The 72089-nt window shown below is 35.2% G+C and overlaps 4 protein-coding genes and 2 pseudogenes across 4 annotated transcripts; all 6 read right to left on the minus strand.

Moving 5' to 3' along the window:
* Nucleotides 1–2276: 2276 nt before the first annotated feature.
* On the minus strand, nt 2277–4594 carry LOC132803589 (probable leucine-rich repeat receptor-like protein kinase At1g35710; annotated as a pseudogene).
* Nucleotides 4595–28399: 23805 nt separating this feature from the next.
* Nucleotides 28400–30827, minus strand: LOC132803496 (MDIS1-interacting receptor like kinase 2-like). The gene is made up of 2 exons (XM_060816669.1): nt 29234–30827; nt 28400–28975 (listed from the first exon to the last, which is right to left on the minus strand). The coding sequence occupies exons 1-2, from the start codon at nt 29901–29903 to the stop codon at nt 28578–28580; spliced, it is 1068 nt and encodes a 355-aa protein (XP_060672652.1). The 5' UTR covers nt 29904–30827; the 3' UTR covers nt 28400–28577.
* Nucleotides 30828–31865: 1038 nt separating this feature from the next.
* Nucleotides 31866–32870, minus strand: LOC132803590 (probable leucine-rich repeat receptor-like protein kinase At1g35710). Its single transcript, XM_060816830.1, has one exon. It carries the CDS (start codon nt 32868–32870, stop codon nt 31866–31868), a length of 1005 nt encoding a protein of 334 aa, XP_060672813.1.
* A 5279-nt stretch (nt 32871–38149) lies between these two features.
* LOC132803592 (MDIS1-interacting receptor like kinase 2-like) lies at nt 38150–38917 on the minus strand. Its single transcript, XM_060816832.1, has 2 exons — nt 38635–38917; nt 38150–38532 (listed from the first exon to the last, which is right to left on the minus strand). Exons 1-2 carry the CDS (start codon nt 38915–38917, stop codon nt 38150–38152), a joined length of 666 nt encoding a protein of 221 aa, XP_060672815.1.
* A 23642-nt stretch (nt 38918–62559) lies between these two features.
* LOC112491282 (MDIS1-interacting receptor like kinase 2-like) lies at nt 62560–64542 on the minus strand (annotated as a pseudogene).
* LOC132803593 (probable leucine-rich repeat receptor-like protein kinase At1g35710) lies at nt 64447–65869 on the minus strand. Its single transcript, XM_060816833.1, has one exon. The coding sequence runs from the start codon at nt 65836–65838 to the stop codon at nt 64447–64449; it is 1392 nt and encodes a 463-aa protein (XP_060672816.1). The 5' UTR covers nt 65839–65869.
* Nucleotides 65870–72089: the final 6220 nt, after the last annotated feature.

Consider the following 72089-nt stretch of genomic DNA (forward strand, 5'->3'; position numbering starts at 1 on the left):
TGATTTATTCCAATTATTTAATTATTTCCTGAATTGTCTTAATATGAGTTTCATTGATATTTTTGTATTATTTGTTTATGATATGTTATTAATCTTTTAGTAATTGTTATAAAAGTTTATTTTCATTTCTATTATTATTTCCATTTTAACTTTGGATTCTTAATTTGTTGTGTTTTATTTGTAAATTATTTGACTAATTATTTTCTGAATCTTGGAGCATAAAATATCGGGATTTGTGAAAATGTTTTAAAAAGGGAATATTTCTAACTGAGTGACTGTGAGGGTTTTGAGAGAAAAATTATTTTCAATTATTATTACTAAACCATTTATGTATTTATTTATTTAACTATTATTTGTTTATTTACTTATTACTAAATTACTTAATTATAAGTAGTTAGTAGATTGGGTTGTTCACTGAGATGATTAACATCTCATATTTTTAAATTTCGTTTCCTTAGGGTCAGGTGGTAGACATTGTTCGATCAGGGTGAGCTTGACAGTTTGACCGTTTCTGAAGGACCAAGAAGTCTCCTTTTCTTCATTCCTTATTATGTAATATTTCTTTCTATTCTGTTTGTAATAACTATCACACTTAGAATTTTATTAATGCTCTGTATATTATGTTGGATGTATTATTTAATTAATTATGCACTGATTCATTGTTATTTATTTGGATTCCTGCAAATTTGTGGAAATTAATTGTAGTAAGATGGGGGGAATAAGGTGGTGTATATAGAAGTGTATTTTCAGTGCAAGAAGTCTGTGATAAGTCCAACCCTTAGGGAAGGTTCTGCAGGATTTTCTATTGGAGGGTCTGATAAGGTTTTTCTTGGGATCAAGGTTTGTTTAGGGTTCCGGTGAGGAATTTTGGACGAGTTCTAACATTTTAATAGTTAGTAAAGTTTCAAATATCAATTTTAAAAGAAACAATGGTTACTTTTCATTTTGTTACTTACTTTATTACCTGAACGATTTGTATATTTACAGAAATAGTATAATATGTTTTCTAGGAAGTGTGTAACCTGTTTACCAAAAGAGAATTGAAGTGTGTAACAGGGATCTTATTTGCATTTGGTTATTTCTATTCAAAGTTGTATTGCCTATTATCTGTTAAGCGGTTTTGCAATTTTCATTGTAAAACTTCTCTATTTGTCACCAAAAAAAAGAAAAAAAAAAAAGAAAAGCAAATTGATGGGACATAGGAGGTCTTAATGGCACTCAATGAAAGCCATGCTGAGCTACACATCACACGCCACATATTAGATTATTTTTAACTTTATATTTTAGCTCAAATATGTTCAATTTTTCTCTATTGAGAAAATTTCATTTCTTTACACCATAAAAATAAAGAGAGCGAGAAATTTTCATTTTTTGTTTGGAAATTTTATTTTTCTTTCACAACCATCATTAAAAATTAGATTAGTGTGTTTCTAATACTATACATATAACACACTCATTTGACGTAGGAGGGCAGGTGACTGCTGTAAGCTTTAGTGCTCCATAGTTGAATAGGCGGGAGTGGAAGCCTCTTCTATCTAGGCTGGGTTAGTTGGAAACTTTTTAGGTTGGATCTCTTCGTGCTTGATCAGGAGTAGCAGGTGGAAATTTCCATCAGCCATCAAGAACATCCCTCAAAAGGCTATAAAACAAGAAAATATTTTCCCAAAAAATGGAATCTGCATCTCCACTAAAGTAGCTTGCCTAGAATCTGCCCCAGCCCTGGTTGAGCTAACACACTCATTTTGTGTTAAAGATAATACTCACTTTCTTCCTTATCTCTGCCTGTTAGTCTCAGCCATTTGATCGATCTCTTCCATGTATGACATTTTGTCCCTGAATCTCTTCTCAATTACCATATAACTTCATTTTTATATGTATATATGTATATATACATATAATTATAGCTTCGTGTCTCTTGAATTCCATGCAATCCAACATATTATAAAGAATAAAAATACCAATCTATTTTGTTCTGCTTGATCCTTTAAATACATGAAAATGATTTGACTTAAAGGAGGGCATGGGCTTGACAAAACCAACTGTTCGAACATGAACATAACTAACTTTTCATGATTTTGATATTCATGTGAACATGAAATTTGTGGATTTTGTTATGCCTAAACCCATCCATGTTTAACTTTAGTCAACTTAATTAGTACATTTATAACATCATGCATTATTATTTTTATTTTTGTCTTTTAAATTTCAAATGTAAATGAGAAACTTAACCAAATGAACATCTCATTGGGATGGATCCTAGTCATGAGACAAAATCATCATTCAACTGAATTAATTGTAAACAACCCATTGAGTTGGTCTGGGTTCATGAGCTGCCCAACTGAGATATCATGAAAGCACTTGGCAAATGGTGTCCTGCAAGCAAGAAACTCTTTGGACACACTCTCCATTGTTGTTCGACGCTTTGGGTTAGCCTGTAAACATGCAAATGCAATTGTTGAAGCAAGCACAACACCCTCGATAGCCGACCGACTTCTTGGGGGCGGTAGGCATTGGTCTAGTATTTCAATAAGCAGTAGACTTTGTGTGGAAGATGATGTTAATGATGACAGCAGTTCTTTTGGATGCTTTCCCATTAGCGTTTCAAGTGCCACTACTCCAAAGCTATAAAGATCGCATTTTTCAGTCACAGACATTGTATAGGCAAGCTCTACAATTGAAATAAAAAAAAAAATTATATAAAATTTAAATGATCATATTGCAGCTCTACTCATTTCTTAACAAGATTTTAATATACCAATTAGACTTGACAAATCTAAAATGAAAAGATAATATTTAAAGAATTTGATAAAAAAATTAGACAAAATATAATTGGGTTTACTTCCTTTAAACATGAAAAATAACAAAATATTAAGTACAAGCAAATATAAAAAGAACTACTAATTAGAATCATAAACTTGCCTGGAGCAATATATCCATATGTGCCGGCAATTATGGTTTGATTTGATGAATCCGGATCTAGGAGTTTGGCTGTGCCAAAATCAGAAACGACAGCTTCCAATTCTGAGTTGAGTAAAATGTTGTTGCCGGTTACATCACGATGAATAATTGGTGGAGTGCAATCATGATGCATGTAACACAAGGCATGCACTATGCCTTTTATAATATTCACCCTTTTGCTCCAGTCCAATTCCACAGCCTCTGCATCGTTGTTCAGGACACAAAACAAACTTCCTCTTTCCATGTATTCATAAATCAAAAACATGCATCTTTTGTGCAAACAAAAACCATGGAGTCTCACAATGTTCCGATGGCGTATTTTCGTCAATGTTTTGACCTCGTTCAAAAAACTCTTCCTCAAATTTGGCCGTTCAACCTCTGAACCATGTAGCTTCTTCAAGGCGACTACTTTTCCACCAGATAGTTATGCTCTGTAGACACTTCCATAACCGCCGGTCCCGATGCAATATCTAATGTCAAAGTCCTCCGTTGATTCTATGATGTCATGGTATGCAATTTTTCCATCATAATTCCAAATGAAAAAGATATCTCCATTCTGTACTTTTGACTCATAAACTGGTTGACCTTTATTGTTTTTAGTTCGACGGGCATAGAACACGGCTCCAAGCGTTATGGATAACAAGGCAAGGAAAATCGAGATGGGAATGATGGCTTTGATTATGTAAGAGAATTTTTTGTTTTTGTGGTTTTTTGCTCCAACACCTTGATTAGATGGTGGGCTATATTGAAAGCAAGGACGGATACCCGGGACACTACCGCATAAATCTTGATTGCCAATAAATGCACCCACCGGAAAATGATTGGCTAGATCATCTGGGATTGGACCTTTTAAACTATTGTAAGACAAATCGATTTGATAGAAGGATCGAAAAGACAAGGGAATACTTCCACTGAGATTGTTGTAGGCTAGGCACAAGAAGGTGAAGTTTTTCAAATTTTGGAGGTTAGAAGGTATTTTACCACCAATGGTATTGTAACTAAGGTCCAAAATACTTTCTGCAGAAAGGGTACATATATTGTTTGGAATGGTTCCATTTAACTGGTTATGCGACAAACCAAGATATTTCATGTTCTCTAGACAACCACCAAAAGACGGCGCAATTGGAACGGTGAGGTTGTTGAAACTAAGATCTAGATATGTTAAATTCTTCAAATTCCCTATCTCCATAGGCAAGGAACCACTCAGTTGGTTTCGAGCAACATTTAGGCTTTCCAGTTTGGTTAAATTACAAATAGCCAAAGGAATTGGACCTGTTAAGCTATTATTCCAAAGATGCAAATAGGAAAGATTTTTAAGATTTCCAACTTCTTGGGGGATGGATCCATTAATTTTATTGGAAGAAAGAGATAGAACATTCAAATTGGTTAAATGAAACAATGTTGAAGGTAATGGTCCCGTGAACATATTAGAAGTTAACCTCAGAGTTTGCAAGTTGAATAGCTTTCCTATTTTTGAAGGGATGGGTCCATTAAACAGGTTTGAATCAAGATATAGTGTGGACAAATTAGTTAATTGACCTAGAGTTGGAGGAATAGAACCATTGATAATATTATAAGAAATGTCAAGCCTCAACAACTGGGAGAGGTTTCCAAGTGAAAGAGGTAAATCACCCATAAGATTATTGTTGGAAAGGTTCAGGTGGATGAGCTTTGAAAGCGTACCTATTTCTGGCGGGATGCTTTCAACGAGTCCAGCTTCAGCAAGATCAAGATGGACTAAATTTGGGAACGAAGAGCTGTTAAGAAATCTGCCAAGCTTTTTTTGCACCTTGAAATTGTGAAGTAGAGAAATATGAGTAATGCTTCCAAAGCGATTGCAAGTGATACCAGACAAGTTGCAGGGAGACGGAGTGCTGGTGTTGAGAGAGTCATGAGTCCACCACCCAGCTTGCAGCAGAGCCTTTGCTTCTTGCTCCACAGCTACACTTGACGTGTAACAGCCCAGTCCACGCGCATCAAGATATTGTCCTCTTTGGCCCAGGATTCACTCCCTCTCTCCCCCCTGGCCTCAAGGTTTTTGTCAAAACGCGTCTTGAAGGGAGAGGTATCCACAGCTTTATAAAGACCGTTTCGTGCCCCTCTCCAACCGATGTGGGATGTTACAATCCTCCCCCCTTGGGGCCCAGCATCCTCGTTGGCACACCGGTCCCGGTTTGACTCTGATACCACTGTAACAGCCCAGTCCACCCGCATCAAGATATTGTCCTCTTTGGCCCAGGGTTCACTCCCTCTCTCCCCCCTGGCCTCAAGGTTTTTGTTAAAACGCGTCTTGAAGGGAGAGGTATCCACAGCCTTATAAAGACCGCTTCGTGCCCCTCTCCAATCGATGTGGGATGTTACATGACGCATTGGAGTAAGCCGAATAGCTGCAGAAAAAAGTGTAGCCAACAAGGCTACTACAACATTGAAAATTGAATTGTAGGATGCCATAGTAATGGTAGAGTTTATAACTGATAGAGACAATTCAAAGCAATTACAAAGCCTTTATTATTTGGATGAAAAAATTATTATGGCAATATATGGGAATAGATGACATATATACAAAAAGAAAGACTTTTAATGCGTCATTCTCGTAGTAGAATTGGACTGGACAATCAACGATAATGGTATTTGGTTGGCCCTTTTTATGAAGAATAATGTGTTTTGTCTTTTTTGCGTGGTTATCATTCAATCATGCATTATATGGGGGCCCAATAGCTCTTTCTCCGAAGTTTGCTTCGTGGGCATCTTCTACATTCATGGGGAAAATAAAACGCGGTTTTACAATTTTATTAACCGTGGAAGTCCACCATGCATGCCTTGTACTCCTTGGCCTTCGCTTTCTGTTTCATTTTCCAAACTGGCTTTTCAACCTCCGACCTATGAAGTTTCTTGAATGCAACTAATTCGCCAATACTTCCATATCCACCGTTTTCAATACAATATCTGATTCAAAGTCCTTAATTTGTTGCTCATATAATGTTTTCGTATTCAATTTTATCATTGCAATTACATATGGAAAATATATCTCCATTCTTTATTGATGTCTTATCAGATGTGATGCGTTGCCCACATTATATTTTTAAACCAAAGTCGTCTAAAGAACATTTTTATACGCCGAATTTCATTGAGCATGAATTTCAATAGTGAAGATCCAATTGCTGATGGTAGAGTTTATAAATGATGTAGACAATTCAATGCAGTTACGGAGCCTTTATATTTGGGCTCTTATGCCTTTAGTTTTTTGTCATGAGAATAAATTATTAGGGCAATAGAAATACAAGACATAGAGAAAGACTCTTAATGAGTTCTTCTCGTACATACGTAGACTTGAACAATCAATGGTATTGCACTTTTAAAAAGAAGAATGTGTTTTGCACGGCTGTCAAGTAATTTAGAAATGCATTCTTTGAGCCCAATACCTCCTTCTCTGTAGTCTGCTTCAGTGAGCATCTACCCTTCTAAACCTATTGGTATTTGCATATACATTCATGGAGTATTAAAGCTCTCAACTTCATTTTATTTATTTATTTATTGAGTGGATAAAGCTGTTGCTTTTTATTTTTATTTTTATTTTTTTACGTGGTTTTACAATTTTGTTAACTTTGGAAGTCGATTATTCTTTATACTTCTAAGCCTTCGCTTTCTATTTGATTTCTTTAGTTTTAATTTTAATCACTTTTTCAGACGGTCTTAAAAGTGGTTTCCAACTTTGCCAGAAAGCATTTGTGTTCTATGTGGTGTTTACTTTTTCTCCGTTTTCGTACGCCTGCACACAATTACTCTTTCTCCGGAACTTCTGTTTGCTTCACAGGCTAAAGTGAAACTAAAATAAAATGAGACCATTTGAAATTTTTTAAAATTAAAAAAACATTTGTGGAAAAAAGAAAAATCAAAAGAAAAAGGGCAAAATAAAATTTAGGGAATATTTCATATGAAACTCCTAATGTGTAAGCTAATTACAATTTAATTCTTCAATTTTTTTTTAAATTACAAATGACACTTTTATAGGAGCTAGAATCATATTAATTTAAATTTCTATTGGAATAGCTTTTGTTGGAAGATTAGATATTTATTAATGTTCTAATCCTTGAACTTAGATTAGATATATATCCAATTGAGGGTATGAGGATATTGAATATGAGGGTATGGGAATATTCTATAGTTAAAGACCATAAAAATAATAATAATAAAGAATAATGATGATAGCATAGCTAGTTTTTTAATAAGAGAAAAAATAATGACATTTTGAAATTAAAGAAAATAATAATATTTTTAAATTACTTTTAGACTTCTATTAGGAAGCTTTAAGGGATTTATTTTTAAACTTCTATTAGGAAGCCTTTAAGGGCAAAGCTTTTTTCCTATCTACTACCTTTAGACGGTTTTACAATATTTAATATAGGCAGCAATAAGTTCATATATATATATATATAAAAGATTATTTTATCTGTCACTAGGAACAATACCTCTCCAGTAAAAGAATTTGTATGCAATGAAGCTAAATGATAAATAATACTAATAATAATAATCATAACAATAATAATAAATTGATGATTAATACTCAAAAACACGATACAGTCAGTAATACAAATATAGGAATAATACAAATCAATAACATAATATTATATTGATACACTAAAAGCAAAATGGTCAAAGTCTTTGTGATTGATTTGAATGAGTTGGGTGTGGTGCTTGACTTGTTTGTCTGATCTAAATCTAATTTTCCATGTAGACTTTTCTTTGGCATGTTTTTCCACGCGGATTTGATTCGAGGAAAGGGAAGGAAAGGAGGTTTTAAAATTAATTTTCTTAGAGGGAAAAAAAAAAAAAAGAGGCTGTTATTTTGTCTGATAATCACTATTGGATACATAATAATTATTAATTTTATATTATTTTATATTTTAAAAATTTAAGCAAAAGTAAATTTCTTTTGCATAGTCATTTAACTTGCCAAATGGCGGAAATACCGGTGCAAATAGGGGTGGACTCGGTGCGGATTGGTTCGGTTTTATGGGTTTTTTTAAACCTAACCGATCAATTCGGTTTGGATTGGATACATAATCGAACCGAACCGAATCCCATATGCAACCTGAAAACCGACCGAACCGACCATACTTGATCGGTTTGGGTTGGGTTCGCGGTTTGGGCCGGTTTGGACTTCGTATTGGGTCTCGGCCCAAATTGTATATATATTTCGAATTTGGTATTTTTTGGACCAAAATTGTATAAAATTTTTTTTGAGCCTTTTTAATCATCAATCTATATTTTAAATTAGGTATTCTTTTCAAATTATTCTTTAAATTAAATAATTTTAACATACATCCATCCACCTAAACAAAAATACCAAATAAGTTAATTATTAAGCATCAAACATATTAAATAATACAACACAAAATCATACAACTATAATACAAATCTACAACTACTACCACCTAATTATACACCATACATCAACAAATAAATTATATAACAAGTCTACAACCATTATTAGCTACAAAATAAAATACAACCCATATTTGAAATCTTAAATTTTAAAATGAACTTAAAATTAAATAAACTAATAATCCATAAAAATGAAAATTATTTTAAATATTATTTTCTTCCACATTCTCCATTCCATGAAAAGCCATCAACAGCAACCACAAGCTCAATCTCACAATATGCCATGCAAAGCTCACTACCTCAATAAATCAAATTCCATTCATCCTTCAACAAACATTAAAATTATAAATAAACATTAAACATTAAGCATTAAATGTACAGAATTAGCAATCAATAAACATTAAGTGTATTACTAAAATATTATCTAACTTAAAAGATAATTGATGATTTGGAATTAACAACAAACTTACCAAGTAATCATAGATCAATTAGGTGGAGGTAAACTTTGTTTTGTAACCCAAGATACTCCTAAACAAATTAAAATATGATATTAAATTAATTAGTAAGCTAAAAGAAGTTGTAAATATTACTAAAAAAATTTAAAAGCTCTAAAATAGATAATAAAAATAAAATTACAAATAATAATAATAAAAAAATTCTTACCCTATTCAATAGAATCATAATATGTGACATCTTCCATTGGTACTTCAACTCTATAATCATACGTCATAGGCTTTGATTGCAACCAATTTTCAGAATAAATCAAAGCCTCCACTATTTTTGGACCCAATGAACTTCGGAATGCATCAAGAATACGTCCTCTAGTACTAAAAACAGATTCGGATGCTACTGTAGAAACTGGAATGGCGTATACATCTTTTGCAATTTGAGATAAAATTCGATATTTTGTCCAATTATTTTTCCACCAAGCCAAAATATCAAATTTCTCACTCTCCATATCCTCACATGGATCAAACAAAAATTTATCAACCTCATTCTTTATTTCCAATACATTTTTCTCCATTTTTTTTTTAAAATTGTGATTCTTTCAAACTCCGACGATCATCTATGCTTCCATCATCCAATGAATCCATCATCATCCCACTTTGTTGTGCTTGCATTGATTGACTATCATTTGAATTTGATACTTTAGAACTCTCATTCATAGAATCAATTTACTTATAGAAGTTGTAAAGGTTAACTAAATTATCTTTTACATCCCTAGTCAAAGATTCAACCATACCACTTTCATAAGCATCCTCTAAAAGATATGATACATATTCTAGCTTATATCGTGGATCAAGCACAACGACAATAAGCAACAACTTGTTGACATTTCCAAGTGAACCCCAATATTTGTCAAACTTTATCAACATTTTCTTTGCCATATCGGCCATCAAATGATTTTGACTATTACTCCATTCAACAAGTGCATTATACATCAAACTCAATTCATGAAAACATATATTAGAAGCAATAGTCAAAGAAGCATTAAATTTTAAGGTAACTTCATAAAAAGTAGCAAGAAATTTCACAAAAACCCTTGCACTATCCCAATCTTTAATTAGAGGTGGTCCGGCTCTCTTCCTTCCTAATTCATCCTCCTCAAAATATCCAAGATAATGTCCATCATCATCTATCATCCTATCAAAACCTTTTTGATACTTCAAAGCCGAGTTCAACATCAAATAGGTGGAATTCCACCTAGTAGACACATCCAAAACCACGGTTTTTTTAAATTCAATTTTCTCCTTTTCTACACATTCTTTAAATTTGTTTAACCTTGAAGGAGATGATCGAACATATCTAATAGCATTACGAATTCCAGCAATACTATCATGGATTTCCCTTAATCCAAATGTCACAATTAAATTTACAATATGTGCAGCACAACGAACATGCAAAAACTCACCATCCAAAACATTTCCTTTCCAATAATTTAATTTTCCTTTCAAAAAATTAATAGTCACATCATTTGAAGAAGCATTATCAACCGTTATTGTGAAAACCCTTTCAATACCCCATTCAATCAAACAATTTTCTATAACCTTACCAATTGTCTCACCCTTATGATTTTTTGCACAATACAAAAATTTATAATTCTCTTATGCAACTTCCAATCATCATCAATGAAATGAGCGGTAAGAGTCATGTAATTGTTATTTTGAATGGAAGTCCATGTGTCTGTCGTAAGACAAACCCTTTGCTTCCTCAATGAAAACACACTCTTCAAAATTTTTTTCTCATCTAAGTACAACTGAAACACATCTTTAGAAATTGTTCTACGAGATGGCAGTTCATACTTAGGGCAAAGCATTACAAAACTTTCTAAACCCTTCCGCTTCAACATGACTAAATGGTAACTCATCTATGATGATCATTTTTGTACATGCAAGTCTACATGCCTCTTTACTGAATGTTGTACTCATAGAGACCAAATTGCTACTACCACTTTCAAATGAAAGAACTTGTTGCTTTTTATCCTCCATCCTACTAGGGTATTTTTTTGCATTGGTTCATAAAATGGTTTCGCAATGTACTAGTTCCACACCTCTTGGTATTACATGCATAATCTACCCTACAATGTTTACATTTGCACCTAGGATTATTTGGATCATTATCTGAAATTTTTTCAAAATGTTCCCAAACCCAAGATGGAGCCCTAGAAGGTTTTCTCTTTTGTGTTTTATAAGGTTTATTCAATTGTGAAGGTTGAGATTCAGCTTTATCTGATTCATTTAAATACTCTTCCAATTCATTAATATCATACAAATCATTGTGGCCCTCATCCATCTAGAACCTATTAAAAACAAAATAAACCTACTGAAAAACATATATACAAAAAAAAAAAAACAGCAGCATAATCAAATTTCATGCACAACTCCACATATAAATTATAAAAATGTCACAAATAGATTTTCATGACAACTTCACAGCAATCAAGTCACACATCACTTCACAATCTCCAAACTTCACAGCAAACAATTTCATAGCCTAGGCTTCACTACACTTTCCAAAAGCAATTTTTGACCTTCCCACATGCAAACATAATGAGAAAAAGGCTAAGTAACTTACCTCCAAATAATAGACAATCACACAATTGTTCGTGATTTTGGAATTAAACGAAGAAAAGGAATGCTATTCAATTTATGCAAGTCACGGTAAGCTATTTGATTTTATCTACAAAACAGGGGAAAAAAATATATTAGACCACAAAGCAAAATAAAAAAAAAATAATTGCAATACTAATTAGAAAAAACAGAAAAAAAAGTTTGCTATACACTTCTTCCATCCAAACTCCTGGTGTTAAGACTGATTAGAAAAAACAGAATTCCATAATTTCCATGTATAATATTTTATGTATTTAAAATAGCATAGATTCTTTAATAAATTCAAAATTATAGGAAAAAAATGGCAAGTAAGCATACCCTATGGCAAAGCAAACAGCAAAGTAAACAGATAGGCAACAACAAATTAAGCAATCTCACATGGGGAAACATGAAATTCAGTAAGGGAAAAAAAAAGAAAAAAAACAAAAAAGGAGGTGTAAACCCATCGACCTTGTTATGTAGCAAAGGTGGATAGAAAGTAACAACATTGGCAAAGAACGAAAAAAATTACCACAAAGCAACTTTGCTCATCCACTCTCATCAAGAAGACATATATGGTTAGCTTTCTTTTTTCACAACATAGATATGTAAGTGCTTTGTTCAATAAGTAAATAAATATTAAGCTACATGGGATGGTGGTTTGAACCGAGGTCATGACGAGCTTGGAATCAAGCTAGAAAACATATATCCTTCCAAATAACATACACATATAAAAAATGAAGACTTTTAGTTATTATGTATGTATATACCTATCTAATAATTTGGAATTTTGTACAGAGTTACAAACAAACCGAACTAGGTTTTCCTATTCAAATTCCCAAACTTTACTCTCTCTCTCTCTTGATCTCTCTTTGTGGCTGTACACGGACTTTATTTATTTATTTATTTTTGGAGAACTCTAACCCCCTTTATAACATATATCATCATGAACTGGAAAAAAAAAAAAGAAAAAAGAAAGAAAAAAAAAAAAGCAACATCTAGCTGCAAACGTCTTATATATATGGCCGACTTGTCAACCTTTTCTTATATATAGAAGTTTTATACACCAGACATATTTAATTTAAACATTAATTTTATTTCATTATTATTCAATTAATTTCATGACCATCATATGGAGACTCACTAAAAGTTGGAGGCACCACCATAAAAGAAGACACTTTAAACCTCTTACTCCTTGAACCCATTTCAGAGCTGTTATTACTTATACTACTACTCATCTCCGGGGTATCCATCCACCCCATCATTTGATGATCCACGAAACCTTCACCGATATCCGAACCGTCAGAATCAAACCCCGGTTGTCAGAACCGAAAATGTAAGTATGACAAATGGTTTATGTAATTTTGTCTAGATTGTGATTAACAACACATCAACCATAGAGAAGAAGCTAAAGGAAGAGAATCGACGGGTTACCTACAGGTGGTGGTGATTGGCGAGGGAGTAACGAGTGGACTGGGTGCGAACCGTGCGATGCGGTTGTTCAGGTGGTGGCTTGGCTTGGGAGTTCAACTGTGGAGTGGTGGCTAGATGGTGGGTGCTGCTACATCCAAGGAAAGAACACTCAAATGCATCCAGCGAGAAAAAAAAAATAAAAATCAAGGAGGAAAAAAAATAAAAATCAATTCAAATTGAATAGATGCAGAGCTTGAGTTATCTACAGGTGGTGGCGAATGGCGATCGGTGAGGGAGCGATGAGTGGACTGGGTCCGATGCGGTTGTTCAAGTGGTGGCGTTGCTTGGGAGTTCAATCGTATGGTGGCTGGCGGGTGGCTGCTGCCTGCTAGGGTTTCAATTTTGTTTTATGAGATTGTGTTGTCACTAGTGTGTATTGTGTTTTATGAGATGAGGAATTCAACGGTGGTAATTAGATTGTGGAGATCAAGGGCTTACAAAATTTCATAGAAATAATTTAATAAAAAAAATTTTTGCAAAATGCTTTAATGGGTATGAATCGGTTCGGTTCGGGTTGGATGGGTTAAAATTCCTTCCAACCCTAACCCGAACCGAAAATGTAAAATTTTTTATATGTATAACCCGACCTAAATCAATTAGACAATAAAAACCAACCCAAACCGAACCAAATACTTCAGTTTGGTCGGTTTGGTCGGTTTAGATCGAATTTTGCCCACTCCTAGGTGGAGATATCAATGATGATGGTTAATAATGATAGTAAATATGTTTTTTTTAAATGAAAAGGTAGGAATTTACACATTGCATAAGCATACATGGGATGGTGGTCAGACTAACGCTAAAGTCCAACTCATATTATTTAAAAAACGTTTTTTCTTGCAACTTCAGAAAAACTTTATACAATCCCAGTAGATTTACTAGAAATCAGTTTCAAGAGAGCCATAGCCTACTGAGGCTCTACCATGGGTTCTTACAGTAGTCTATTGGAGGTTTTCTCGCCACTAGTACCTTTAGGTGGATGTAGAGCACAATATATATGTAAAAAAGCGAAAAACACAAATAAAAAAAAAATGCAAAGAATAATCCCAACTGCCACCACAAGGGCGTGGACATCCGATATCTTGCTGGGATCCTGTCAGGACCAGTCCAGAATTCCTCCCCGGAACCCTAGACAAGCCCTGATCCCAGGAAAATACCACCAAACCTTCCAACGGAAAATCCGGCAGCACCTTCCCTAAGGGTAGGACTTACCAAAAATTACCTGCACTGAAAACACACTTCTATATTCATTTCCTTATTCCTTCCACAATACTACAAATTGATTCCACAAATTTACAGCACTTCAAAGAATAACAGCAACTCAGTGCATAAATAATAACTACATGTCCAATACAGTATACAGAGCATTATACAAATAAATATGGAATTAATACAATGACAGATACGGAAACAATACAAGATAAAGAGGAAAAAGGGAAGAAATACTTCTTGGACTTTTGGCAACGAACTGAGACGTCGGGCTCGCCCTGGACGATCAACATCTCCCAACCTAGACCTAGGGGAACGGAATTTAAAAAAGTGAGATGCTAATCATCTCAGTGAGTGACCCTAACTACTGTACACTTTTAATATTAATAATATAACAAACAACAGAATTTAATTAAATACCGACAATTAAATACATAAATAAATAAACATTTGAAGGTAATATTTTCCCTCAAAACCCTCACTATTCACTCCGTTGGAAATGTTCCCCTTTTAAAACATCTTCACAAAACCCGATATTCGTATTTTCCGAAAACCAAGGGATCAATTAATTTAATAAATAATAGATAAATACCCCAAATATAAATAAAATGTAATAAATTATAGTAAATAAATTTTCAATACTTTGGGGTTTGAAATTTCTATCCGAAAAATTTGTACTTGATGCACCACACCATATACCAGTGATGCCCTCTGATACCCAGCATCCCGAGCACCGACTGGCGGGGAGATTAAAGAGAGAAACTTGCAAACGGCACTTCGGGGTCCCGACAGTATCGCTGCTGAAACCGTCATCCCAGCCAAGGAGGGGGGCGGCTATGTGCACTATATCAAACTTGCCTACCCACGGTCCAATGGCAACTCATGAGAGACATAATAACTTGCGCGCTAACCACATATACACTAGAACACCAATACTGTATGAGTGCGTCTAAAATAATTATTAAATTAATTATTACCGTACCAATTTTCCAAAAATTACCTTGGAAAATATACCAGTTTTCAAATTTACCATCCCACATTTTTTCCTTTAACATATCCGGTACGAAACCATCGATAACCATATAAAAATAATTTTTCTCGTAACACGAGGTTCAACAAATAATATACCACGGGCATAATGATAAAATTTAAACCACCAATTAAACAAATAATTTCCTTAAAATATTTAAACCAATTATGCCCAAAAATAATATATTATCCAGACACAATTAATTACTGAAAATACTTGCTCATGTGTAATAAATACAATTAAATCACAATAATAAAAATCAGAGATTTCTTAATAACCCAAAAATTCCATTTAGCACCAATAACATACACGTACGTATAAAATAATATTTTTCCATAATTATAATTAAATTTCACCACATTAGCATAATTGCAGATATCAATTAAACACCAATAAATATAATTAATTACCCCAAAACATTTTTAAAGATGGGTCACTCACCTGGAGCACGCAATTAACCTAAGATCCTCTATGGGATCAATTTCACGACTCACCCGTGCTCCTAGAACACAATTCACACACAGTCAAATAAATTAATATTTTATTTGGGTAAATAATACCCGGTACCCCGGGGGGGGGGGGGGGTCTAACACAAACGTTAAGCAAAATTGACAAATTATATGTCTATGGAAAGCTTGTGAGATGAGGATCACATTATCGACCTCCATTGACCTCAATTCAACCGGCGGTGGCCGGAATTTGGCCAGAAAGATTCGGTGGAGATTCAATTCCTCGTATCTCTCAAATCGCTTCGAATTTTGGAAATTGGAGGCCATATTTGGGATCAGAAGCCAAAATAGGGGGAAATGAGGTTTAATTTGGATTGGGTTGGCCGGAATACGGCGGAATCGCCGGAAAATTTCAAGCGGTCGCCGCCGACTTCACCAGCCCGATCTGGGCGCGTCGCCGACCGGCCGACTGCCAAATTTGGCTGGTGAGCTTGCCGGCGTGTGGTCTTGGACGGTGGCCCGCGCGTGTGGCTTGTGGTGCCCGGAGAAAGATGAACACAGGAGAGAGAGAGAGACGGCCGGTGGGAAAAAAGAAAGAAGGAAAGAAAGAAGAAGAAGAAGAAGAAGAAGAAGAAGAAGAAGAACAGGCCCTGTGGCCTTTTTTCCCACGTGGGGGAAAAGAAGAAAAAGAAAAAGAAAAAGGAAAATAAAATAAAATTAAATAATTAAATAATATTAAAAAATAATATTATTATATAAAATAACAATAATAAAATAATAGGGTATTAAGCACGGTTGACATGTGGCATCTCAACATGGTGACACATGGTCATATTTATTAAGTCACACGTGGCACATCGTTACATGTTTAAAAAAAATAATATTAAAATAATACGGTATTTGAAAAACTCTACAGGTCCATAACTTTCAAACCACATGTCCAAATCGGACGTGCCGCTAGTCTATGGACTCGTATCGACGAACACTTTACAACCATGCATGAGTCAAAGCTCAACTTTGCATGAATAAAAAGTCAACTCCGGCACCCCTTGGACAGTTTGGATCTCAACTTGTTTTGCTCATAACTTTCAAACCGTAGCTCCGTTTTCAATGTACTACTAGTCTACGAACTCGTGCCAATGTGTACTTCGTAATGGTACCTCAGTCAACCTAGAATTCCATCCGAATCAAAAAGTCAACTTTTGACCCCTTCAGTCAATGGTCAAAGTCAAAGTCAACGGTCAACCTCCGTCAAAGTTGGAAAACTTCCGTTGTACTTTGGGACGGGGTGTTACAGATCCTACCATAGAGCCTTGGAGGAGCTGACAGTGTCTCTCCATTAGTGGTGGCTGTTCAATATCGCTGAAAGTAAAAAAACTCTAAGGCCTCGTTTGAAAATTAATTTCTACGATTTATTTTTTAAAATTTAATTTTTTGATAATTAATTTTTCTCTTAATGTATTTGATAAGTAACAAAAAAGTTAAAATTTATAAATAATTAAATTTAATACTGTATAATAAATTAAAGGTAAATATATATTTTTTAAAAAAATTTCAAAACTATATTTTTTTAAAATTTTCAAAATGACACCTATATAGATGAGAATAACATTCCCACATATTTTTCTACGTTAATAGGAATCTAATTTCATATATTCATATTTTTTTACCTTACAATAAATATCCAAACAAAAGAAACTCGTCATTTTTATAAGAGAATTAGATTCTTATTAACTTTACCTTTATCCAGACATATCTAAAAAAATTAGGAAAACTGAAAAATGTTTAAGGATCTTTTAGTAAAATTTTATAAATGAGATTTTTAAAGTTTATTTAGTAGTGGATGTAAAATTTCTCTTTATTTAATATAGGACAGTATTTTAAAATGCATAAGGCGTCATAAGATGGCAAAGTCAAGCCTTAAACATTGGAAGCCTAGGCATGCTGAGGCGAAGCCTAAACGTGAAAAGACGTTTCACAATTATATTATTATTTTAATTATTATAAGACTGCTAAATAAACAAAATAATTCATATTTTAAAGGTCAAAATATAGATAAGTTTATATTACCTTTGTATGTGCAATAAACATAAATTAACATGTAATTGATCATAATAGATTTATGAAAATTCATGTTTTTCAAGTTTCCAACAACAGATTAATTTCAAAACATATATATTACTATAATCTAACTCTTATCTAATTCTTTATCATACTCCAATTCAATATCTACATCTTCATCTAACTCATCTTCTATGCTATCATTTTCCTCAGGCTCCATAATTTCAATTTGAGCATTATTTTATTTTATTTTATTTTATTTTATTTATTTATTTGTTAAATTTTTTCTCTAATTCCTTAATCCTTATACATATGTTTTTATTTTTATTTTGTTTAAGAAAAAAAACTTAATCTTTAAAAAGTTTCAATTTTTTTAATAATATTTTTTTATTTTTTAATTTCTTATGAATTGTTTTTTATCATTTTTTAAAAAATAATCTTAGAGAAAAAAAAAAAAAAACTTGAACAAAAAGGTTTGCCCCTTTTAGCACCTAGGTGTGCATTAGATTATCAATACAGTGTTGACCACTTTTTTATAAATCTTGCTACTATGCGAGACGTTATCTAAAAGTATTACACCTAGACGATATTTTTTCCGCCTTTTAGAACACTGATAAATGGATAAGGAGTTTCAAATAAATAAATAATAAACAAAGGGGTAAGGATAATTGCATTTTATTTTTTTTAATTATCAATTTTAGATGGAAGGGTTATATAAACCGAAACAACTTCATTTGACATTTTTATATTTTTTTAATTGTATTAATTTGGTATGCTTTTATATCAAAACTTATATCATATGAAAAAAAATATTTTAGCATGATAAAATTTGAAAGTTATCATTAAGAGTTATTAGCATTTAAGCTGTTTAAAAGAAACATTGATAATCTCTATTGATTTATGATGATTCTAAAGAAATCATTCAATAAAACACTCCTACAACATCAAGTGCTGCTGTGGTATGCCCATCTATTTATACTACCACATGTGGCGAATTCATGATCTCCCAGCTATCAATCATTCTTAGCCAGTTGACTAACTGCACTGTTAGATAACGGTAACAACAAAAATCATCACTGTAAATCAATAAATCATACAAGGATAATCACTACTTTCCTAACATAGATACAATAAACCGAGTATCTGCAGGATTTTGTTAAATATTATTTGGACTCTTGTGCCTCGTGTGTTTTTTTTTTTTTTTTTCGTAAGAATAAATAAATTATTATGGCAATATATAGGAATAGATGACATACAAAAAGAAAGACTTTTAACGCATCTTTCTCATAGTAGACTTGGACTGGACAATCAACGGTACCGGTAGTTGGTAGGCCCATTTTAAGAAGAAGAATGTGTTTTGCCTTTTTTGCGTGGTAGTCATTGAATCATGCATTATATGGGGGCCCAGTAACTCTTTCTCCGAAGTTTGCTTGATGGGCATCTACTACATTCATGGAGGAAAATAAAAACGCGGTTTTACAATTTTATTAACTGTGGAAGTCCACCATGCATGCTTTATATTCCATGGCCTTTGCTTTCTATTTTATTTTCAAAACTGGCTTTTCAACCTTCGAACTGTAACAGCCCAGCCCAGACCATCCGCATGCAGATATTGTCCTCTTTGGACCTGGGGAATCCTCTTACAACCCAGCCCTCAAGGTTTTAAAACACGTCTCAAGGGAAAGGTATCCACACCCTCTTTTAAGGTATGCTTCGTTCCCCTTTCCAACCGATGTGGGATCTCACAATCCTCCTCCCCCTTGGGGCCCAGCGTCCTTGCTGGCACACCGATCCGGGTATTGGTTTTGATCCCATCTATAACATCCCAGACCACCCACATCCGATATTGTCCTCTTTGGGCCTGGGGAATCTTCTTACAACCCAGCCCTCAAGATCTTCTTACAACCCAACCCTCAAGGTTTTTGTCAAAACGCGTCGTACGGGAAAGGTATCCACACCACCTTATAAGGCGTGCTCCATTCCCCTTTCCAACCGATGTGGAATTTCACAATCCTCCCCCCTTAGGGCCCAGCATCCTCGCTGGCACGCCAATCCGGGTACTGTGTAACACCCCGATCCAAACCACATCGGAATTCGTGCACGTTGACCGAGTAGGTCAAAACTTGACTTTTTGTTCAAGTTGAAATTTCTAGTTGACCATGGTACCGTGGTGAATTGCATGATGCCCCGAGTTCGTAGACTAGTAGCACGTTGAAAATGGAGCTACGGTTTGAAAGTTATGGGCAAAACAAATCGAGGTGCAAACTGTCCAAAAGGTGCCGGAAGTTGACTTTTTATTGTTGTATAATTTTGTTTTGACTTTTATATGGTTGTAAAGTACTCGTCGATATGAGTTCATAGATTAGCGGCACGCTTAAATTGGATGTCTGGTTAAAAAGTTATGGATGTGTGAAGTTCGCCGGATAACGTAATATTTTATTATATCTTGCTTAAGTGCACAGTAACGCCACATGTCGTCACCTGATTGGTTCACGTCGGTGAACAGTGTCACCCACGATTGTTTTTATTTGGTAAAAACGTCGGGGAGGAGAGAGAAAGAGAGAGAGGAGAGAGAGAGAGGGAGACAGAGAAACGACCGGCTGCCGGACTCGACAAATTTTCCGACCGATCCTTGCTACACGCACTGGCCAGATGGGAGCGCCTCCCCATTTCAGGGCGAATCCCAAAATTTCACGACCGCCGGTCGCCGGACGCCCCCAGACCGAGTTGGCGAAGCTCGGTGGCAATTTTTTTCCCTCCACCGCCTGCCACCGCCGTTGACCCATTTTCGGCCACTTTCAAGCCACACGCGCCTGACCGGTCTCTCACTCATGGCAATTTCGGCCTACCCACCAAATTTCAGGGCCACCGAACCTCCGATGCCTCGGGATTGGAGCATTTTCCGGCGAGGCACCAAAAACCTTCAAACCCCGATCTCTTCGCCGTCCAGCCTCCGTTTGCCTCACCGCCCATCCTGTTGGAATCCTCTCCCCTCGATCTACAAAACCGCCAAAAATCTCAGCCATCGGCCACCGCACGTGCCGCCGCCGGCGACGGTTGCCGGTGACTGCGGCGGCTCGCCGGAAGCCACTGTTCCGGCGAGTACCCAGTTGCACCGCCGGTCCCTGTCCACTAATTTCGACCTCTTGAATCCAAATCCGGCCTCCTTTTCCTCCAATTCGTGATGGTTTGGGAGAATTGAGGAGTTAAATCCCGAAAGCTTTCCGGCGAGATTCCGGCCACCTCGGGTCCGATCTCCGGGAAGTAAGACCGAATCCGTGATCCTCATCACTCAAGCTTCGATTCTGTATATTACTCGTAATTTTTAGTTATCGTTTGTGTTCGCTCCCCGAGTACCCATTTGGGAGTTACCTGATTAAAATATTAATATATTTGGTTGGTGTACTGTGGATGTTTTAGGTGCGCGTATGAGTAGTGGAGTTGATCCTATGGAGGATCTTAGCTGATATACGCGCTTAAGGTGAGTGACCCACCTTTAAACCTATTTTGGGGTAATTAATTATATTTAATTGGTGTTTAATTGATATTTGAAATTATGCTCATGTAGTGCAATTTAATTATTATTTTATTGTGATTTAATTTTATTTATTATGCATGAGCAAGGTATTTTCAGTAATAAATCGTATGTGGTTTTAATATTATTTTTGGACATAATTGGTTTAAATATTTTGTGAAAATATTTGTTTAAATTGGTGGTTTAATTTTTATAATTATGCGCGTGGTATATTATTTGTTGAACCTTGTGTTATGAGAAAAATTATTGTTTTATTGTTATCGATGTTTTCGTACCGGGTTTGTTAAAGGAAAATATGTGGGATGGTAAATGTGAAAATTGGTATATTTCCCACGGTGATTTTGGAAAAACGGTACGGTTATAATTAATTTAATAATTATTTTAGACGCACTCATACAGTATTGGTGTTCTGGTGTATATGTGGTTAGCGTGCAAGTATTATGTCTCCCGTGAGTTGCCATTGGACCGTGGGCAGGCAAGTTTGATATTGGCCACAGCCGCCCCCCTCCTTGGCAGGGATAACGGTTTTAGCAGCGGCACCGTCGGGACGCCGAAGTGCCGTTTGCAAGTTTCTCACTTTAACCCCCCCGCCAGTCGATGCTCAGGACGCTGGGTATAGGAGGGCATCACTGGTATATGGTGTGGTGCGTCAAGTATAAATTTTCAGATAAAATTTCAAACCCAAAGTGTTCAAAAATTATTTGTTATATTTATTTACATTTTAATTACATTTAGGGTATTTATTTATTTATTGTTTATTAAGTTGTTTGATCCCTTGGTTTTCGTGAAATACGAATATCGGGTTTTGTGAAAATGTTTTAAAAATGGAACATTTCCAACGGAGTGATTAGTGAGAGTTTTGAGAGAAATTATTATTTTCAACTGTTATTATTTATTTACCTATTTAATTGCCGATATTAATTAAATTCCCTTATTCGTTATAGTATTATTATTAAAAGTGTTCAGTAGCTAGGGTCGCTCACTGAGATGATTAGCATCTTACGTTTTTAAATTCCGTTCCCTTAGGTGCAAGGGGTGGTAGGCGTTCTTCCGGAGCGAACCAAATCTCCGCCGCTATCGTAGTTCGAGAAGTACCTTTGTACTCGTTCAATTCAGTTGTAATATTTCTTTCATCTTTGTTGTATTTTCTATTGAATAGCACTTCATGAAGCTCTGTTTTATTTATGCACTGGATTACTGTTATTCCTGTGAAGTACTATAAAATTGTGGAATCAATTTGTTGTATTGTGGGAGGAATAAGGGGATGAATATAGAAATGAGAAATAAGGGGATGAATATAGAAGTGTGTTTTCAGTGCAGGTAATTTGTGGTAAGTCCAACCCTTAGGGGAGGTTCTGCCGGATTTTCCATTGGAGGGTCCGGTAGGGTTTCCCTGGGATCAGGGCTTGTCTAGGATTCCGGTGAGGAATTTTGGATGGGTCCTGACATACTGGCTCTGGTACCATCTGTAACAGCCCAATCCACCCGCATGCGATATTGTTGACTTTGGGTCCAGCCCACACGGTTTTCTCAAAACGCGTCGCAAGGGAAATGTATCCACACTCTCTTTTAAGGCATGCTTCGTTCTCCTTTCCAACCGATGTGTGATCTCACACGAACTATGAAGTTTTTCGAATGCAACTAATTTGCCAATAGGTGGATAAGCTGAATTTGAAAGATTCCCACCAGTAAATAAAAAAAAGAAAAAAAAAAAAAGAAGACTAACAAACTATCTCACTGCCAAAACTATTAATAAATTATAAACCTGGTACGTCAGGTTTGTATGAAAAATAAAAGAGTGAAGAGCTAACTAAAGGGTAATATTTAGTCACACAATTCTCACAAGCGTGTGAAAGAGGAGAATGAGGGGCAGCATACAGTTGGTCAATTGCGTACACTTGGCATGAGCGAACAAAAGGGTGCACACCTTGCTGGCGATGCTGTGGCATATACCATGCGTGAGAAATGAGGAAGAAATGCCATGTAGGGGGACGAATTTTACAGGTTGATATGAACTAAACTTGCATTCGAAAGAGAAGTATAAAATTCATTTTGTTTCCAACAACAGGGAAATATAACAAAACTAATTTGTTCTTATAACAAATCCTTTTATATATAAGAAAAGGATATTTTAGCATGATAAAACTTGAAAGTTATCCGTAAAAGTTATTGGCATTTATTAGGATGTTTAAAAGGGATATAGACATTGTATATATATATATATATAGATTTAGGGTGGTTCTATTAATAATGTTTACTGCTTGAAGGTGTATGGTATGATAATAACCAACCAACTTTGAGGACAGAACTTCATATTGTTCAGTTTCCCCACAAAAAAAAAAAAAAAATAAAAAAATAAAAAAAAATAAAATAAAATAACTTCAAATGTTGGTTCCATTAATGAAATATAAATAAATAAATAAACAGCTAATTTTCCTAATTTTCATGTTATGTATGCATCATTAATTACAAATAAAAACTCATCATTCTTTGTTTTCGTCTAGTTATAAGCAGAAAAAAAATTGTATGCTTGCTGGAGGCTGGAGTCGTGAATTACAGACTTGTCAAATGGGGCAATCACTCTTCCTTTTAAGTTTGTTTCCTAGGATGTGTGTAACCTGGATTTTATTTGCATTTCGCTCTTTCTCCAATTTTATATGTGAAAATTCTCTATCTGACAAAAAAATAAAAAAAATAAAAATAAAGAAGCCCTTCTCTATTTGCATTTAGCACTACTAATCGAAAGAAGAAGAAATTTTAAGAAATAATAAAATTTTATCTCAATTTTCTTTGACTAGATATGAATAGCTAACAAAGGTTAACGACCATGACGATTTCCCATCCGTAAGTAAAATTCCTAATGCGTGTCAACCATATAAATTTCTTGACTCAGTAGCTGCTCTAGTGAAATTGCACTAGCATGTATGTAATGGAGGCCTGGGAACAACAAGCTCGCGAGCTACATGCTTCACAGTCAGACGGGATTGTGGATCAAAACGCAGACATGCCAAGGCTATTGTTGCTACCAAAACCCAGCGACTGGCAGTTGAAGGATCCATTGGATGAGAGAGACGCGAGTCTAATATATCTTTTAACCTGAGCTGTTGTCCAGAAGAGGTTGATGAAGACAAACAAGTTATAAGCTCCCCAGGATGCTTTCCCATAATTGTTTCCAGTACCACCACTCCAAAGCTATAAACATCGCATTTTTCTGTCACAATCATTGTATATAGCAATTCTGGATTTACATATATATCACCAAGAAATGTTAAATTCCTTTCAGAAATTGTTAAAAGGTGTAGCAAAACTTAGGCATCAGCAATCATTTTAAGTATCTCACTTTTACTTTTTTGAATAAAATGTGGAAATTAATCAGATAAGTGGAATTTTTCTAGATGTTATCAGTGAAACTTAAACAGTGAGAGCAAAACAATAATTTACTAAAAGAGCAGAAGAATATATGCTTACCAGGGGCAACATATCCGTAGGTTCGAGCTGGTGTAGTTCGATTAGAGGAATTACAATGTAAGAATCTAGCTATGCCGAAGTCAGATACAGAAGCCTTCATATCAAAGTTCAAGAGAATATTGCTGCTGTTAATATCCCTGTGAACAACTGGTAGACTGCAATCGTAATGCATATAGAACAATGCATGAGCTATGTCTTCAATGATATGTATTCTCTTGGTCCAATCCAACTGTCTAGCTCCATTGTCATTCCTTAGAACACCAACTAAGCTTCGTCTTTCCATGTATTCATAAACCAGAAACAAGCTTTCTAGCCGCAAGCAATATCCATGAAGCTTCACAATGTTTCGATGCTGAATTTTTGATAAAACTCTTATTTCATTCTTGAAACTCTCAAGGAAAGATGGCTCCTCAGCGTAAACCATTGAGTTTCTTAGAAAGCAACCAATCTTCCGCTAGATAGTTGTACTTTGTAGACGCTGCCAAAACAGCCGTTTCCAATACAATATTAGATGTCAAAGTCCTCTGTTGCTTTACCAATATCTTTGTATGCAATTTTTCCATCGTAATTCCATATGGAGAATAAATCACCATTTTTTGTTGAACTTTCTTTATATTGGATATATTGGATTATCTTAGCAGCACATTTAAAAATCAAATATCCGAATGAGAATATCGCAACGAAAATGGTGAGGGGAAGAAAAATCTTCACATGTAGAACAAGCCTCTTATTCCAAACAGAGGTAGAGGGAGATGAATAGCAAGGAGAAAAACCAGCCATGTGATCACATACTTGTTTCCAAAGAATGCTTCAGGTGGAGAGAAGGACTCAAGCTCATCTGGGATTTGACCCTTCAAAGAATTGTATGACTGACTGACTCTAAGCTGATTAAGTAAAGTTATGAATAATTGTATGACTAATTGACTCTAACCGATTTCAATTTCAGACGATACTTCCCCACTGATTAAGTTGTGACGGAGATCAATAAAAGTTAGTGAGAAAAGGTAACCAATCTCAAATGGACTACTCCCACTTAAGAAGTTATGGCTCAATAACAATGCCTGTAACCTAGAAAAACACCTGCAAGCTTGGTTGGGATGGATTCAGCGAAATTGTTTCTGGCGAGGTCAGGACCAAAAGTTGGAAAAGTAATCCGATTTCAGGAGGTAATGGACCAGAAAGTCGATTTGAGGATAGATTAAGATACTCTAGTTGTGTTAGCTGAGTAAATTGAGGAGATAAAATACCAGATATTTTGTTATCAGAGAGGTCTAGTTCAGTCAAATTGGTCAAACGACTAGGAATTCTACCAGTAAGATTGTTGGCTGGAAGATACAAATGATTCAGATTGCTCAAATTCTCTAGTTCAATCCAAGGGAAGAGCTTAAAAGGGCTATAGTGGAAGGAATTGGACGGGTAAGGTTGTTATCACTAAGGTCCAGTTGAATAAGATTCTTGGGGTTTCCTATTTCTACAGGAATGGAACCGTTGATTTGGTTGGAATTAAGGGTCAGAGAGGTCAAGTTGGTTACTAGACCAAGAACCGAAGGAATAGAACCAACAAGATATCTGGTATTTCCCAATGTCATTGTCTCCGAGTTGAAACTCAAGAGGCAGAGAAATACCTACGATGCTGCCAGCTTGGTTGCAACTTATACCAGGCCAATGGTAACGGCTTGGGGTATGGTTCGTGTGGCCATTCCACCAACCGGTTTGGAGCGGAGCCTGAGCTTCTTGTTGAAGTCACAACGATTCAAACCCTGCTGCTAATGCATTTGTAGAAGCAGTGATGGAAAGGTACATGAAAAGCAAAGAAACCAATGCAAAAACAGGGGAGGGACTGAAAACAGAGGAGGCCATGTATCTTCAATGGTGCATTGGAAATGTTAGAGCTTGTGACGCAAATTTTTATTGACCCAATCCGAAAAGCTTACGGTGTGATTTGTTTGGTGAAATTTATTTTGAAGAAAAATTTAGAATTCTATAATGGAAACGGAGGTCGAGGGCCGATAGATTATTCAAAGCTGATCATTATAGTTGACTTTGTCTATCATAAAGATTTTTATCTTATTTATTTATTTCTTTTCTCAATATATATATATATATATATATATATCTGGTCAAAAATGTAATTATCATGTTATTCCTAATCTAAGGTCTTCTTCTTCTTCTTATTATTATTTTTTCTTTTTGGAAAACAATAAGTTTCGTTTTTGTTCTCGGGGGACTAAAATTATAAGTTCTTATTTATTTCATATAAAAGCAATCAAAATGTTAGTATTAAATTTGTCCTCATAATCATTTTCAAAAAAAAAAAAAAGAAAAATGTCCTCATAATTTTCATTTAAAAAAAAAAAATCCTCATAATGTATAAGTTGTTAGTTCTATCATTTCTTATAAAATGAAAAGTAAATTGATGGGATCCAGGAGGTCTTGGTGGCATTTAACAAAGGCCATGCTAGATGACATGGCACACAATAAAATTTTTATTTTTTTTAATGATATAGCAATTAAGGAACCTTATTTGATTTGCACAATGCAAATAAGAACCTTATTTTTGTACCAAAAAAAAAAAAAAAATTTATATTTTAAGATTAGTGAGTTTCTTATATCATTCATGGTGTCAAGGATAATACCCAGTTTCTTCCCTGTCTCAGCCAGTTAAGCTCAGCTATTTGAGCCTTCTCTACCATGGATGACATCAGTCCCTAAATCTCTTCTTAATTATCATATAGCTTCATGTCTTTTGAGTTCCAAATAATCCAACATATATATATATATATATATATATGTAAAGATGAAAAATACCAATCTATTTTGCTCTACTCGATCCTGTAACTACAAGAAAACGATTTGATATGGAGGGAATGGGCTTTACAAAACAACCGCTCCAACATGAACATAACTAACTTTTCATGGTTTTGATGTTCATGTGAACATGAAATCTGTGGATCTTGTTATGCCTGAACCGAACTGTGTTAAACTTTAGCCAACATAGTGTATTTATAGCACCATGCATTATTATTATGAACATCTCATGGAGATAAATTTTAATCACGGGACAAAATCATCATTCATCTAAAATTGTACACAACCCATCAAGTTGGTCATCTAGATAGAACTTGTGGGTTCTTTATCCTTTCTCAGACTGGTATTATTAAATTTTCAGAGGGAAGAAAATCAATAACCTAGCGAGACGTCATCTTTATTTTTGTTTTATTCTATTTTTTAAAATATTGGAAATAAAGAAATTTAAACTCAAAATCTTTGTTTCAAAAAGTATTATTGCCACCAGCCTATTCATAAATGGACAACAAAACTTCACTTTAGCATTCACCTAAGCCCAACTCATTTTGTTTCTCTTTTGTACGACACTTTTATTTGATGGAAAGACTCGAGGTAAATATTTAATTTAAAAGAGATCTTGTAGGGGAGAGATTTGAATAAGTGTTGAACAATAAGTATAGAATTGTATTTATTGAAGTTATAAAGCTGTTATGTGATGTATTCGATACAATTCTATTGAAGTTATAAAGCTTTTATGTGATGTATTCGATTGTTTTGGTAAGGGTTTATTTTTTTCCTTTATCTAATCCTAAATCTTACCTAGAACTGATATTGTGTATAGATTTTAGTAATAATGTTGACTGCTTGAAGGTGTATGGATAAAAACCGGACAATGTACCCCAAAAAAATAAAAAAATAATAACAGGACCAAATTCTAAAACATAACTTGATTGACAGGTTCCATAAAAATATAAAAAAAAAAAGAAAAAGAGATGCCCAATTGTATGTTTCATATGGATATTGGGGCTGTGAGTTACAGGGTCATTAAATGGGCCCAGTTCCTCTTTAAAAAGAAGACCAATTCTGTCTAATGGAGATACATCCTTGTAACGAGAAAAAATCATCATTCAACCGAATTAATTGTAGACAACCCCATTAATTTGGTCATCTAGATAGACTTGTGGGTTCATGAGCTGCTGCCCAACTGAGATATCATGAAAGCACTTGGCAAACGGTGTCCTGCAAGCAAGAAACTCTTTAGACACACTTGGCATTGTTGGTCGACACTTTGGATTAGCCTGTATACATGCAAATGCAACTGTTGAAACAAGCACAACATCTTGAATAATGGACCGACTTCTTGGGGGTGGCAGGCGTTGGTCTAGTATTTCAATAAGCAGTAGACTTTGCGTGGAAGAGGATGCTAATGATGACAACAGTTCTTTTGGATGCTTTCCCATAACCGATTCAAGTGCCACCACTCCAAAACTATAAACATGGCATTTTTCAGTCACAAACAATGTATAGGCAAGCTCTACAATGGAAATCAAAAATAAAAATATGAGATAAAATTTAAATGATCTTGTTGCAGCTCTACTGATTTCTTAACAACATTTTAATATTACAATTAGACTTGACAAATCTAAAATGAAAAGATAATAAAATATTAAAGAATTTGATAAACAAATTAGACAAAATATTATTGGTCTTACTTCCTTTAAACATGAAAAATAACAAAATATTAAGTACCAGCAAATATAAAAAAAACTAGTAATTAGAAGCATAAACTTGCCTGGAGCAATATATCCATATGTGCCGGCAATTGTGGTTTGGTTTGATGAATCTGGATCAAGGAGTTTAGCTGTGCGAAAATCAGAAACGACAGCCTCCAATTCTGAGTTGAGTAAAATGTTGTTGCTGGTTACATCACGATGAACAATTGGTGGAGTGCAATCATGATGCATGTAACATAAGGCATGCACTACGCCTTTTATAATATTCACTCTTTTGCTCCAGTCCAATTCCACAGCCTCTGCATCGTTGTTCAGGACAAAAAACAAGCTTCCTCTTTCCATGCATTCATAAATCAAAAACATGCATCTTTTGTGCAAACAAAAACCATGGAGTCTCACAATATTCCGATGGCGTACTTCCGTCAATGTTTTGACCTTGTTCATGAAACTCTTCCTCAAATTTGGCTGTTCAACTTCTGAACCATGCAACTTCTTCAAGGTAACTACTTTTCCACCACGTAGTTGTGCTCTGTAGACACTTCCATAACCACCCGTCCCAATGCAATATCCAATATCAAAGTCCTCTGTTGCTTCTATGATGTCATGATATGCAATTTTTCCATCATAATTCCAATTGAAAAAGATATCTCCATTCTTTACTCTCGTCTCAGAAACTGGTTGACCTTTATTGTTTTTAATTCGACGGGCATAGAACAGAGCTCCAAGCATTACGAATAACAAGTCAAGGAAAACCGAGATGGGAACGATGGCTCTGTTTATGTAAGAGAATTTTTTGTTTCTGTGGTTTTTCCCAGGTGGGCTATTTTGAAAGCAAGGATGGATACCTGTGACATTACTACATAAATCTTGATTGCCGACAAATGCACCCACTGGACTGGCTAGCTCATCTGGGATTGGACCTTTTAAACGATTGTCAGACAAGTCGATTTGATAGAAAGGTCGAAGGGCAGAGGGAATACTTCCACTGAGATTGATGTAGGCTAGGGATAAGAAGGTGAAGTTCTTCAATTTTTGGAGTTGAGAAGGTATTTCACCACCAACGGAATTGTAACTAAGGTCCAAAGTACTTTCTACAGAGAGGGTACATATCTTATTTGGAATGGTTCCATTTAACTTCTTGTGCGACAAATCAAGATATTTTGTTATGTATTCTAAGAATAAAATCCAAGAATCTAAACTACAAATCAACACAGAAATTTTATTGAGGCTCGGTCGAAATTGACCTACGTCCTCTTGCTCCAGTGTGAAGCTTCTGCACTATAAGAAAATCTGTGTTTACAAGCTCAAAACCAGATCAACAATGGTGATTTCACACAAGAAACCCGAAACCAATCCCAAAGTCCCAATTACACCCTCACTCTTGTGTTTCACAAAGAAACCACTCTCTTTCACATAGAAAAACAAGGTGTAGAAAAACCCATACAAAGAACTTTGGAATTTCTCTCTCTAAAAAACTGATCTGGAACTTTCTCTCTCTAGAACCACGAAGAAGACACACACCAGCTGCTCTCTCTGTTTTTTTTATTTTAAGCTTGAAAAAAGACCACCATATTTCTTTGTGAACTGCCTCTCTTAAAAACACCTCGTTTTGCTGTGATGTGGCATCAAAAACTGATAGAAATGATAAGAAACAAAACGACACAGCATCGTATAAGTGAGCCCAATAACTTTGCTGATGTGGCAATACAACAGATATATTTTCAGCTTTATAAACGATGCCGTTCTATCAAAAAACTAACAACCGAAACTGCAGCTTCTCTCCTCTTCTTTGTTCTGTCACAATATCAAACCAGTAAACACATTTTACAAAAGTTTTGAGGATTAATTCTCACATATTTCATGCTCTCTAGACAACCACCAAAAGGCGGCGCGATTGGACCGATGAGGTTGTTGAAACTAACATCCAAATATCTTAAATTCTTCAAATTCCCTATCTCCTCAGGAAAGGAACCACTCAATTGGTTCCCTCCAAGGAACCACTATAAATTGGACCTGTGAGGTTGCTGAAACTAAGATCCAGATATGTTAAATTCTTCAAATTACCTATCCCCACGGGCAAGGGACCACTTAATTGGTTTTGACCAAGGATCAGGCCTTTCAGTTTGGTTAAATTACAAATAGCTGAAGGAATTGGACCTGTTAAGTTGTTATTCCAAATATACAAATAGGTAAGATTTTTTAGATTTCCAACTTCTTGGGGGATGGATCCATTAATTTTGTTGGAAGAAAGAGATAGACTATTCAAATTGGTTAAATGAAACAATGTTGAAGGCAATGGTCGATTGAACATATTAGAATGTAACGACAGAGTTTGCAGGTTGACTAGCTTTCCTATTTCTGAAGGGATGGACCCGTTCAATTGGTTGGAGTCAAGAAGCAAATGATTCAAATTGGTTAAATCAAACAATGTTGAAGGCAATGGTCCAGTTAACATATTAGAAGTTAATGATAGAGTTTGCAGGTTGATTAGCTTTCCTATTTCTGAAGGGATGGATCCGTTCAATTGGTTGGAGTCAAGAAGCAAATGATTCAAACTGGTTAAATCAAACAATGTTGAAGGAAGCATATTACGACTTAAATACAGTTTTCACAGGTTGACTAGTCTTCCTATTTCTGAAGGGATGGATCCACTAAACTGGTTTGAACCAAGATACAGAGTGGACAAATTAGTTAATTGATCCAGAGCTGGAGGTAGTTGGCCAGGTTATTGCTTAGGTCTAGATAAGTAAGGCTTGTTAGATTCCATATCTGTGAAGGGATTGAACCATTCATTAGGTTGCTATAAAATGACAAGTGAGTTAATTTGTTTAGGTGACCCAAAGTTGAAGGGAGTGGTCCATTAAGCATGTTATCACCAAGGTCTAGACTTTGAACGTTCCTTAGGTTTCCTAATTCGGGAGGAACTTTACCACTTATTTGATTCCAGCTAAGTGACAGAGTAGTTAGTCTGGTTAATTGACCCAAAGTTGATGGGAATGGCCCATTGAGCTTGTTATTGGACAGAGACAAGGAAACTAACTGATCAAGGCATGTCATTGAATTAGGCAACTCACCTTTGATTTGATTGTAAGAAATATCCAGGTGAGTGAGGTTGAACAAAAGACCTAGTGTTGAAGGAATTCGATCATTAATTTGGTTGGAGCTCAAATTTAAGACACCGAGATTGCTCAAGTTTCCTAATTGAGGAGGAATGAAACCATTGATATGATTATAAGAAATGTCAAGCCTCAACAATTGGGAGAGGTTTCCAAGTGAAAGAGGTAAATCACCTATAAGATCATTGTTGGAGAGGTTCGGGTGAGTGAGCTTTGAAAGCATACCTATTTCTGGAGGGATGCTCCCAATGAGTCCAGCTTCAGCAAGATCAAGATGGACTAAATTTGGGAACGAAGAGCTGTTAAGAAATCTGCCAAGCTTTTTTTGCACCTTGGAATTGTGAAGTAGAGAAATATGAGTAATGTTTCCGAAGCGATTGCAACTAATACCAGACAAGTTGCAAGGAGCCGGAGTGCTGGCGTTGAGAGAGTCATGAGTCCACCACCCAGCTTGCAGCAGAGCCTTTGCTTCTTGCTCCACAGCTACACTTGACACATTGGAGTTAGCCGAATAGCTGCAGAAAAAAGTGGTAGCCAACATGGCTACTACAATATTGAAAATGGAATTGTAGTATGCCATGGTAATGGTAGAGTTTACAACTGATGGAGCCAATTCAAAGCAACTGCAAGGCCTTTATAGGTGGTCTCTTATGCCTTTATTTTTTGCCATGAGAATAAACTATTACGGCAATAGAAATACAAGACATAAAAAAAGACTCTTAATGCGTTCTTCTCATACGTACGTAGAATTGGACAATCAATGGTACTGCACTTTCAAAAAGGAGAACGTGTTTTGCAGGGCTGTCAAGTCATTTAGAAATGCATATGTAAGAATGAGTACAAGAATGGTATTTAAATTAAACTTTGTTAAGGCATATATAAGAATGACTACAAGAAAAGAAAAAAATCAATAATAATGATTTAGTTACTAGTAAATTGTTTGCTTTGATGGTGAAATGCTACTTAGTTTAATGATTTCCACATTGCAATTAAAAAAATAAAATAATGATAATTTGATGATGATGTCTATTCTATTTATTTTTTGTTTTTCACTTAGGAAAACATTCCACTTGTCTACGAAATATTAAAAAGGATATTATATAAATATAAATATTGATTGCAGAGCAGGCTCTGGACAGTGGATTAAAGTTGCCAAGCGGTGGCATGGGCGTTGCCAATGGCCAAATTTTTATATACTTTGAGCCGGCTGGCCCTGAATCCTGATTGATTGTTTCCACATGCTGTTTTTTCTCTCTCTCTTGGTACAAAAATATAATTTCTTTGACAAATATATGTTTCCTTATTGTTGGGTATATTAAAAGGAAGGATAGAAACGGTCCACATTAGTAGCAAACAAGTTTATTACTAATGTCATAATTTTTCTGCCATTTGTTGTTTGATTCATTTGCATGAGTGTTGATGCTTGACCCATCCATGTCATCTAATCTTCCATGCAGACTTCTTTTTGGTATGTAGTAACTTTTTCAGAGGGAAGAAAATCAGTAAACTAGCTAGACATCATCTTTATTTTGTTTTATTTTTAAATATTGGAAATAAAGAAATTTAAACTCAAAATCTTTATTTCAAAAAGTATTATTGCCACCAGCTAGCCTGTTCATAAATGGACAACAAAACTTCACTTTAGCATTCGACTAAGACCAACTCATTTTGTTTCTCTTTCGTACATGACGCTTTTATTTGATGGAAAGACCCGAAGCAAGTATTTGATTTAAAAGAAATCATGCAGGGGAGAGATTTGAATAAAGTGTTGAACAATAAGTTTAGATTTGTATTTATTGAAGTTATAAAACTGTTATGTGGTTTATTTGTTTGTTTTGGTAAGGATTTATTTTTTCCTTTGTGAAGACGTAAATCTTACTTAGAACTGATATTGTGTCTAGATTTAGTAATAATGTTAACTGGTTGAATGTGTATGGATAAAAAGGGGACAATTTATCCAAAAAAATGAAAACAGGGTGATTAGTATTATACACTTATTTTGTTGACCCTGGTTACCACATGGTGGGTGGTGGTGGTGGTGGCCGTTGCAGTATAAAAGGAAAGTCCTTCGATTCCGTTAAGCATGAATTTCAATAGAGAAGATCAGGAGTCCAACCAAATAAAAGATGTTAATGAAAGAGCTAACGGACCTGCAAGGTGACGGTTATCAGAATAGACTTTAGGTGGATGAGTTTTGAAAGATTACTACCGATATCTGGTGTGGGACACTTACTATAGAAAATTATCAATTCATAAATTAAAAACCATCTAGACTAAGGGTGTATGTTTTTTTTTTTTTTTTTTTTTTTTTTTTTTTTTTTTTAGTACCAAAAGAAAAGAAAAAGGAAAAGACTAAAAAAAATCTCAGTCACCGCCAGAAATATTAATAAAATATAAACCTGGTAAGGGTAATATTTAGTCATATAACTCTGACAAGCGTAAAAGGGATGTAACAATTCATGTCCCAAGTAGTGCCATTGAAAAGGAGAATAAGGGGCAGCACACAGTCGGTCAATTACGTAAAAGAGGCGTGAGAGACCAAAAGGGTAAAATTTTTGATGGCGATGCTGTGGCGTATACCTTGCATGAGAAATGAGGAAAAAATGCCATGAAGGGGACGATTTTTACATGTTAATATGGACTAAACTTGGATTGGAAAGAGAAGTATAAAATTCATCTTGTGTCCCACAATTGGGCAAAAGTGGAACTAAAATAAAATGAGACAATGGTCAAAGTTTTAAAAATAAAAAAGCATTTGTGCAAAAAAAATTTAAAACAAGAAAAAGGGTAATATGAAATTTAGGGAATATTTCATATGAAACTTCTTATGTTTACCCTAATTACAATTTAACCCTTCAATTTTTTTTTTTCAGCAGAAAAAATTGATAATGACTTTTTAAAATCTTAAAAAAAAAAAAAAAGAGTAATGATATTTTTAAAATAAGAGGAATCAAATTGTATTGAATATAGAAACCAATCTTTTTGGATTGTGATTTTAGACTTCTATTAGGCGGCTTTAAGGGCAAAGCTGTTTTCCTAGCTACTTCCTTTAGATGCGGTTTTACAATGTTTAATATAGAAACCAATAAGTTCATTTAAAACCAAAAAAAATAAAAATAAAATAAAAGGGTCAATCTTATCTGTCTCTGCGGGAACAACTGGAGAATTTAGATTCAGTGAAGCTCAATGATAAATAAATAAGAATAAATGAAAAAATATGATGATTTATTGTTTTTTTTTTTTTTTGCTAAGAAAAAAGATATTTTATAGTAGTATCATAAGTATTAAGCCAAAGCCTCATGCGGATTAACAGCATGAAATCATCGAGGTAATAAAGTGACTTCTCAAGATTAAAATCTCAACACAGCATGAAATTATCGAGGTAATAAAGTGACTTCTCAATATTAAAATCTCAACTTTCAAATTTATAGATATAAAGATGAATCGATTTCCTTCCACTAAGTTATAATTTTTGATAGTTTAATGATTTATAGTCAAAAACACAATTTTGAAATTCTTAATGAGTTTAGGTTTTGAGAATCAATATTGTGAATCTCCTGCCTACCTCTTACATCTTTTTATTTAATATATAAAAAAGTATAAAAATAATACAAATCAATATAATTTCATGTTGATACCCTAAAAGTAATGTTTGACCCATTTATCTCATCTAAATCTAATTTTCCATGTAGACTTTTCTTTGCCATGTTTTTCCAAGCAAACTTGATTAAAGGAAAGGAGCCGGTTTTTTTTTTTTTTTAATTAATTAATTAATTAATTTATTTCATTTTACTTTTTATTGCTATTATATTTTTTTATCTCAAAGGAAAGATCCAAACTCAAATTATTGTCCAAAAATAGTGGTTGTTACCACTTTGACTATAGGAAATGAGGCTTTAAAACTCATTTGTTGAGAGGGGAAAAAAAGTGTTGCTATTTTATTACCACTGGTTATAATTATTATTAAAATCATTGCTGACATGATAATATAAATTTTATATTATTTTTTATTTTAAAATTTTAATTTGCAAAAATAAATCCTTTTAAACAGTTATTTAAATTGTTAAATGATATAGATTTTACTAATCATGGTCAATAATGATAACATAAGTATTTTTTTTTCAAAAAGTAAATGTAGGGATTCACATATTCAATAAGCATACATGGAATGGTGGCACAACTCATTTTATTTAGAAGAAGTTCGTTTTGCAATTTCAGAAATAACTTTAGACATCCATTTTAAGAGAACCATAGCCTGTTGAGGCTCTCTCATGGATCCTTATAGTAGGCTATTGGCATTTTTTGGGCCCCTAGTATCTTTAGGTGGGTGTAGAAGAAAAATCTCAACAGCCACGCCACCGGTGCGAGGACTGCTGACATCTTGCTGGGTATTTACCAGAAGGCGGAGTCAGGATGTTCATAGTGGGGGTCGATGGTAATTAAAAAAAAAGAAAAATAAAAAATTGTTAGTATTCAGCATTTAATTCTTCAAAAAAAAAAAAAAGAAAGAAAGAAAAGTATCATTTAATTTTATCAAAATTAAATGGAATATATATATATATATATATATGATAACATTTCAACTCAATTATATATGGCCAATTCATAAAAGAATACATTTGTTGAAAAAAATTATTTAAAATATTAATCATTTATAAAAATAAAAACCTTCAAACTATTTCAACTCTCCAAAATATTTATGAAAACTCTAATACAACAAAATATACACAATTGGAGTTTTATAAAAAAATTAAAAACAGCTATGAATATTGAATAATTATAAGTAACATACAAAGAATTCAACTAATAAAGTATTGGTTCAGCGGGTAGTAAATTGCAATCCCAAAAATTTTACTTGATCAAAGATCAGGACTTCAGTTGGAGTAACTCTTGTTAAGATTAAGTTTAGAGATTGCAAAATTATTAAGAAGTTAATTGGGATACCAGCATTTCAAAAAATGAAAATAAATAAATAAAGAAAAAGGAATTAGGATAACTGCATTTTATCTTTTCCAATTATACTATTTTTACATTTTTTTTATTATACTAATTTGTTCTTTTATAACAAAACTTTATATATATATATATATATATATATAGGAAATGAATATTTTACCATGATAAGACTTGAAAGTTATCAGTAAAAGTTATTGGCATTTGTTAGGATCTTTGAAAGGGTCGTTGACATTGTTCATAGATTCAGGGTGATACTATAAATAATGTTTACTGCTGCTTGAAGGTGTATGGTATGATAAAAACCGACCAACATTGGGAACAGAACTTTATGTATCGGTTAATTTACCCCAAAAAAAGAAAAAAGAAAAAAAAAAAAAAAACTCCATATGCTGGTTTCATTAACGAAAAAAAAAAAAAAAAATAAATAAACAGCTAATTTTTCCAAATTTTCATGTTACGTATGTGTCAAGAGCTACAAATAAAAGCCCATCATTCTTTGTCTTCGTCTAGCTATAAGCAGAAAAAAAGCCCCACTGGAGGTGGAGTAGTGACCTACAGGCTTGTCAAATGTGGCAATTACTCTACCTCTGAAGTTTGCTTCCTAGGATGTGTGTAAGCTGGATTTTATTTGCATTTGGCTTATTTTTCCAATTTTATATGCGAAAAATTCTCTATTTGACCCAAAAAAAAAAAAAAAGAAAAGAAAAGAAAAGAAGCCCTTCTCTATTAGCATTTAGCACTACTAATCGAAAGAAGAAGAAATTTTAAAAAATAACAAAATTTTATCACAATTTTCTTGGACTATATGAATAGATAACAAAGGTTATCACAATTTTCTTGGACCAAATGAATAGATAACAAGGGTTATAGACCTTGACGATTTCCCATCCATAAGTAAAATTCCTAATGCGGGTCAACCATATAAATTTCTTGATTCAGTAGTTGCTGTAATGAAATTGCACTGATATGTATGTGTAATGGGGGCCTGGGAACAACAAGCTCGCAAGCTACATGCTTCATGGTCAGACGGAATTGTAGGTCAAAACGCAGATATACCAAGCCTAATGTTGCTACCAAAACCAAGCGACTGGCAGTTGGAGGATCCATTGGATGAGAGAGACACGAGTCTAATACATCTTTCAACATGATTTGTTGTCCAGAACAGGTTGATGAAGACAAACAAGTTATAAGCTCCCCAGGATGCTTTCCCATAATTGTTTCTAGTACCACCACTCCTAAGCTATAAATATCGCATTTTTCTGTCACAATCATTGTATACGCCAATTCTGGATTTACATATATACCACCAAGAAATGTCAAATTCAGTTCAACTTAAACAGAGAGAGCAAAACAATAATTACTAAAAGAGCAGAAGAATATATGCTTACCAGGGGCAACATATAAATTGGTTCCAGCTGGTATAGTTCGATTAGAGGAATAAGAATGTAAGAGTCTAGCTATGCCAAAGTCTGATACAGAAGCCTTCATATCAAAGTTCAAGAGAATATTGCTGCTGTTTATATCCCTGTGAACAACTGGTGGACTGCAATCGTAATGCATGTAGAACAATGCATGAGCTATGTCTTCAATGATATGTATTCTGTTGGACCAATCCAATCGTCTAGCTCCATTGTCGTTCCTTAGAACACCAACTAAGCTTCCTCTTTCCATGTATTCATAAACCAGAAACAAGCTTTGTAGGAGCAACCATATCCATGAAGCTTCACAATGTTTCAATGCCGAATTTTTGATAAACTCTTATTTCATTCTTGAAACTCTTAAGGAAAGATGGCTCCTCAGCTTCTACACCATGAAGCTTCTTCAAAGTAACTATTCCGCCGCTAGGTAGTTGTACTTTGTAGACGCTGCAACAACTGTCAGTTCCAATACAATATTTAATGTCAAAGTCCTCTGTTGCTTTAACAATATCTTTGTATGCAATTTTTCCATCATAATTCCATATGGAGAATAAATCACCATTCATTGTTGCACTTTCCTTATATTGAATTATCTTAGCCACACATCTAACAATCAAATATCCAAATGAGAATATGGCAAGGAAAATGGGGGGGGGGGGGGGGGGGGAAGAAAAATCTTCATTTAGGGAACAAGCCTCTTGTTTGAAAAAGAGGTAGAGGGAGATGAATAGCAAGGAGGGAACCAGCCATGTGACCACATAAATCCTTGTTCCCAAACAATGCTTCGGGTAGAGAGGATTGAAGCTCATCCAGGATTTGACCCTTCAAAGAATTGTATGACAAATTGACTCTGTACAGAGATATAAGCGAATGAGAAATTGTAGGATTTTTAGAACAAAAAACACAGCAAAAAATGAAAGAAAAAGAAAAAGAAGCTTAAATTGGTGTGGTGAACACACTCCATTCATTTTTGGATAGAACATATAAACACAAGTTTTCAGAACAGTAAACCATCTAATTTTCACCTACTATTACAGTAATCATATTGCCAAAAGACAAGTCATACTTTGGCTACCTAATACAAGAACATTTTTACCAAAAAGCTGAAAGTACAGTAACTAATCATCATAAAGCAACTTATGACAGCTACAAAAGTGACATTACACTAACACTCATCCTTGGTACTTTTGCTGGAAACACTAAGATCATTTCTTGATGTTTCAAACCTGTTTCTTGGCAAAGCTTTTGTCAAAATATCAGCAACATGAACTTTAGAACTGCAATGAACCAGCTTCACTTCACCATTTCTTTCAGCTTCTCTCATAACATGATATTTGAATGGAATATGCTTTGTTCTTCAATGTTGAGTTGGATTTTCAGCAATGGAAATTGCAAACTTTTTGTCACAATATAGAATGGTAGCTTCTTCTTGCCTCTCATTTAAATCAACAAGCAACATCCTTAGCCATAAAACTTGATTTGAAGCATCTGTAGCAGCAATATATTCAGCTTCAATTGTGGATTGAGTAACTGAACCTTGTTTTTGTGAGCTCCAAAAGTTGAAGTTCTTTTTGAATCCTCCATGCTACTAGCCCAATCACTATCAACATAGCCCATCAACTTGCCTTCTTCTTGCTTCAAAAACCAAATACCATAGTCTATAGTGCCTCTAATGTATTTTAGCACTCTTTTAGCTGCAGAATAATGCATATGTGATGGAGCATGCATAAATCTAGAGAGCAAACTCACAGAAAACATAATGTCAGGTCTAGAAGCACATAAATAAAGCAAACTTCCAATAAGGCTTCTATAGGCTGAAACTTCAACCTTGGCAGCACCATCTTTGAGTTCAAATTTTTGATTGTAAACCATTGGAGTGCTGGATTACACTTCTCCATGTCAAACTTTTTGAGTAGTTCCACATTATACTTCTTTTGGGATAAGAAAATGCCATGACTAAATTGATATATCTCCATGCCAAGAAAGTAGTTCATCATTCCTAAATCTGACATTTTAAACACCTTTTGCATTTCATATTTGAACTCTAACATACTTTGTGAATCTCCTCCTGTAACAAACAAGTCATCAACATATAGAGAAACAATCAATTTTTCATCATTTGAACCTGAATTCACGTACAAAGTAGTCTCATTCTCACTCCTTTTAAATCCCTTTCTAACAAGGTCTGAGTCAATTCTGCTATACAAAGCTCTAGGAGCTTGTTTCAAGCCATAAAGAGCCTTATGCAGTTTATAAACTTTGTATTCCTTTCCTTGAACAACAAAGCCTTCAGGTTGTTCAACATATACTTCTTCTTGCAGGTAACCATTTAGAAATGTAGATTTGACATCTAAATGGTAAACTTTCTATCCTTTTTGAGTAGTAAGTGCTAGTAGATATCTGATTGTCTCATGTCTTGCAACTGGTGCAAACGTATTTCCATAATCAATACCAGGTTTCCACATATAATCCTTAACTACCAATCTTGCTTTATACTTGTTTATTGTACCATTTGCATTGAGCTTGGTCCTAAAAACCCATTTCACTCCTATGGCCTTTTTGCATTGAGGTTTGTTCACCATTTTTCAAGTTTTGTTTTTGTTTATCATATTGATTTCAGTTTTCATGGCCTTTCTCCATGTCTTGAACTGATTTGCATCATAAAGAGTAATTGGATCACACAATGCTAGGTTGCATCTCTCATATATATCAGTCAAGGATCTTGTACCTTGGATATCAGTCAGGGGTCTTGTATCTCGGACATCGGACAAGGGTCTTGTACCTTAAACATCGGACAAGGGTACAACAAGGGTCGTGTACCTCAGACATCAGACAGAGGTCTTGTATCTCGGACATCGATCAGGAGTCTTGTATCTCAGACATCGGACAGGGGTCTTGTACCTCAAACATCGGACAGAGGTATTGTACCTCGAACACTTCTCTCGGATGCATCAGTGAAGGGTCTTTTACCTCAGAGGCTTATCTCGGATGCATCAATCAAAGGTCTTGTACCTTAGATGCTTTTCTCATATACATCAGTCAAGGATCTTGTACCTCAGATTCCAACAGCATCTTCATCATTTGAATCGGTCTCCTCCTGAATGTCATCATGTTCTTAGATAAAATTCTTTTATGAGGCTCGAACTTCACTCTTTTCCCAATTCCAAATAGCAGCGTCATCAAGTTTAACATGCCTACTAATAATTAGCTTGTTAGTCTTCAAATATTATACTTTGTACCCTTTTGCATTGCTACTGTAACCAATAAAAATTCCCACATCAGCTTTTTGATCCAACTTGTCTCTTTTAATTTCAGGAACATGTGTATAACAAATGCTCCCAAATATCTTTAAATGCTCCACAGTAGGCTTGACTCCATACCACACCTCATATGGAGTTTTGAACTCCAATGCTTTAGTTGGTAATCTGTTTAGCAAATACATCGAGGTATTCACTGCTTCACCCCAAAAACTTCTTTGGTAATTGCTTCTTAAACAACAAGTATCTACACATCTCCATAATAGTCCTGTTCTTCCTCTGACTAACCCCATTTTGATAAGGAGTATAGGGAGAGGTCACTTGATGTTGAATTCCTACTTCTTTGCATTGCAACTCAAACTTTTAAGCTGTATATTCAGTCCCATTATCTGATCGCATCACCTTGATGCTACATTTTGTTTGATTTTCAACCATGGCTTTAAAGTTGGTGAATATCTCAGCAACTTCAAATTTTTGTTTTAGAAAATACACCCATCAATTCTAGAGAAATTGTCTATGAAAGTGAGAAAATATCTATTACCATTGATAGAATTCTCACTTATAAGTCCACATACATCAGTATGAATCAACTAAAGCCTTTCAGAGGCTCTCCAAGCGCCTTTTGAAGGGAATGGCAGCCTTTGTTACTTACCAAGCTGACACACTTCGCACTCTTCCAAATTTTTGATAACAGCAGGCATAATCTCTGCCAATTTCTTTTCATACATTAGATTCAAGGAGTCGTAGTTAAAATGACCAAGTCTTTTATGCCACAACTTAGATTCATCACTAGTTTTGGCATAAAAGACATTGTTTCCATTCTTGTTCCACTCTACCACAAAGCTTTTATCTTTCATTCCAACATTTAGAATTTCACTTCCATGTTGATCATATATTGTGCAAGACTTATCTTAAAAATCCAAAGAATATCCATTTTCAAGCATTTATCCCACACTTAGTAAGCTTTGATTAATTTCAGGTACATATAACACATTTGAAATGAGTTTAGTACCTGTTGAAGTTTCCATAGCCACATCTCCTTTGCCTTGAACTTGAATAAAATCTCAATTTCCTATTTGGATTTTGGAAACAAAGCTTTTATCCAAGGTCTTGAAAAGATCAGCATCACGAGTCATATGTTGAGTGCACCCACCATCCACCAACCAAGCTTAACAGTCTTTCCTCACTTTGCCGTGCTTCATGAGCAACTTGTACTTGTTGTGCTTGTTGCACTGGTCCTCCTTTGTTTTTGCAAAATTTTTCAATATGTCCAAGTTGTTTGCAAGCTCTATATTGAACATTAGGCTTAAACCAGCGATACTTTTTAGGATGGTTGTCTTTTTTGCAATGAGAGCACTTCATAAACTTCTTTCTTTTACCCTCTCTACTTGTACCAGCATCATGTTTTCCTTTGACATTACTTCCTCCACCTTGCTACTTCATTTGATTATTATTTGCTGGAGCCTTACTTTTTTGTAGTGCTAGAAAAGCACTTTATGAGGTTTTTTCTTATCTTATAGATCTTCTTTATTGAGTTGCTTATAAAGCATTAACAAGCTTTGACAAATAAATCTGACTCAAATCTCTTGACTCCTCAAAGGATGAGATCTTTGCTTCAAACTTCTCTGGTAAGCTTACCAGCACTTTCTTCACTACTCTTCTATCTCCTAGCTTCTCTACAAGAATTTTGATCTGGTTTACTACCTTCATGAGTCTGTCAATGAAGTATTTTACCAACTCAGAATCCTTCATTCTTAAAGTTTCGAACTCCCTCCTTAAGTTCAATACTTGCATTTGTCTTATTCTTGCACTTCCCTGGAACTCTTCTTTCTACTTGTTCCAGACCTCTTTAGCTGTAGTGCAAGCCATAATTCTAATGACCATCACTTCTAAAACACCAGCATGTAAGGCAGATAAAGCCTTAAACTTTTTTGCAACCTCCTCACTATGTTACTTTATTTGAGCGATAATGAGATTTGTTGTCAAAGAGGGAGGATTTCTTTCGGTCTCTACAACTTCCCATAAATCAAAAGCTTGAAGGTAAGCTTTCATTTTTATAGACCACATGGCATAATTTTCTCCAAAAAATATAGGAGGTGATGGAGCAAAAAAATGAGTTGAAGCCATTTTAAAAAGGAGGAAAGGTAGAAGGAAGTTTTTTGTATTTTTTTTTTTTTTTTGCTATTTCACTCACAGCCCCCACTAAGATCATTAGAGCTCTGATACCATTTGTAGGATTTTCAGAACAAACAACATAGCAAAAAATGAAAGAGAAAGAAAAAGAAACTTAAACTGGTTTGGTGAACACACTTAGTTCATTTTTAAACAGAACATATAAACACAAGTTTTCAGAAACAGTAAACCATCTAATTTTCACCTACTACTGTAGTATTCATATTGTCAAAAGACAAACCATACTTTGGTTACCTAATATAGCAATGTTTTTACCAAAAAGCTGAAAGTACAGTAACTAATCATCACAAAGTAGCTTATGACAACAACAAAAGTGACATTACACTAACAGAAATGCTGTCTGTCAGCTTGTTACAGCTGAGATCCAATTGCTTCAAGTTTGTTATATTTCCAATTTCAGAAGCTATTTCCCCACTAATTAAGTTATGACTCAGATCGATAAAAGTTAGTGAGAAAAGGTAGCCAATCTTAAATGGAATACCCCCACTTAAGAAGTTATGGCTCAACAACAATGACTGTAACTTAGAAAAATCTGCAAGCTTAATTAGGATGGATTCAGTGAAATTGTTTCTAGAGAGGTCAAGAACCGAAAGTTGGGAAAGTAATCCGATTTCAGGAGGCAATGGACCAAAAAGTTGATTTGAGGATAGATTAACATGTTCTAGTTGTGTTAGCTGAGTAAATTGAGGAGATAAAATTCCAGATATCTTGTTATCAGACAGGTCTAGTTCAATCAAATTGGTCAAACGACTAGGAATTCTACCAGTAAGATTGCTAGCAGGAAGATACAAATGATTCAGATTGCTCAAATTCTCTAGTTTCAAAGGGATTGGACCAATAAATGGTTCAATCCAAGGGAAAGATATTCCAAAGAGCTTAAAAGGCCTATAGTTGAAGGAATTGGATCGGTAAGGTTGTTATCACTAAGGTCCAGTTGAATAAGATTCTTCAGGTTTCCTATTTCTATAGGAATGGAAATGTTGATTTGGTTGGAATTAAGGGTCAGAGAGGTCAAGTTGGTTAATTGACCAACAACCAAAGGAATAGAACCAACAAGCCTGTTTCTAGCCAAGTTTAGAGTGACCAAGTTCTTCAATTATAAGTGCAATAATTGTTGTTGGCTTACTCCGGATCAAGTGATCACTTGGTCATCCATGGCATTGTAAAGGTATACAACCCATGGGTATATCTTGGAGAGATGGCTGTAGCAACAAGTGAATAAGAACATAGCAAGGATGATAGTAATGATGTGGTTAATGATGACATAGATATTGTTGGAGATGGAACTTGGGATATGCTACATGAGTTGAATAATGAGTCACTGTTTAATGATTGGGCATCTTCCTCCACATCTAATTATGTTGTTAGTGATGTGTCAATTGATTCAAAATCTTTTGAGAAGCTATTTACCAATGCAACGCAACCTTTGTATTCGGGATGCAAGACATCTAAGATTTCCTTCATTATTAAGCTGCTTCATTTGAAGATACTCAAGAAATGGACTAATAAATCCTTCACAATATTACTTGAGTTACTCAAGTCTATACTGCCATCCGATGCTCAATTCCCTTCAAATTACTACAAGGCTAAGAAGGTCATCCGTGATTTAGGACTCCATTATGAGAAGATTGATGCATGCAAGAATGATTATGTCCTCTTTAGGAAAGAGTATGCAGATGTAGATTCATGTCCAACATGCAACTCACCTAGGTATAAATCTAGCTCAGCTGGTGGTGGTACAATACCTGAAAAGGTGTTGCAGTATTTCCCGTTGTCACCTAGGTTGCAAAGCTTATTTATTTCTTCCAAAACAGCTAAGCATATGAGATGACATTCAATTAGGCGTGTCAAGGATGGGTTGCTAAGACACCCTGCTGACTTAGAAGCTTGGAAGCATTTGGATCAAGAACACCTTTCATTTGGTAGTGAACCACAAAATGTGCATATGAGATTATCAAGTGATGGGTTTAATCCTTTCAACAACATGTCTAACTCTTATAGCATGTGGCCCATGTTTACTGTCCCATATAACTTACCACCGTGGAGATGTATGAAGGAGCCATTTCTAATATTAACTTTGCTAATTCCCAGTCCAAAAGGATCGGATAATGACATTGATGTATATCTTCAACCGTTGGTAGACGAGTTAAAAGTTTTATGGCAGCATGGTGTACAAACTTATGACGCATCAATGAACCAACTTTTTCCAATTGTGGGCGGCCATTTTGTGGACTATCAATGATTTTCCAGCTTATAGTAACCTTTCCGGTTGGTCCATAAAAGGAAAACCAGCATGTCCTGTATGTAACTTAAATGCATCTCCAATTTCATTGCATTATGGGGGCAAGACTTGCTACATGGGTCACTGTCGGTTCTTGTATATAGAGCATAAATGGCGTTGCCAAATTAGATTCGATGGTAGGGATCATAGACCATCTCCTAACCTATTGTCCGGAGATGAAATTCTTAAACAATTAAACGCAATTATGCAACTAATATTTGGTAAAATACCACATGGTAGGTCAACGGAGAGGAAGCATGCTATATCGGAATTAAATTGGACCAAAAAAAGCATTTTATTTGAATTTCCCTATTGGAAAGATTTAAAAATCCACCACAACCTTGATGTAATGCATATAGAGAAAAATGTTTGGGATAGTGTTGTTGGGACAATATTAAATATTGAAGGGATGACAAAGGACACATTTAAGGGTCGGTTGGATTTGGAGGCCATGAGTTTAATGTGTGACCTACATCCAAGGAGCTTGAATGGTGTAACTTTTTTACCTCCTACATGTTATATGCTTAATATAGAGGAGAAGAGGAGGTTTTGTGAATTTTTAGCATCGGTTAAGCTTCCGGATGGATATGGTTCAAATATTGGCAAATGTGTGAGCTTAAGGGATTACAAGCTTGTTGGTTTAAAGAGCCATGATTGTCATGTTCTCATACAATTGTTGCTGCCATTGGCTTTGCATGGGTGTTTACGCAAAGATGTGAGCAAAGCATTGATTGATTTTTGTTTCTTCTTTAGAGAGTTAACATCTAGAACATTGAAGTTGGATGTATTACATCAATTGGAAAGCAAAATTGCTGTTGTCCTTTCAAAGCTAGAGACATTATTTCCTCTTGCATTTTTCGACGTCATGGTGCATTTACCGATCCATCTTGCACGGGAGGTCATTATAGCCGGTCCTTGTTAATATCGGTGGATGTACCCATTTGAAAGGTAACTAACATATTTTGTCTAATATAGGTTGTTGATGATGAAATAGCATGCTTTGTTACCTTACTGTATTTGTATACCTTTTAGGTACATGCATACATTTAAGCAAAATTCACTTGACCGAACCGGAATTGTGATGTTGACCATTGTCAAAGTTCCAGTGAATTATCCATCTTCCAACACAAAGCTCATGGTTTAGGGGTAGCCATAAATGTTGATCCTAACATGCTTGATTGGGCACAAATTAGGTGGTATGTTTTGAATAATTGTCCAGAAGTTCTCCCATATCTAAAGTAAGTATTCGATGTTAACTCTAGCTTATATTCCTTAGTCATTGGGCTGTTGGATTATATTAAATTTGTAACACCCCGTCCCGAAGTACACCGGAAAATTTTCCAACTTTGACCGAGGTTGACCGTTGACCGTTGACTTTGATCGTTGACCGAAGGGTCAAAGTTGACTTTTTGACTCGGATGGAATTCTAGGTTAACTGAGGTACCTTACGAAGTACACGTTGGCACGAGTTCGTAGACTAGTAGCACGTTGAAAACGGAGCTACGGTTTGAAAGTTATGGGCAAAACAAGTCGTGGTGCAAACTGTCCAAAAGGTGCCGGGAGTTGACTTTTTATTGTTGTATAATTTTTCTTTGACTTTTATATAGTTGTAAAGTACTCGTCGATATAAGTTCATGGACTAGCGGCACGCTTAAATCGGACATCTGGTTAAAAAGTTATAGATGTGTAAAGTTTGCCGGATACCGTAATATTTTATTATATTTGGCTTAAATGCACAGTAATGCCACGTGTCGTCACCTGATTGGTCCACATGGATGAACAGTGTCACCACTGTGGCTTTTATTTGGCAAAAATCTCAGGGAGGAGAGAGAAAGAGAGAGAGGAGAGAGAGAGAGAGAAACGACCGGCCGCCGGAATCGACAAATTTTCCAGCCGACCCTTGCTACACGCGCCGGCCAGATGGAAGCGGCTCCCCATTTCCGGTCAAACCCCAAAATTTCACGACCACCGACCACCGAATGGGCCCAGATCGAGCCGGCGAAGCTTGGCGGCGATTTTCCCCTCCACCGCCTGCCACCGCCGTTTGACCCATTTCCGGCCATTTTCAGGCCACACGCGCCAGCCACCCCTCACCACCTCCTTATTTCTGGCCAGCCCACCAAATTTCACGGCCACCGGACCTCTGATGCGCCGGGATCGAGAGTTTTTCGATGAGGCGCCAAAAACCTTCAAACCCCGATTTCTTCATCTTCCGGCCTCCGTTTGCCTTACCGCCAGTCCCGTTGGGATCCTCTCCCCTTGATCTACAAAACCCCCAAAAATCTCAGCCAACGGCCACCACACGCGCTGCCGCCGGTGACCACGGTTGCTCGCCGGAAGTCACTGTTCCGGCGAGTACCCAGTTGCACCGCCGGTCCCTGTCCACTGATTCCGACCCCCTGAATCCAAATCCTGGGTCATTTTCCGCCAATTCGCGACGGATTGAGAGGATCGAAGGGTTGAAGCCCGAAAGCTTTCCGGTAAAATTCCGGCCACCACCGGTCCAATCTCTGGAAAGTAAGACCGGATTTCTAATCCTCGTCGCTCAAGCTTCGATTCGGTATATTACTCGTCAACTTTGGTTGTCGTTTGTGTTCGCTCTCCGGGTACCCATTTGGGAGTTACCCGATTAAAATATTAATATATTTGGTTTGATGTATTGTGGATGTTTTAGGTGCACGTGCGAGTAGTGGAGTCGATCCTGCAGAGGATCTTGATTGAGATACGTGCTTAAGGTGAGTGACTCACCTTCAAATTAATTTCGGGAATTACATTTGTGAATATTTGGTGTGAATTGAATATTTAAAATTTATATTCTATGTGTCAAATATTTAATTGATTTATTGTGGAAATTATTGGTGGATTTATTCTGATTAAAGAAAATATGCATTATATAAATTTATGCCATGTGAAATTTATTTTATGGTATTGAGAATTGTGGAATTTAATTATATATAAAATTCTTGTGGTTTTAACATTATTTTGGGCATGATTTGATTTTCAAATATTTCAAGGAAAATATTTGTTTATGTTGGTGACTTCAATTTTTATAAGTATGCCCCTGGAATATTATGTGATTTAATTTATTATATTTCAAAAATATTTATGCTATTGGAAAATTTTGAATATTCAAATTGGTGGATTTGAAAATCATGGAATTTATGACGTTGATTATAAAGAAATTGTGGAGAATTTACGGGTTTAATTGGATGGAATAAACTCGGTATATTTATGGAAAATTTGAAAATTTTGAGATGTATTGATTTATGATTTTTAGATACACCATACACGTACTGGTGTTCTGTTTATATGTGATATGGTTAGTGTGCACACGAATGTGATTAGCGCGTGGGTGAGTGTGAGTAGCGCGCAGGTGATTTATGGGGTTGTCCTGTGTTTGCCATCGAATGAGGGTAGGCCGCCCCTCCATGGCCGGGACACTTGTTTGCAGCGGCGCGGTGGGACGCCACGCGACAGTATGCCAGTTTCTCTCTATAACCTCCTGTCTGGCGGTACCTTGGGATGCTGGGTACTGTTGGCGCCACTAGTATATAGTGGGTGCATCAAGTGATTTTCATAACTGGAATTTTAAAGTAAATATTTTGAAATTGTATTGGAATCAAGAATGATTAATGCTGTTTTTATTATTTAATTGAATGGGGATTCTAAATTGATTTAATTTTCCCTTTACATAATTATTCAATAAATTAATATCCTTTAAATTATAAATTTTGGATGCTTGACTTATTATATTTTATTTGATATTCATTTGAATGAATTGATGTCTTGATTTTCGGGGAATACGAATAAAGGGTTTTGTGAAAAGGTTTTAAAAGGGGAACTTTTCCAACTGAGAGAATTGTAAGGGTTTTGAGAGAAATTATTATTTCCAATTAATTATTATTTATCTACTTAATTATCGTGGTATTATAATTGTATAGTAGATAGGGTCATTCACTGAAATGATTAGCATCTCATATTTTTAAATTCCATTCCTCTAGGTACCAGGTTGTGTCGGTATTCATCCGGAGCGGACTTGATCTTCATCCCTGTCTTAATTTGAGAAGTACCCTGTTCTTCTTTTATTGCAGTTGTAATACTTCTTTCACTCTTGTTGTATTCTATGTTTAATAGTAATTCATGAAGCTCTGTTTACTATATTGGACACTTATGTATTAATTATGCACTGGATTACTGTTGTTCATTTGAAGTGCTGTATATTTGTGGAATCAACTTGTAGTATTGTGGGAGGAATAAGGGGACGATATAGAAGTGTGTTTTCATTGCAGGAAATTTGTGGTAAGTCCATCCCTTAGGGGAGGTTCTGCCGGATTTTCCATTGGAGGGTCCGGTAGGGTTTCCCTAGGATCAGGGCTTGTCTAGGGTTCCGGTGACGAATTTTGGACGGGTCCTGACAAAATTCACACAGCAACTCAATATGCAATAACACCATTGCTATGTTTACTTCCATGTCACTGTGTTATAGCCTTATGCTATTTATGTAGTGAACATAAAGAAGGTCTTGAAAGAGACAATGTTGAAGACATTAAAGTAAAACAACAACTAGAGTGAACGCAGCAGCCTGCCTAAACATAAAAGAAGGATCAGCTACCTATGACGATGAAGACAGTGATGCAGATTTAGGGGATTAGAATATTTACAATCATATAAAACCATATTTTTTATTACCTTATTGTGTTGCATGCTTTGTTGAACATGATGTAATAATATACATTTGGTTATTTCATATTTATACAATTACCACAATGTATGCAATGTGCTTGGGGCATTACTTACTGAATCCGTGTTAGTGAAGTTAATTTGACTGTCCGATTGATGTGCATATCTTTCCTTGCCACATTAGCGTGCAAGTGTTTTCAATTTTATGTTATGTGTCCAGATGATTTAGAATGGCTCTAAACCAGTAAGGAAAAAAGGTTGTTCGAGGCGGAAAGATTCCAATTAGAGTTTCGTCGAGAAAGGCTAATCGGCCTCTTACAGGTTAGGTGCAATTTTATTCCATGTCCATTTTAATTTTCTAGTACGTTGTGTAATATTGATGGTCTATCATTATCTTATAAGTATTTAATATGAAATTCCATCAAGATAAATACAAGGAGACACACGCTTGTTGCTTGCTTGCTCCTATTTTACACATGGCAGATGGTACATCTTGGATTAGTATAACAAAGGGTCGTAGGATGAGTGCTGCTAGGAACAACAAAGATTCTGCCACAAATGCAATTGGTAGTACGGCATCAGGTTTGTGATATGAAATAAGAGTTTGAATAGTTTTTTTTTCTTCAAAACGAGGTGAGTAAGTAAGGCACATGTTTATATTTTAAGTATAGTATGTATGAGGTTGACCTTGTTTTTGCAACTTTCGTGGTTTCATTACCATGTGTCGTTGGTTCCTATTATACACATGATATGTAATCAGCTCAATATGGCTGTTGGCGAAGCAAGGCAGTTAGAGATGCATATATATATATATATATATCTAAAGTTAGTGTATTTAATTCTTAGCAAAATGTTGTAGACGGTTGGAAGTAGGAGGGACAGTTGGAGACTTGTCAATGCATCATATTTATTGTAGACATATACTAAGCATTTTCAGCATGGGTAACCATGTGATGCAACTCCTGTGTCTATGCTAACAATCTTTTGAATTTGTTGATATTTGCAGTGATAGAGAATATGGAAAAACTTCCTGTGTTGCCCACTCGTACATCGCCAAGGAAAAAAGTACCTTTGAAGTTGTTTGAACCTTCAAATGCTCGACACCAAGACTTGCTAGTTGATGGAATGGGCAATCATACAATGCAACGGGATCCAAACGAAGGGAAAAACATACATAGCATGGGTGAGAGCTGCGTATTGTAAGATACATGCATATATTATTGATTGGTATGCTTAGTAGGGCAGTATGATATATCTTAAGTCGCAATCTCTATAAATTCTATGATGCTATGGTTAATGAATCCTCATTAAGTTACATTGTGCAACTTTGTACAATTGTTATGCAAGGACACTAAGTTAGTTGTTGTTTGCAGTGAGAAGGAAGATGACAAAATCTCTTGTGTTACCCACTAGGACATCTCCAAGGAAAAAATGCAATCTCCAAGTACATGGACCAGCACCCGCCCTACACAATGAGATTTTAAATGAAGAAGTGACCAATCCTACAACCCAGTGGGAGACAAACGGTGGGGAAAAAATACATAGCCTAGATTAGAGCTTTGTATATGTAAGCATTGTAAGTGTGTTATGATTGGTACGGGGAACATGTGTTACATTATATGTTGACGAACAAATTGTTTCTAAGATGTAGGTTGTCAATGGGAATATATGTTACATTTATACAAATGGCCAAAAGGGATACACTTGTAAGTTAATTATGCGAAAAAACATTAACCGTTGGATGTTTAACACATACTGTAGGAAGGACAATGGCTGACGAGATTGTTGGGCATACATCACAGGAAGTAGCCCCTCAACATGCAGTAGTCGACTTGGCTACAATGACGAGCAGAAATGATGATGTAGATGTAGCACAACCCACTGAAGCAGACATTGAGGGTGAGCAGTTGCAGACTAACAATGGGAGAGGTACAAAAACCCTTGATTTCAGAGAAAATGGATGTTAAAAATATCCACATTTATGGTGTAAAAGGCATTGAGATATGACCTGTGATATTGCAGCTCCCATCAAAGGTCAATCAAAACGTGGCAAAACCCGAGGATTAGCAGCTACCCAAAGGAATTTTCCAAAAGAAAAGATGGCAGTTACATGCCTCAAGCATGTTATAAGATTTGTTGGACAATACGCTAAGGAAATAACATCCGAGCTAGGTGTTGTTGTTAGGAGCCATTGCCCACTACATGTGGGAGGTTGGGAGGAGATAGATATGGACATTAAACATGTCATGATTCAGAGGATAAAGGTATTATCTAAACACATTTGCTTGCATTATTTCTCAAAAGAAAGTGTTCACTTTTTTATCTAGTTTTAAGACAATATGTAGTACGTACGAACATAATGTTTACATATTTCCCCAGTGAGTACGTTGTGTGCATCTGCTTGTTCTTACATTGTGGCCATATGTAGGACTGGTTCAACATTGGCAGTGAGCCACATGCAAAATTAGCCCTCATCCAACAAATGCGAAGAACATATAGGACTTGGAGATATAGAATGTATCAGAAAAATCCACTAGTTGAATGATGTGGATGACATATTAGAAATATGTCCACGTGGAATATCTGAGCAGGAGTGGCTATATTTTTTCTACCTTTACATGTTCGAAGCATTCCAGCTTTACATCCAAACTTAATAGGTTATGATGTACTAGCTGTTGGTGGTGTATATTGTGGATCAGAAATGTAGTTTATAGTGCATGTGTATCAATGTGTAAACTGCAAAAAAGAAAATAATAGTGTAGTTGGAAAGTGTGTTGGAAGCAGTGTGCATCCAAGCTACGGATGCTAAGTTCTATACAACTCCATATTATGACAGGTAGATGTTAAATGGAACATGAATTTTAGCCTATTTTTGTTTAGGAAAGAAGCCTTAAGAACTAACGCAGTCGAGAAGCTCCAAGAACTTTGTATTGTGGGGGTACAAAATCATTTGCAAGGGTCATACATGAGGCAAAAACACAGGTGAGAACACAATGTCTTACATAAGCTTTTATGTCCCTGCAATATTGCAATACTATTTGTTATCATATGCAGTTTGCTTTTGGGGTGCAACACTGAATGATTATATGCCTCTAGCATTGCCAGCAGGAACCAAATGCGGAGATGGAAATTGGTAGAATTGCCCTGTGGAATGACACCCACTACAGTTGCAAGACAAACAAATGGGTTGATCAAAAATCAAAGGACATATATGTAAGGAAAATTAAGTAATAAGAACCTTAAAACTTTGAGCATGCTGCATAACACATTATATGTTGCAATACTATGGTTGAAAGAGTAATGAGAATGTGTTTTTATGTTAGGAACAACTGTTATCATTGAAAGAATCTGATGACCTAACTCAAGACGAGATGTTTGACATGGTATTGCCACAAAAGTCCTATTACATAACAGGATTGGGAATGGGTCCTAAGCGCCTGAAATCAAAAGCAAGACAAGAAGTTGCTGAATTAGAGAGGCAAGTTCTAGATTATAAGAAAAGAGAGGAGGAAGCAAAAGCAAAAGAGGAGGAAGCAAAGGCAAGAATGGAGGAATATAGAGAGAAGGCCGATGATGTAATGAAGCACAATGAAGCATTGGCAGCAAGACTTGCTACCATGGAGGAGAACATGGCTAGGTTTACACGTGTACTAGACCAGAGATTTGAGTCGTTCGAAAGACATCTTTCTCTAACCGCAGGATAGCTTAGTCAAAATGCCACTCAGCATGCAGCAGGTATTTAGTTAAATATGCCATGGATGGATTGTTTTACATTAAAACATATTGCTTGTTGTTGCTTAAATATTGTTGGTATGACTCGTTGCTGTGATGTTTACTTGTTGACATGGTAAAATGCCTCAAGCATCTACTAGTCGTTATTCATGGATTGTAAGTTCATTTAGCATTTGTTTTTGTTTTATGAATAATGCTTGAATTAGTAGCAGACTGTCTAACCTGGTGTGTGTGGTAAGTTAAGGGCCTATAAACTCTCCCCATGGGCTGATCTTGAAATGGGGATACAGTATCATTGATTGTGAGTCTAAGTTATGTTGAGTGTTTAATGTATAGTGTTGTAAAGTAGTGTTGGTTGCTTGATATTAATTAGCATGAATTAATGCACTAGACAAGAATGGCGGTTTTATTTTATGTTATTTTTTTCCTGCCTCGTACAAAAATATGAAATTTGTTATCTGCTTTATAGCTCAATTATATGATATGTTGGTCACACGTGTTACTCTTGTATTTGCATCTCTTCATTATGTACACAATTAGTTTAATCTAGTAAGTGCTATGTGAATATATATGTAAAACATGTTTGCAAGGTGAAATGTTAACCAACTTAAGCGTGGTTTCAGGTGGTTCTTCTTAAGGAGTTCGATAAGCAACAATGGTAGATGGCCAGCTAAAGGTACATGAATGGAACAATTTTTGGAGCATAAGGGATCTGTTAGCTTTGGGATGCCATGAACTTGTTGCTGGTTGGTATGTATAAGTTGGACATGTCTTTATTTTAGAATATTGATCTGGGATCCCTTAACATGCCATATAGTAGCTAACGTTATGTAGTTTTCTTAACTTTAACTATGGAGTTGTAGGACTTAACAGTGGTATACCATAGGGTTAATTTTTCATCAAAGCACATACTGTGAATGAAGATATGCTAACATGAAAAATTTTTGCTCTGTCTGCCAACTCCCATGGTATATGAATTTGTGCATCCTATGTGAAAAGGATTATATCCTATATGAAAGGAGTTAGACATGTTGTGAATTTAACTATTTCTGCATGGCCATGTGATGTACACATTAAATTGCAACATTGCAGGTGACCAAAATGAATATTGGACGTTGTTATGTCATGCTAAAAATATGTAACATTTTAAAATTGTCAACCAAGGAATGTAACAGTGGTAAAAAGCATCGACAGAAACAATGTGACAGATGTTATACTGACGCTCATTAAATATAACAATATCATAACTGTGCTATTTGTGGCATATCATTTAAAATGTCAAAGATCCAACTGTGTCAATTTTGCCAATGAAACAGTAATCAATTTGTGTCGCAACACTAGATGTTACAAATATATTTTTTGTGTCGAATATCAAAATTGTCACAAAAGCAATAGTGGCGATTCTATGTAACTAAAATATTAGGTTGACAAGATCATAAATTGCAATTAGTGACAACATACCATTTACTGTGACAATTATCAAGGCCCATATAGTGATGTTTTGTACATAGCTAATGCAATATAAATCACTGACAATGTCATTTTTGTCACAAATACATACACTTTCAGTGACAACCACATTAGTTACGCGGATAAATGCATTAGCGTCACATTTTTTGTGACAACATTGTGACACCGGATTGTTGTTACTATATATGAAACTGTGACAAAATATGCGCATACGGTGACAAAAATGAGGTGTAAGTGTTGCCCCTTTTTTTTAGTAGAGAAGGTAAGTCACATTTTTGAATAAGTTACCGTACGAGTTGACGTGGTGCAGGGAACCCGGGCAATGAGGTAGCGAATTATATACAGAGGGTTATAGCCGTGACTTTGTCTTATGAGTGCGCTAATTTGACTAGGAAGGACAAATATCAAGCGCTGTCTGGGACCAATGGAACAGAGGCTAAAAAATAGGATTATCCGATATATATCCTGTAACATGTGCTGAAATGATGTTTCTAAGGGTGACAAAAGGACAAGGTATATTGAACAAACGAGATAACAATGACAAAGGAGAGGATCTGGGTCGGAGTGGAAAATCCTAAGCTTTTTTTACATAATAAAATAGTGGGCTTGCTGAAGAATTATTATGTGTATGCTTTCTTTGTTTTTACTTTGAATAATTCTTTTTTTATTATTTATTTTGAGGGTTTTTTTTATATTGTTTATTAAAGGAAGAAAAAGGATATATAATTATGTCTTTTCTTGTCATTTTCTTAACATTTTTTGGATCCCTCATAATTTTCATTAAAAAAAAAAAAATCCTCATAATGTGTAAGTTGTTAGTTCTATCATTTCTTATAAAAATGAAAAGTAAGTTGATAGGATCCAGGAGATCTTGGTGGCAATTAATAAAGGCCATGCTCGATGACAAGTCACACAATATAATTTTTATTTTTTTTAATGATATAGCAATTAAGGAACCTTATTTGATTTGCACAATACAAATAAGAACCTTATTTTTGTACTAAAAACTTTTTATTTTAACTTTTTATTTTTTAACCAGAAAAAGAAAGAAAGAGAGAAATTTTCAGTTATTGTTTGAAATTATTATTTTTCTTTTAGCACCACCATAAAAAAAATATTAGATTAGTGAATTTCTTATATCATTCATGGTGATGTCAAGGATAATACCCAGTTTCTTCCCTGTCTCAGCCAGTTAAGCTCAGCTATTTGAGCCTTCTCTACCATGTATGACATCAGTCCCTAAATCTCTTCTTCATTACCATATAGCTTCATGTCTTTTGAGTTCCATATAATCCTACACATATATATGTAAAGAAGAAAAACTTTGCTCTACTCGTTCCTATAACTGCATGAGAACGATTTGACATGGAGGGAATGGGCTTTCCAAAACAACCGTTCCAACATGAACATAACTAACCTTTCATGGTTTTGATGTTCATGTGAACATGAAATTTATGGATCATGTTATGCCTGAACCGAACCGTGTTAAACTTTAGTAAACATTGTGTATTTATAGCATCATGCATTATTATCAATTTTTTATATTTTAAATTTCACATGCTAATGTGAAGCTAAAAGAAAAGAACATCTCATGGAGATAAATCTTAATCACGGGACAAAATCATCATTCACCAGAAACTGTACACAACCCATCAAGTTGGTCATCTAGATAGAACTTGTGGGTTCATGAGCTGCCCATAAATGTTTCTAGTGCTGCCTCTCCGAAGCTATAGACATCGCATTTTTCAGTTGCGGCTATGATATAGGCAGGCTCTACAATCTACAACAATCACAAAAGTCTTTTAGAGGGAAAAGTCAAGTTTTGTTTTCTTTATCGTTTCTCTGGTCTAATTAAATTTTTAATATTTGTTAAAAATTATTTAAAATGGGATAATTTAAAAAAAAAAAAGTTTGAGAAAGAGGATAATAAAATAAATGATATTTAAATTAAAGTTTGTTTAGGCATATATAAGAATGACTACAAAAAAAGAAAACAAGCATTAATAATGATTTACTTACTAGTAAAATAGTTAAAACAAGTATTAATAATGATTTACTTATTAGTAAAATAGTTAAGTAAAATTGTTTACTTTTGGATGCTGACTTCTTGCATGCTGACTTCTTTTTGGATGCTTTTCTTTTTCAGAGGGAAGAAAATAAAAAAACTAGCCAGACGTCATCATTTTTTTAAAAATTTTATTCTATTTTTTAAAATATTGGAAATAAAGAAATTTAAACTCAAAATCTTTGTCTCAAAAAGTATTATTGCCACCAGCCTGTTCATAAATGGACAACAAAACTTCACTTTAGCATTCACCTAACCCCAACTCATTTTGCGTCTCTTTTGTACAAGACACTTTTATTTGATGGAAAGACTCGAGGTACGTATTTAATTTAAAATAAATCTTGTAGGGGAGAGAGTTGAATAAGTGTTGAACAATAAGTATAGAATTGTATTTATTGAAGTTATAAAGCTGTTATGTGATGTATTCGTTTGTTTTGTTAAGGATTTATTTTTTTCCTTTATCTAAACCTAAATCTTACTTATAACTAATATTGTATATATCTATATAATATATAAAAGAAAAAACGTATACGATATATGTCAACATATCCTTCATCTAAATTCCCTTTAAAAACATCATTTTTATTTTATTTATTATTCGTTATTATTTATTATATTCATTATCTTACCATGTATGAATATAACTAAATATATATATAATTAATTTTCAATATAACTTTCCATAACTATTAAACAATTGATATTACTATACATATGGTAATAATTTTGAAATAAATTTAAAATAATTAAAATATTTCATTTTGTCTTATTCACCAAATATATATTATTATCCTTTTAAAATTATATATTATTATTATTATTATCACAATATTATATAATATTATATTTCCCTCTTTAGAAGGTATCGTGGCTTTTTTGGCTAATTATATAATAAAGGAATTATGGCCTAATATATACTATAATAATATATAGTAAGATGCATTTTCACATTTAGTAAACATATTTAGCTATAAGTATGTAAGTGACACCTCCTAATTATTTAAAAATTCGGTATTTAATATTTTGTTAGGTTTTAGTCTCTCATATTGTGTTTTAGTTGTTCAATTTTTTATTTTTTTTATTCTCTAATTCCAATATATATATATATATATATTTATGAATTCTAAACATGATCATGTTAATCATAAGCATGGACATGAGCCATGCTATAGATTTTTGATTGAAATTGAAGATGCTGAATCAAGACATGATGATAAAAAAGAAAAAGATGCTTCTAACGAAGAATCCTTGATTATTGATTCACCTTTGTCTATCAACTTTTTCAAGACGATAGACAAGAAAAAGATAAAAAATGAGAAAACGTAAGAAATTATTCAGATCGAAGGCATACAAGAAAGAGAAATACGATCATTCTAGCAATCAAGTGGTACTGGAAATCCTTGACTTCGAGATAACTTCATTGAATAAGAAGCAACTTAAAGAGATTAAGCGTTTGTCCTAGATATTATAGTTATTTTTGTTTTCTTATTAAGCTTCTTTTATTGGAATTGAAGTTAAAAAAAATAAAATAAATAAAGAATGTTTTTATTTTAGTTAGTATAAATTAAAATATAGTTTTTTTTAAAGCAGACAATATTTTTGTTTTTGTAGTTGGTTAATATAATTATTTCGATATTCAATATTTTATGGTTTGTTGTTGTTGTTTTAGTTTAATTTCCCTTTATTAAGTACCCTTAATTTTTTAAGACGAAAGTACTCAGAATAAGAACAAATAATTTTTTTATTTGTCTATAGACAACTTTCTAATCACATCGAGTTAGTAAGATGTATTTTGTGGATATTATAATATCACCCATTATATTTATCTTAATTAAGTGCTGAAATAGGGGATTATCCAAGACCATTCATGATTGGATCATACTATATATATTTCAACTTTCTGAATTTTTTTTAAATTTTTTTGGAAAGGACTCTCTCAAATTAAAGATCCCAGATTTGACTAATTGGATAATCTTAATTAAGTATTAATTTATTTCCTTTGAATATTAACTTTTTTCCTTTTTAATTATGTCGACTGTTAATTAATTTAATTGATCCAATTAAGTAAAAACTTGATTAGCCTTTTTTATATTTAGCATAATTACATATAATCAGCATCATCGAAATTGAATTTTTAATAAGTTCGACTTTCATATATATAATGCAAATTAATTAAATTCAAAAGTAAAGTCTAATTTCTAACTAACTAGAATTAATTTAAAGGAAAAATCTTTGTTCTTTAATTATGGAAAATAACATATATTAATTTAAATAGGAACAAATTCCCTAATGACAATTAGTTTCTGAACAGTGATATATGCAAAATTAGAAATATTAGTTGTAATTTTCCTTTCTAATTGAGGTGTCTTAATGCCGTGGTCCTTATAACTCATATCCTGAATAGTAGTTATATTTTCAAATTAGTTTAAGGTTCCAATTAGCTTCTTCAAAAAAATAAAAACAGTTCCAATTAGCAGTGCATTTTTCCTAGCAGTAATTCTTCAGAACATGTTATAATTTTTTATGATAGTATTTCTTCATAACGTTTTAAATATTAATATTTACCAAAAAAAAAAGAAAAAAAAACATACTTTAAATTTGTACACAATAACAGAAAATCTAATAATTAAACTATTTTATAAAAGAAGAAAATCATTTTAATATGTATATAACAATATATGTATATATTGTTCATTGTTGCTTATAAGTATATATAACATAGTTTTCTTCTTTTTGTTTTCTTTCTTTTTTTAGAATATATAATTTTTTGAAAATATAAAAAATTAAAATATATAATTAAAATAAGGAAACTAACTACTAATAAAGAAAATGTTAACCTATTTAATTAACCCTACAATTATTGGTATAATTATTTTACTTGAGGATAAATATCAATTTATCCCATAAATAACCTATTTCCATGATTATAGTTTTAGGGCTAATTATTTTTAGGGTTAAATATATTATAATTTGATTACTTGATTATCTAATAAAAAATAATTCTGTATATTTTTATCCATGACTTTATTTATATATTGTTCACTATTCCTTTCTTTTTTATAATATATGTAGAAAACAATATAAGTATGGCGATTTTACACTTGGAAATTTGGAAAATTGCAAAGTATCAAATACTAAGTTATATATATATATATATATACATATCTTTACTTAATTATCTAATAAATTATTCCCCATTCCTATTAACTTAAAAAAGTAAAAAAATATTATATATTTTTTTATTAAATAATCAAGTAATCAAATTATGAGATATTTAACACTAAAATAATTAATCCTAAAACTATAATTATGGAAAGAGGTTAATTAACTCTAAAACAATAATCACGGAAATAGGTTATTTATGGGATAAATTGATATTTATCCTTAAGTAAAATAATTAAAATTTAAATAGTTTTAGGGTTAGTTAAATTGGTTAACATTTTCCTTATTAGTAGTTAGTTTCTTTATTTTATTTTTTATTTTTTTATATTTTCAGAAAATTATATATTCTAAAAAAAAAAGAAAAATAAAAAAAAGAATACTATGTTATATATACATATAAATAACGGTGAATAATATATACATATATTGTTAAATTCATAAAGAATGGCCCTTGATTGCTAAATTGATGCCAATATCTTATTTTTCAAATTGGATCTATGAATTATTTTATTATTGAAAATATTTTACAATTAAAGTTTGAATAATTAGGAATAGAAAAAGAATAATCTAATAGGTAGCATTACTGACGTTATAATAAATTTAGTATTTATAAGTAATCATTGAATATCTAAATTTTTGGTTTAATATTGTTTTAATGATTTTTTATATATGATTTTGTTACAATTTTTTTTTTACAATTTATTATCAAAATAATATATGCCAATTATATATGCTGTGCATGGTACGGGATATATGTCTAGTATTTAGTAATAATGTTGACTGCTTGAAGGTGTATGGATAAAAATCGGACAATGTATCCCAAAAAAATAAAAAAAATAAAAACAGGACCAAATTTTAAAACATAACTTGATGGACAGGTTCGATAAAAATATAAAAGAAAAAGAAAAAGAGAGGCCCAATTGTGTGTTTCATATGAATATTGGGCCGTGAGTTACAGGGTCATTAAATGGGCCCAGTTCCTCTTTAAAAAGAAGACCAATTCTATCTAATGGAGATGCATTCTTGTAACGAGACAAAATCATCATTCAACCGAATTAATTGTAGACTTGTGGGTTCATGAGCTGCCCAACTGAAATATCATGAAAGCACTTGGCAAACGGTGTCCTCCAAGCAAGAAACTCTTTAGACACACTCTGCATTGTTGGTCGACGCTTTGGGTTAGCCTGTATGCATGCAAATGCAATTGTTGAAACAAGCACAACATCTTGAATAGTGGACCGACTTCTTGGGGGTGGTAGGCGTTGATCTAGTATTTCAATAAGCAGTAGACTTCGCATGGAAGAGGATGCTAATGATGACAATAGTTCTTTTGGATGCTTTCCCATAAGCGTTTCAAGTGCCACCACTCCAAAACTATAAACATCGCATTTTCAGTCACAGACAATGTATAGGCAAGCTCTATAATTGAAATCAAGAATAAAAATATAAGATAAAATTTAAATGATCTTCTTTGAGTTCTACTCATTTTTTAACAACTTTTTAATATAACAATTAGACTTGATAAATCTAAAATGAAAAGATAAAAAAAATATTAAAGAATTTGATAAACAAATTAGACAAAATATAATTGGTTTTACTTCCTTTAAACATTAAAAATAACAAAATATCAAGTACAAGCAAATATAAAAAGAACTACTAATTAGATGCATAAACTTGCCTAGAGCAATATATCCATATGTACCGGCAATTATGGTTTGATTTGATGAATCCGGATCAAGAAGTTTGGCTGTGCCAAAATCAGAAACGACAGCCTCCAATTCTAAGTTGAGTAAAATGTTGTTGCTGGTTACATCACGATGAACAATTGGTGGAGTACAATCATGATACATGTAACACAAGGCATGCACTACGCCTTTTATAATATTTACTCTTTTCCTCCAGTTCAATTCCACAGCCTCTGCATCATTGTTCAGGACACAAAACAAGCTTCCTCTTTCAATGTATTCATAAATAAAAAACATGCATCTTTTATGCAAACAAAAACCATGGAGTCTCACAATGTTCCGATGGCGTACTTCCGTCAATGTTTTGACCTCGTTCATGAAACTCTTCCTCAAATTTGGTTGTTCAATCTCTGAACCATGTAGCCTTTTCAAGGCAACTACTTTTCCACCAGGTAGTTGTGCTCTATAGATACTTCCATGACCACCAGTCCCAATGCAACATCTAATGTCAAAGTCCTCCGTTGCTTCTTTGATTTTATGGTATGCAAGTTTGCCATCATAATTCCAAATGAAAAACATATCTCCATTCTTTACTTTTGTCTCAGAAACTGGTTGACCTTTATTGTTTTTAATTCGACGGGCATAGAACAAAGCTCCAAGCAATACGAATGATAAGGCAAGCAAAACCGAGATGGGAACGATGGCTGTGATTATGTAAGAGAATTTTTGGTTTTTGTGGTTTTTTGCTCCAACCCCTTGATTAGTTGGTGGGCTATTTTGAAAGCAAGGACGGATACCTTGGACACTACAGCATAAATCTTGATTGCCGATAAATGCACCCATTGGAAAATGATTGGCAAGCTCATGTGGGACTGGACCTTTTAAACGATTGTAGGACAAATTGATTTGAAAGAAGGATATAAGGGAAGAGGGAATACTTCTGCTGAGATTGTTGTAAGCAAGGTTGAAGGATGTGAAATTTGTCAATTTGCCAAATTGAGAAGGTATTTCTCCACCAAATGAGTTGTAACTAAGGTCCAAAATACTCGACGCATTAGAAAGGGTACATATCTTGATAGGCATGCTTCCATTGAAGTGGTTATGCGACAAAACAAGATATTCCATGCTCTCAAGACAACCACTCGAAGATGGAGCGATTGGAACGGTGAGGTTGTTGAAACTTAGATCCATATATCTCAAATTCTTCAAATTTCTTATTCGCAAGGGCAAGGAACCACTCAATTGGTTTTGACTCAGCTACAGGCTTTCCAGTTTGGTTAAATTACAAATAGCTGAAGGAATTGGACCTGTTAAGTTGTTATTCCAAAGAGACAAATAGGTAAGATTTTTTAGATTTCCAACTTCTTGGGGGATGGATCCAGTGAACATATTAGAAGACAACAACAGAGTTTGAAGGCTGACTAGCTTTCCTATTTCTGAAGGGATGGATCTGTTCAACTGGTTGTAGGAAAGATACAAACTATTCAAATTGGTTAAATGAAGCAATGTTGAAGGCAATGGTCCAGTGAACATATTGTTAGCTAACCATAGAGTTTGCAGGTTGACTAGCTTTCCTATGTCTAAAGGGATGGATCCACTAAACTGGTTTGAATTAAGATACAGTGTGGACAAATTAGTTAATTGACCCAGAGCTGAAGGTAGTTGGCCGATGAACATATTACCGCTTAGGTCTAGATAAGTAAGGTTTGTTAAATTCCATATTTGTGGAGGGATTGAACCATTGATTTGGTTGCCATAAAATGATAAATGAGTTAAATTGATAAGGTGACCCAAAGTTGAAGGGAGTGGTCCATTAAACATGTTCCCATCAAGGTCTAGACTTTGAATGTTCCTTAGGTTTCCTAATTCTGGAGGAACTTTACCATTTATTTGATTCCAGCCAAGTGACAGAGTAGTTAGTTTGGTTAATTGGTCCAGAGTTGATGGGAGTGTTCCATTGAGCTCGTTACTAGACAGGGACAAGGAAACTAACTTATCAAGGCTTGTTAATGAACGAGGCAACTCACCTTTGATTTGGTTGCTAGAAATATCCAGGTGAGTGAGGTTGAATAAAAGACCAGGTGTTGGAGGCATTCGACCATTGATTTGGTTGGAGCTCAAATTTAAGACACCGAGATTGCTCAATTTTCCTAATTGAGGAGAAATGGAACCGTTGATATGATTATAAGAAATGTCAAGCCTCAACAACTGGGAGAGGTTTCCAAGTGAAAGAGGTAAATCACCTGTAAGATTATTGTTGGAGAGGCTCAGGTACGTGAGCTTTGAAAGCGTACCTATTTCTGGTGGGATGCTCCCAACGAGTCCAGCCTCTGCAAGATCAAGATGGACTAAATTTGGGAAAGAAGAGCTGTTAAGAAATCTGCCAAGATTTTTTTGCACCTTGGAATTGTGAAGTAGAGAAATATGAGTAATGCTTCCAAAGCGATTGCAAGTAACACCAGAGAAGTTGCAAGGAGACGGAGTGCTGGTGTCGAGTGAGTCATGAGTCCACCACCCAGCTTGCAGCAGAGCCTTTGCTTCTTGCTCCACAGCTACACTTGATACATTGGAGTTAGCCGAATAGCTGCAGAAGAAAGTGGTAGCCAACAAGGCTACTACAACACTGAAAATGGAATTGTAGTATGCCATGGTTATGGTAGAGTTTATAACTGATGGAGATAATTCAAAGCAGTTACGAAGCCTTTATATTTGGGCTCTTACGCCTTTAGTTTTCTGCTATGAGAGTAAATTATTATGGCAATAGAAATACAAGACATAGAGGAAGACTCTTAATGCGTTCTTCTCGTACGTACGTAGACTTGGACAATCAATGGTATTGCACTTTTAAAAAAAAGAAAGTGTTTTGCATGGCTATCAAGTCATTTAGAAATGCATTCTCTGAGGCCCAGTAACCCTTTCTTCGAAGTCTGCTTCAGCAGGCACCTACCCTTCTAAACCTGATTGTATTTGCATATACATTCATGGAGTACTAAAGCTCTCAACTTTTTCTTCTTTTATTTATTTATTTATTTTTTTTTTTAACCTTTTTGGGGTAGAAAAAGTTGTCGCTTTTTATTTTTAATTTCTTTTTACGCGGTTTTACAATTTTGTTTACTTTGGAAGTCCACCATGCTTTATACTCCTTCGCGTTCTGTTTGATTTTCTTTAATTTTAATTTTAATCACTTTTACTGACGGTCTTAAAATTGGTTTCAAACTTTGCCAAAAAGCATGTGTGTTCTGCGTGGTGTTTAATTTTTCTCCAATTTTGTGGGCCTGCACCCAATTACTCTTTCTCCGAAACTTCTGTTTGCTTCATAGGACGTCTCTCCCTTCTAGCTACTACTTTCATGGAAATTCTCAAGTTTTGTGGTTTGGGGGAAAAATCTTTTTCATAAGTAATCAAATAATATCTCTGCGTATGAAGAAAGTTGATAAACTTGTAATTTTTCTTCAATTGTTTAGAAACAGTTTGATTACATAATCAAGCATCCATATGCAATACTAATAACACCAAAGAGATAATAATTATTTTTCTAGCTATATTATACATGGGTGGGTGTCACAAACCTTGACAGAGTGAAGAAACTAAGGCAACTGGAACAGAAATTTTTCAACCCCTATAGCTAGTTAAGGCATCGAGAGGGACTAGAAATCAAGATGACACTTTAAATGAAATACCAAAAATTCATTGCTTAGAGAAGACCAAGAAAAAAGAAACAGGACAAAATACAGAGCAATTAAAGGTTGGAGGGAGAAAGAATTCCAACCATAAATTAGACAATTCACCGCCATGATAAGTAATCGGTGGATCTACCTTGTCCATGTTTTATTTATTGCTCTGAAACCATTTTACACAAACTCCAACTACAAAGATCACATTATTGTCCTTTATGCAGGTGGGGATTTGGTTGAAAACCTAAACACCATTTGATGACTGTAAGGCTTTGAAGCAGAGTCTCTTTGAGCCAATTACTCTGTCTTTGAAGTTTCATTCATGCAAGAGCAAGCTAGCTATGATCTCTGGAAAGAATTGAGTCTTACATATAGACCCTTTACTCTCTCTAGTTTAATTAACTAATTCATGGCGTGTGTATTTTCATTTATGTGCCTACCATTGCTCGGAAGTTTTATTCATGGAACAGCTCCTGTCTAATTTTCTGGAAAAATGAGTCAATGTGTACAAAAGTCAAGTCTATGTGCAATATTTGCTCTTGGTGCCCAATTTCTCTCTTTGAAGCTTCCTTTGTTTGACTAACCTTGATGGATGTGTAATAAAGCTGTCCACTTTGTGGAAATTTTGAGACATTGTATGGGCCCGCCCGATTATTCTCTCCTTAATTTACGGAAAAACAATAAAGCTGTCAGCTTTTGTGGATGTTGTCCTTTTATGTGATTGTGAACACTTTTCTTTTTTTGCTGAAAATTGTGAAACCACTTTTTTTTTTTTTTTTGCTGAAGCTGAGATTCGATTAGAATCCAAAAAGAGAAGGCTGGCAAAAAACCAAGACCCCAATTCAGGGAGCTACCCTAACATCGCTATCCTGAATCAAAAACAAAGCAATAGAAGATGGCAGGGAGCTGAGGTTGACCTCCCCATAGTACCTCTGTTGTTTTGCCCATTGACCTACTACATGAGCAGCTCTATTAGCCACTCTATGAGACCAAACAAAAGTCACAAACAAGGGAATAAAAAGAAAAATAGAGTTTGCAATATGTTTAGCTTTCCAATGGATATGTTTCGTATCTTTGATAGTTAAACTCTCAGTCAGAGAGAGAGCATCAGATTCTATGTGAACTTGACTCCATCCGAATATGAAGCCACCTGTAAGGCCTTCAATATGGCTTCCATTTCCGCCACCTCTGAAATATTGATATCAGACTTGAAAGTTCGAAGGAGTAAAATTTCTTTTTTGTCATTCCGAGCTATCATAGCTAAGCTGCTGCCATATGAGCTAACCGCTGCATCACTGATGATTTTAATAACTCCAAGCTTGCCTATTGTCACGGTTGGGGCATTTCATCAAATACTTGGTGAGCATTCTCTCCATTTTGGGCCTTATAATCCATTTTGGGCCTTACAATGGGCCAAGCACCTAGAGTAGTGTAGAATTCTCTAGAACATTATGGAGAACTCTAGGTCAAGCCATGTACATATCCATTTCTAGATGTTTCTTTAGATATTTTTGTAAAGGAGGTGGGAAGGATCTAGACACCCATTCTCCACCGTAGGATTGAAGCAATTATAGCCGTAGGATTAGACTTTGTATGCCTATAAATAGGTGGAGGTCTCATTTGGCCAAACCATCCAAGAATCCAAGCTACTCTTGTAAAGCTCTCTCTTAAGCAATATACTTTCATTCTCCCAAACTCTCTTTGTGCTCTAGCTTTCTTTGCTTAGCTCTCTCTTTTAGTGGGCAAAAGGCTTACTTAGTTGCAACAAAGGGTCGGAATAGCAACTAAGGCCACACGGCTTGAAGGGTAAACAAACAAGTCCGTGACAAGTGGTATCAGAGCCCAAGGTTAAAGCTAGCATCTAGAGCAACATGTCTTCATCAGAGGTTGTGGTTGAAGAAGCAAGGGGAATGGAGGTCATCCCCGAAGCTGCAAGGAAGGGACGTGGGCGTTCAAAGTCGAAGGACGTTCTCACCGCCATGGAGACCAAGGTGGTCAAGATGGAGTTGGCTGTTGCCGATATGTTGGAGCGGCTTGATCAGGTGGAGCAAGGCATGGAGGAGCTCGATGGTCGTGTGGGTGACCAAGTGGGAGAGCTTAGAGGTACCATGCAATACACCAACGAGGCCAACACCGAGGCGTGGCGTCATGAAAGCCAAGCTTTCCAAACAAAGGTAATTGAAACCTTGTCCCTTATGCAAGCTCAATTAGATGAGTTTAAGAAGAGTTTAGAGGAGACACGTGACGATTGGGCGTTATGCAAGAGAGCTGCAACTAGTGGCACCGTCACTACCCAACAAATAGTCTCTACTCCAAGGGTAGATGCTCCCAAGCCCAAGGAGTTTAGTGGGAGAAGGGATGCAAAGGAGCTGGACAACTACATGTGGCACATGGAACGGTACTTCGAGGCCTTGGATTTCCAAGACGAGAAGCAAAAGGTAAACACCGCTACCCTCTATCTTACTAATCTTGCAGCGGTATGGTGGCGTAGAAAGCATGAAGAAATGAAGAAAGGCATATGCGCCATCAATTCTTGGGAAGATTTAAAGAGCGAATTGAAGAAACAATTCTATCCCGAGAATGTGGCGAATGAAGCTAGGAAACGCATGAAGGAGTTGAAGCACCAACGATCCATCCGTGAATATGTGGAGCAATTCTCTGGGTTAATGCTCCAAATTCCCAACATAAGTGAGGAGGACCTCCTTTTCAACTTCATGGATGGGTTGCAACTGTGGGCATGCCAAGAGCTTCAACGAAGGGGAGTACAAGATATTTCCACTGCCCTCACTACGGCCGAAACGCTTATCGAATATAGGCAAGGTGAGTCTTCCAACTCTAAGCCTAAGAATAATTATATTAAAGGTGGGGGAGCCAAGTTCCATAAAACTCCCCAAAGTAAGGAGTTCCCAAGAAGGCCACCACTACCTAACAAAGATTGGAAGAAACGAGGCAAGCCCGAATTCAAGCCAAAGGAAAATTGCTTCTTATGTGATGGTCCCCATTGGGCTAGAGATTGTCCGAAGAGGAAGTCCTTAAGTGCCATGCTCGAAGAGAGGGAAACTCACGAGCACACACAAATGGGTTGTCTACAACTCCTCAACTCACTGAAGGCAAGTCCAATCCCAACCAACAATACGAAGAACAACTCCCTAATGTACGTGGCGGCACGTATCAACGGGAAAGATGCCCAAGTCATGATAGACACCGGCGCATCTCACAACTTCGTAAGGAAGGAGGAGGCCATGAGGCTTGGCCTCAAACTCGACAAAGGTCAAGGGTGGTTGAAAACTGTGAATGCGGAGGCTAAACCACTAGATAGCATGGCCCGTAACGTGGAGTTGCACCTTGGCACTTGGCAAGGTAACGTAGACTTCTCCATTGCTCTACGGCACTTTGTGAGTGCCAATCAACATGATTGGGCAAAACTGGTAGATGTTGCCCAATTCTCCTACAACTTGCAAAGGAGCGAGTCCACCAATCGAAGTCCGTTCGAGTTAGCCACGGGGCAACAACCACTCACTCCACAAACACTCGTTACCAAATATGGAGGAAGGAGTCCTGCCGCATTCAAGGTTGCCAAAAGTTGGCATGAACAAGTGGACTTAGTAAGGTCGTACCTTCATAAGGCCACCAAGAAAATGAAGAAGTGGGCGGATGCCAAAAGAAGGCACGTGGAGTATCAAGTGGGAGACTTGGTGTTCATCAAAATCCTTTCATCCCAACACAAGTCTACCCGAGGGCTACACAAAGGCCTTGTTCGCCGATACGAGGGACCATTTCCAATCGTCAAGAAGGTGGGCAAGGTATCTTATAAGGTGGAGTTACCTCCTACACTCAAACTTCACCCGGTCTTCCATGTAAGTTGTCTGAAACCATACTACAAGGATGAGGAAGACCAAACAAGAGGGGAGTCCAAGCGAGCACCAATAGGGGTCTACAACACTTATGACAAGGATGTGGAGAGCATCTTAGCTGATCGAGTAGTTCGTGGAAGGGACAACCATCCGAGTCATGAGTACTTGGTGAAATGGAAGGGACTTCCCGATAGCGAAGCAAGTTGGGAACCTGCTACCGCGCTTTGGCAATTTGAAGATCACATCAAGAGGTTCCATGAAGCAAGCTCGACGAGGACGTCGACGGCATAGGTGGGGGAGAATGTCACGGTTGGGGCATTTCATCAAACACTTGGTGAGCATTCTCTCCATTTTGGGCCTTATAATCCATTTTGGGCCTTACAATGGGCCAAGCACCTAGAGTAGTGTAGAATTCTCTAGAACATTATGGAGAACTCTAGGTCAAGCCATGTACATATCCATTTCTAGATGTTTCTTTAGATATTTTTGTAAAGGAGGTGGGAAGGATCTAGACACCCATTCTCCACCGTATGATTGAAGCAATTATAGCCGTAGGATTAGACTTTGTATGCCTATAAATAGGTGGAGGTCTCATTTGGCCAAACCATCCAAGAATCCAAGCTACTCTTGTAAAGCTCTCTCTTAAGCAATATACTTTCATTCTCCCAAACTCTCTTTGTGCTCTAGCTTTCTTTGCTTAGCTCTCTCTTTTAGTGGGCAAAAGGCTTACTTAGTTGCAACAAAGGGTCGGAATAGCAACTAAGGCCACACGGCTTGAAGGGTAAACAAACAAGTCCGTGACAAGTGGTATCAGAGCCCAAGGTTAAAGCTAGCATCTAGAGCAACATGTCTTCATCAGAGGTTGTGGTTGAAGAAGCAAGGGGAATGGAGGTCATCCCCGAAGCTGCAAGGAAGGGACGTGGGCGTTCAAAGTCGAAGGACGTTCTCACCGCCATGGAGACCAAGGTGGTCAAGATGGAGTTGGCTGTTGCCGATATGTTGGAGCGGCTTGATCAGGTGGAGCAAGGCATGGAGGAGCTCGATGGTCGTGTGGGTGACCAAGTGGGAGAGCTTAGAGGTACCATGCAATACACCAACGAGGCCAACACCGAGGCGTGGCGTCATGAAAGCCAAGCTTTCCAAACAAAGGTAATTGAAACCTTGTCCCTTATGCAAGCTCAATTAGATGAGTTTAAGAAGAGTTTAGAGGAGACACGTGACGATTGGGCGTTATGCAAGAGAGCTGCAACTAGTGGCACCGTCACTACCCAACAAATAGTCTCTACTCCAAGGGTAGATGCTCCCAAGCCCAAGGAGTTTAGTGGGAGAAGGGATGCAAAGGAGCTGGACAACTACATGTGGCACATGGAAC

Source organism: Ziziphus jujuba, chromosome 4, assembly GCF_031755915.1.
Source record: "Ziziphus jujuba cultivar Dongzao chromosome 4, ASM3175591v1".
NCBI lineage: Eukaryota > Viridiplantae > Streptophyta > Magnoliopsida > Rosales > Rhamnaceae > Ziziphus > Ziziphus jujuba.

What these genes read in the sequence shown, in the direction of transcription:
- LOC132803590 (XM_060816830.1), bottom strand. Translation starts at nt 32,870, where the DNA reads ATGGCATACTACAATTCCATTTTCAATATTGTAGTAGCCATGTTGGCT.
- LOC132803593 (XM_060816833.1), bottom strand. Translation starts at nt 65,838, where the DNA reads ATGGCATACTACAATTCCATTTTCAGTGTTGTAGTAGCCTTGTTGGCT.
- LOC132803592 (XM_060816832.1), bottom strand. Translation starts at nt 38,917, where the DNA reads ATGGAAAGAGGAAGCTTAGTTGGTGTTCTAAGGAACGACAATGGAGCT. An exon ending in CAATTTATATGTTGCCCCTG is followed by an intron (nt 38,533 to 38,634) that starts GTAAGCATATAT and finishes ATGTAAATCCAG; the next exon opens with AATTGGCGTATACAATGATT.
- LOC132803496 (XM_060816669.1), bottom strand. Translation starts at nt 29,903, where the DNA reads ATGCTTGGAGCTCTGTTCTATGCCCGTCGAATTAAAAACAATAAAGGT. An exon ending in ATATGGATATATTGCTCCAG is followed by an intron (nt 28,976 to 29,233) that starts GCAAGTTTATGC and finishes TTTCCATTGTAG; the next exon opens with AGCTTGCCTATACATTGTTT.